This window comes from Arvicanthis niloticus, chromosome 1, assembly GCF_011762505.2.
Source record: "Arvicanthis niloticus isolate mArvNil1 chromosome 1, mArvNil1.pat.X, whole genome shotgun sequence".
Taxonomy (NCBI): domain Eukaryota; kingdom Metazoa; phylum Chordata; class Mammalia; order Rodentia; family Muridae; genus Arvicanthis; species Arvicanthis niloticus.
In genome coordinates, this window is record NC_047658.1 from 98,726,495 (window position 1) to 98,798,583 (window position 72,089).

At 45.7% G+C, this 72,089-nt stretch overlaps 1 long non-coding RNA gene across 1 annotated transcript; it reads left to right on the forward strand.

Annotated features, from left to right (window-relative positions):
- The first annotated feature begins 2,457 nt into the window (after positions 1 to 2,457).
- Positions 2,458 to 19,532, forward strand: LOC143434155 (uncharacterized). The gene is made up of 3 exons (XR_013103447.1): positions 2,458 to 2,551; positions 12,165 to 12,222; positions 13,442 to 19,532. It is a non-coding gene; the product is annotated as an uncharacterized LOC143434155 (long non-coding RNA).
- The last annotated feature ends 52,557 nt before the right edge of the window (positions 19,533 to 72,089 follow it).

Consider the following 72,089-nt stretch of genomic DNA (forward strand, 5'->3'; position numbering starts at 1 on the left):
TATGTTTCTGTGTGTTTATATTTGTGTGTGTGTGTGTGTGTGTATTTGTGTCTGTGTGTATGTGGATAAGTCTGTGTGTATTTTGTGTGCATGTCTGTGTGTGATCAGGCCCTCTTTAGAGCATGCAGTTCCAAGGACATCCCTGGGTTGGATGTGGATGTTTCTGGGCTCTTGTTCCATCCTCTAGTTCACAGATCAGCATTTTAAAGATGGGCCAGTAATAGCAGGGCCTCTCTGCTGCTGAATGCCAACCAGTGCATAGGATGATCTGCCTTTAATTTCATACCTTAGACACGACTTCAGGTAAAAAATATGAGCCTGGGGAATGGCCTTGGGGACAGAATGTGGTGGCCTTCATTTCCAGGCTGCCCCTGAGTGGAATGTCATAATCATGTGCTATAATTAATACATGGTGCTGCCCAGCCTGGGCTGAGATTCACGTGTGGGTCTCAGGGGGCACATGCATCTCAGCAGAGCGCCAGTTCATGGGCTGTAGCTCGTGGTATCCAGTGTTCTCAGAGTGTCTGTGCATGAGCCTGGAACCCTGAGGCCAGGGCTGAGAAGGGTCTGATTCAGCCACTTCTATGCCTGAGCGGTCTGCTCCTGGGGGTCTCAGTGCACAGGGTAAGGATACCACGGATCTAAATTCCCAATTCTGAATTCATGCCTGGGAATATCTACCTATATGGTCTGGTGGTATCTGAGAACCTAGGGCCTAGAATTAGGAATTAATATAGAATTTACCTCCATTGCTTTATAAAGATTAACTACTCAGTTGATTTTTCTTTCTTACTTTGTAGCCCAGGCTTGCCTTGAGCCTATGATCCTCCAGCTTTTGGCTCTTGGATACTGGGATAAGCCACACCACCATGCCCAATCCAAGGGCCCCATAGTTTTACTATGTTACCCTGAGCAAATTCTTTCATCTCTTTTAGCCTTCTATTCTGTGATATGCAGGACAAAGTGATGCTGCCTCATCTGGTTGCCCTCGGGATTGAATAAATCAACATAAAGTGGCTCTGCTGATTTTCAGCAAAGCCTAGGAGTTCTCAGTGGCTACTCTCTGACCCTCTTCTTCTAATGACACATACTGGCCTGCACTTCCTAGACTCCACTGAAGCCCCCACCCTTTCTATTTTGTCTTGAGCCGCCTTGACCTCTGCCCACAGGAACTGAGGCGTATCCCCCAAGTGATTCACATCCATTACCACATTGTGGCTGGCCTCCTCTTCCTTCCACACCTCACCCAACATCAATTCGTCCCCCTCCTCAGGCAGGAGCTCCTCCCCAGCTTCCTGTTGGAGGGTCAGTGTGCATGGCCCACCAGCCCTGCTGGGTCATATTTCTCACCATGACTCTTGTTACATCACAATTGCTGAAGGGACTCACAGGTGACCTTTAAAACTAGACATGGCTCCTTCACTGTCCTTCTCTATGTGACTCAAGATGGCTATTCCTTCTGCCTTTCTGCTGCCTGTGGAGGGCTCTGCAGCTGTCTGAACACATTCATGTTCCACATATCTATGTAGCTATCTCAGGACGCACAAACCCTGCTTGACCTAAAGGTTCTGCTATACACCACCTTCCAGTCCCTGACACTTTGGTCTCCCTGCTCTACCAAAGCCTTATTCTGATCTCACGGTGAGTTTCAGGATGCATAAGGGTTCCCAGCCCCTACATCCAGGCCCCAGCCCAGCCTGTACACTTGGTCAGTACCTATTTGTTGAGGTCTGATTTGTGATCTCAGGACTGACCTTGTGCCTCTTGGAGCTGTTCAGTTGACAAGAATGAAGTGCAACTGAATTTCAAAAATTAAGTGGGACCGCTTTTCAAAGCAGTTTCTTAACTGGGAGGGAGGGGCAGTTATAGCGCAGGATGGGAAAGAGGAGGCAAGCTAGCTTTGGCTGATGACGAGGTGGACTGGCCACAAGGTAGGTGGAGGATGTAGGGAAGAGAAAGAACAGTAGTCACCCACATTAGAACGAACATCAGTCTGACTTTGCTGAAGTCAGTGGACTGAGTCAATACTCAAGCCTGAACGGGCCTTGATGCTACCCTTGGGGATCAACTCAAGTCTATGGTTCAAGGGGTTGGACACCAAACCCAGGGCTGCTGGCCAGTGGCCTGTGCCCTGTTTTCTGATGATTCTTACACATCCGTTTGCATGTCTGGGCCCAGAATGAAGCACCCAGCTGCGACGACGGCTTCTTTCAGATTCCATGGTGTTTTGTTTGAGGGGAGAATGAATCCAGGGCTGCTTCTGGGCTCTCCTTGCTCTGTCAGCCACAAAATAAATTAGACGGGTCAAACGTTGTAGATTTAATCTCACTGTGAACTGAAAACATAGTAGCGCTCCTTGCCATCCGAGAATCTGCGAGCGCCTGGTGACCCCCCGATGAACCGGAGGGGCCGGGGCAGCCAGCAGGTGCAGCTGGAGCCTACTCAATGTGACATTCACCTCGATCCTTTGTGCCCTCCTGAGAACTGCTGCGGAGTGCTTGGAACTGAATACTCCAGGGCTTTCTCTCCGGCTCACAATTACCTGCACAAGGTAGGAAAAAAAAAGAGAGAGAAAGGAAAACTTGAGAGAAATGAAGGAGGGAAAAGAAAGAGGAAGAAGAGGAGGGCTTGAGAGGGAAGAGCCTGGAGTCATCAGTGGAGTTGAGAAGGCCGTGATCATTCCTGTTAAAGACAGAGGTTGGCAGTGGAACCAATGGGAGAGAAGGGAATGAGAAGCAACCGATAAAGAAAGTTGGGTATTTTCTGCTTCCTGTTGCTTTCCTGGCAACAGGTAAAACTGCATGCTTGGCTGAATGACTGGCTTGAAGGGCAGGGAGGAGAGAGAGGTAGCTCCAGATGTTAAGAGTTATGAAGTGGCCTTGGCTGTGTGTACCGAGGCCTAGTGAATCTGATGGATTTGGACACCTGTCATTAAAAACTTTTCCAGATGGGGCTAAGCTATGACGATTTGGTGTACCCAGCAGGGACCACTAGCACCCAGAAACTCTTTTTGTTGGACATACCAAGGCTTGGGAGTAGAAAGCATCTTTCTCTCATGGTGGGTAGTCAGTCTGTAAAATGTCCTTTAGAAGACGCCCTATCTCAGACTTCCTGAGCACAGAATCGAACGGGGCTGGAAAAGTCAGTGAACCATTTAGAGCACAGTCCTGAGCAGAACTATGACTGGCTTTAATCTGGTCACAGGACACCCCAGAGCTTTAGGGTCTGAGGCTACTGAGAAAGAGGGATTTCAATACCTTGAGACACGGACTTCATGGAAAGCCAGAGAATTCCAACGCTTCTGGTTCCACCATTTGTAAGTCAGTATAGTTAACAGCTTACACCTAAGTTGATGTTCATGTCTGAGACAAGGCCATCAGTGAGAGACTTGACAGGCAATGGGAGAGAAATCAGGGTGCCAGGGCTTTCCTGATCAGCACCTCCAAGCAGATGACACCCTATGAAGTCAGGTTCTAGGCTCAACCTTAATTTGGGCAACACATATTTTGACAGGATTTCCCATTAAAGATAAAGCAAAGGTCTTCTCATATTCAGCACAGACCAGGCTCCACGGTTATCTCTCCAGAGGGAAGATGAGAATGGGGGTAGTGTCTAGAGCAAGAGGAGATGCTCTCAGTGGCAGTGGGGGTGAGGCCAGGAGTTCGTTTACCAAGAGGGCCAGGCTTGGGAGACCCTAGGGCTGTTTGAACGTGCTCTGTCCTGAGTAGGCCTCATAGTTAGTAGTAATGGTGATATCCATGGAAGGTTTTGGCTAACCCCTCAAACCAGCCACTCCTTTCAACAAGGTAACCATCCCAGTCAAAGGCCAGCAAGAAAGTGAAAGGGGTGAGTGCCTGGGGGCTCTGAGTCACCGAGCCTCATTTCAGTCCACAGGCCACTAAGAGGGTGCGCTGGCCGGGGAGTGCCAGGGTTACCACTAATGATCTAAGACAATACTTTCCCATCACTTCAGGCAGTTTCATCCAGGAAACAAGTTAGAGTCCTTACTGGACACCAGCCTAACACCTGTGTCGTTTGGACGATATGGCTGCTGGGCTTCTCAATAGCTGTCTCAGACCTCAGGGAAGCTAGTCAAGGTGCTGGGATATTCTGAGATTTGGGTTTACCTCAGGTGCAGCCTTGTGCATGTGCTTCTTGTCCATGGCATCAGACTGTAAGGCTCTCCCAGTGACCCCCGTGCCTTGGCATTTTCAGGCTCAGTTTTCTCTGAAACTTCCAATATGAGAAGAGAGGTGGCCACCAAAGGAAGGGGTGGTGTGTGTGTGTGTGTGTGCTCACTTGTGCATGTGCACATGCACACAGTGGGTTGGGTACTATGATTTGGATCAGAAATGTCCCTCAAGGCTCATATGCTAAGTCTTGGTCTCTAACCAATGACACTATTTTATGAGATGATGGCACCTTTAGAAAGTACAGCCTAGCAGAGGGAAGTGAGGTTAGGATGTGCCATTGAGGGGGCCACTGTGACTCTGACCCTTGCTGTTTCTCTTTCTACTCCCTGGTTCCTAAAGGGTAAACAAGCCTCTTCTGCCATGTATTCCTGACATCTTCTGCACAACTATAGGCCCTAAATAACAGAGCCAAGTGACCTTGGATGAAAACCTCTGAAACCAGGAGCCCAAATAAACCTTTTTTCCTTTTAAGTTTCTGGCATTTTGTCATAGTAACGTAAAACTAACTAGCATAGTGGACTCCAGCTGGGCAAGCAATCAGACAAGTTGCCAAGTTATCTTTATGCCTCTCCTGTTCTCAGATGATCTTTGGCAGCTGCAGGGTCACACATCCTATCCGAGAGGCTAGAAAAGAGTGTGAAGGTTCTGCTAATCTTGCTGACCTCTAGGATCACATTTTTCTGGGTCTGTCAAGGGATCATGACTAACGTGTCTATTGCTTATTTCTTCCCCTCAGTGCCTGGTATATAGTAGGTACTCAGAAAATGTCTTTTGGCTGAAAATGTCCTGGGAACCTGTATCCTCTTTGTTTATATGACACCCTGGAAGCAGTCCTTTCTCCTGGACTACAGTAATAGTTATTCACAAAGTATATGCTGAATTTCACCATGGCTCCCATATACTGTGAAGTCACTGTCACCCTTGACGGCTTTTCTTCTTGGCTGTAACCACTGAGTGTCTAAATTTTTGTGGCACTGTCTAAGCCATAGGGACAGAGTCACTTTTGGGGTGCCCACTAACCTGGTCTATAGGCAGTTGGTTGATCCCAGGGCCCTGTGGATAGAGTCTCTGTAATTTAGTGTCTTCACCCTTCCCATACCTACCCAGACCCACTGGGGAATAGTGGAAGCATGACTCTGTGAAATCTGTGGCTTCCCTGGCCTGGGGAAGACTATTTCTGGGGAAGACTACTTGCTCTCAGCTTCCTTAGCCTCCTATAGTTTTATGTCTAGGGTTGAGTCTGTGGGCTTTCCCCCATCCTTATTAGTATTGGTGTTGTTTGTTCAGGTCATGTTTAGTCCACCATGTTGATGAGATATGGGTGTAGGCTTCTGACATTTCTAGGAGACACAATCTCATATCAAACTTCTTATTTCTCTGGCTCTTAAAATCTCTCAGACCCCCTTCCAAAATGATCCTTGAACCTTGGGTGCAAGAGTTGTATTGTGGGTATATCTATTGGGTCTAGGCTCTATGGTTGTGTTTGTTTGTAATGGTCACCATTTATTGCAAAGAGAAGTTTCCTTGCTGAGGGGTGAGAACCACACTTATCCGTGGGTATAACGATGCCTGTTTAGAATGTAATTACAGACTGTGCTGGGTCACTTAAGGGGCAGTTGTAGGTTCTCTTGCAAGATCCATGACATCACTAGCTTCTTGGCTCCCACAAAGGCTGTGCCATTTTCGAGGAAAGTATGGATCTGGCATGGCTGCCCAGGTTTAGAAGGTGGCCTGATTTTGGTTTCTCCTATTGCCAAAGGTGATGAAAAACTGGAATATGCAAATCATGAAAGCTGGACTTCTTTTCTTTACTTTTTTTTTTTTTTTTTTTTGAAATAAGGTTTCACTGTGTAGCCCTGGCTATCCTGGAACTCATGCTATGGATCAGATTGGACTTGAACTCACAGAAATCTGGCTGCCTTTGTTTCCTGAGTTCTGGGATTAAAGACGTGTGCCACCACCTCCTGACAGAGCTGGGCATCTTAATTTAATTTAAAAGAAAAGTTTACAGTTCTGGCAGTTGAATGCAGAGCGTCTCATGCTAGACAAGAGCTCTGTCTTGTGTCTCATCCTAAGTCTGAGGACTTGGGATTCAGTTGCCATTTAACAAGGCCTGGAGCCTCCCTGTCAATGCCCAGCACCCACTGGTCATTTAACAAAGAGCCACTTGTCAGAGATTCCTCCAGTGGCCACTGTTGACATTACTGTCTCTCTGTGCTAAGTCTCTGTCCCTGATATGAGGGACAGTTTAAGACATGCTTAGGACCTCTGCTGTCACTCTTCCTTTGAGGAGCAGCCCACTAGGACCCGATTGAGCAGGGCTGGTCTGCAGGCCATTTCTTTCTAGGTGACACTCAGTAAGTGGCAGGTGATCCTTTCGCTAATCCCCTTGCTGCCCTGAGAGGCTCATGGTAACAGATATCCCTGTGAATGCCAAAGAACCTGATTGAGTTACCTGAGGAGGCTGGGCCTTCTTCCTGCTCTTTCCCCAATGGAATGTATTGAGATAAAGGCACCTTGACACAAGCTACCATCTCCCAAGAGGCTGCTCTGCAAAGGAAATGGGATTTCCCCTAAGCTGTGGCGATATTACTTTTTGATTTTCTGTGAAGCATTTCACCAAATGCTGCCACACACCTGCTATGATTGTGCGCTGGGGGTGGGGTGGGGAGAGTCCTGGGGCTTACCTACTTCCTATCATGGCTATGGCCTTGATTCTAGGGCCAGTGTAGCTTTGAATCCTGGGGAATTTCACTGTCAAAATTCATTTTCCCACCAGGATTAAGGATGGTGTGTTGCTTGTGAGGCCGCCATGTTTTAATTTATCTATTGCAAATAGGAAACCAAATGGTCTGATTGTTTGTGAGCTTATCCCTGGGTCCAGACCCCTTCCACTCGGCTCACAGAAGGTATCCCTGTGGGGCAGAAAAAGCTTTGGGCTGTTCCCTGGAGACTTGGCTGTTGGCCTCTCAGTAGCTCTCTTGCTATGTGGGTGGCTGTGGGTGACCTTCCCATGGCTCTTTTGTAGGCTCTTCTGTAAAACAGTTGACAGTAAAAAGATCACTCAGGTTTAAAGTGGAATTTTTTTGTTGTTTTCAAATAAAAATACAAGATGCCTTGTTTGACTTGACACTCAGTTATGCAAAGAAAAAAATACCAGTATAAGAATGTCTATTCCATCATTTGGAATACAATTTGTACTAAAGAAATGATCTGTTTCTTATTTGAAAGCCAAGTAGTATTTAAATTTAGATTTTGATGGTACTACTTTTTAATTTTATCATGTGATTTTTATTATCTTAATTAGCTTACCAAGTAGCAGGATTTTTTTTTCTGGCCGTTTTATACACATGTAACTTTAGTTGACTCTCCCCTCTCCTCCTCCTCCTCTCTTCCATCCCTCTGTTCCTGCTTAAACTTTTCCACTTTTTATTCTTTTGAAATGGGATCCCAATGGGTAGCCCAAGCTGGCTCCAAACTCAAAATCCTCCTGCCTCAGTCTCCCAAGTGCTAGGAGTACGGACGTACTTTATGCCATGCCTGGTTGGAATCCAGACTTTGACATATGTCATTTGGGCATTGATCTCAATGACCGTTGGCAGCCATAAATGGGAGATGGGAATCGATTATCTAGACAATGCTAGAAAGTTATCCTACTTGACTTAGGTTTATGCCCAACCCATGCACTGAAAACACTGGTTCGTGGCAATGTCTAATGCCTATTGGAATCCACTGAACTACAGCAATGTTTGAAGATTAGATGGGTGAGTGAATGGATGAAGAATGAATGATTAGGTGATCTCTGGCTCAGTGTGCTACCTTCTTTACATCCTGTGTTTGACGTTTTTGTACCACAGGCTCCAGCACAGCAGCACTACCAGGTCTTCCCAACACAAATCCCATCAATTTCAGGACACTCTGCCTTAGTTCAGTATCCCTGCCTCTCCTCATTCCTCAGACAGAGGTAGCACTTGTACAATGGGTAGATGTTTGAGCACTGAAGACAAATGGCTCCATGGTTGGTTTGGATCATTTTCTTTAGCTCTGTCACCTGGCAGCGACAGTTAAATCTAGTAAGGAAGACCCCCCCATGTAGAATAAGACTGTACATGATGCTCACCTGGCTGTCATAAAGGGACACACTTGGGGTGGAAGAATGTACAGGCGATCAGAGTCCATCAGATGACATAACAACCCACCTCTATCCTTCCATAGCCACAGGCTTCTAGAACCTTCCATTTCCTCATATGGCGAAAGGATATAGGGAATATTTCCTCTCAGGACTGATGGAGGAAGTCACAAGAGATAGATCTACGTGTGCCATTGGCCATTGTCCTGTGTTTGCCAGGACCATTGATGTCTGTTTCCTGAGTTTAACTGGTAATGACTTAGATACTACTATGTTTGAGCATAGACAAGAAGCTGGGTATGTACCCCAGTGTCCCAAGTCCATTGTCCAAGAAGCATGTGGGAAGCTCCATCCAACTTCCTACAAAAAGCACAAGGTCCATTCAGGTGGAACAAAGGAGGGATGGGGGGTTGGTTCTGTTTCCACAGAGTTATCACTTCCCAGGTCCCTGTAGGTACTCTGTGGCAGGGTCTGGAGAGGGGACAGTGGCAAGTTCCCCTTCCTGCTCTCCTTCCATGGCTCGATCTGATATATGGTGAGTGCAATCTCTGTCCCACCAGCTTCTCACCCCAAAGAATAAAGGTCATCCTGAGTTTCAGCAGTTTGAGCTAGTAAAGATTTTTATAAAAACTCACTGTCTTGATTTGTGTTCAAGTACTTTAAAGTTCACATATTTCTTGTTTGAACTTTGCTGGCTGGAGTCATTTCATCCGCAATCAGCCTGGATTGGTTCTGCTTATTCAGAGCCCATCAATTACAGAGAACCGGACTGCGGCACTCGCCATCCGTTCAGAGGTTTTGCCCCAGGCAAGCCAATTTATCTGACATTTAATAAGGAGTTTTAGATTTTGCAGCTTATCAGAAGAGCAGCATGTGAGCCAGTGAATCCCAAATCAGCGGCTGCTTGGGATGTTCTTTCCTGTCCACATCACCACTCTGTTGTACGGCCTGGATTTGAGAGTGATGGCGTTCTTCCTCCATCCGTGGCCTGCTTGAGCTGTCTTTGTTTTCCTAATATTAATTTAGGGATGATGTCTTGAAGACATTCCAAGTGGAAAGATTGACCATGAGAGATCCTGAGAGCAAGTGTGTGTGTGTGTGTGTGTGTGTATGGGTGGGGGAATCTGAACTCAGGTCTTCATGGTTGTGCAGCAAGCCCTTTACTAACTGAGCCATCTCCCCAGTCTCAAGATCAAGCTTTGGCTTAAACAACGATGCTCAGAAACTAAAAGTGGTCATAGGGCTCAGTGTAAAGAGGAAAGAATCCATCAATAGGCAGTGACTATGGTTCTGTCCGTAGGGACCATCCTATGCACCAGAAGAATAGACTGAGTGGATACTTAAGGCAGGATAAACTGTGCTTGGCTGAGTGCTCCAGCAGAAGCATTTCTGTGGTCTGAATGTGAATTTTTGGTCCCTGGATGGTACTACTTACTGCCTGGGGAGACCAAATAAAAAGAAGTAGGGTCTAATTAGAGGAAGTAGGTAATCAGGGGCCGAGCCTTAAAGTTGGATAGCTTGCCTCGCTTCCTGTCCCATGTGGTTTTGCTTGGTGGAGATGTGAGGAAGCAGCCTCACAGTCCTGCAGCCACAGCCAAGGGCTGCTTCTGTCGTGATTTCCCTCCCTGCCCCCATGGATGTCAGCCTTCCACCATCAGCCAAAATAGATTCTTCCTCTCTTAGCTTGCTCTTGTCAAGATATTTATTTGGTCACTGCAACGTCCCTAATAGAGGCACCGAGGGCACATAATGAGGATGTGAAGGCAGTGACTGTCCTGGACTGAATCTTTTGGGTACAGCTCAGGCAATGAGCAGACATCCCCATATCTGACTACAAGAGGCCATAGTCTTTCATGCAAGTGTCTTATGGTCGCTTTTTAACATTGAACTAACGCACTGACTGAGTTTATTTTCTCTTTACAGAATCAACTTGGTTTTCAGGGTTGAGTTTTATACCTTTTAGTTTGCCTGTCCAAAGTTTCCACCATAGATGCTTCCTGTGGGGAAAGTCTCACTAGATATAAGATTGCTAGCTGATTGTAAAATTATTGCTTTGGTTATTCAGGGCATTTGGGCTAAGAGAAAAAGGAGCGAACTCTTGGTGATTTCTAAGTCTCTGCATACTAAGGTCTAGAAGGGCCTCCAGTGTTGCTGTTATCTTTTCCAGACGTGTCTCTCCGATCCATCCAGGTCGTTAGAGATCTCTGAAGCACTCCTTAGCAGAATTGTGATAAGCCTGTGAGTTTTGAGCTTACACCCTTTTGTTAAATTGGGGCATCACATCCCCAACATCACATCTGCAACAGCTTTACCCTTCTGGCTCTAAGCTCCTTGTTCTGATTAGTCATGAGCATCTCTGTTTATATCAAAGTTTGATCCTACGACCTGGGAGACAGCTTGGTTAGTAAGGCACTTTCTAAGCAAGCTTACTGAGTACAAATCCCGAGTACCCATGTAAAAAATGGCCAAGTGAAGCAATACGGCATTATCCAAGACTGTGATTGGTGCTCCCCACGGAGCATCAAATCTGTATATAAAGCTGCTGCCTGCACAGCCCTCATGGATGACTCCAGACACAGCATACCGACAGTTCAAGTGTGAGAGCTTGCCTTTCTGCTGTGTCTCCTTCCCCAGGGCCCTCTATCTGAGTAAGCGCATGTGACAAGTGCCTTCTTTCTCCTCTTTCATATCATATCAACTACTGAATTCTGAGATTCCATCTCAGAAGAACCCAAACTCAAACCAATGGATCTGTTCAGCACCTCAGCACCAATGACTATATCTCCCCTCACCTCAGCTGGTCTCCCTGCTCCACTTCTTACTGGGCTTAATCACTTGTCTACACTATTGACAGGGGTTCTTTGTCTAAATGGTCAGTCTGATTGCACCCTTTGTCAGATTGAGGACACTGAGTGGCTGCTGGTATGCTCGGGACATAGCAACTCCTCACCATCATGTCTGGGGTCTTGTTCCCACTCCATCTGCTGCTTCTCCGCTCTCCTCCCACACCAGGCTTCGTCCACACTTGCTTTTTTTTCTCCTTGCCAAATCTGAGCACTTTTGAACCTCCTAAGACATCGTAATGTGGAGTATGCGCATGCTTCTGCTGTGTACTCGGCTCAGCAGCCCACGTGTCTCAGTGCCTTCACTGCTCCCCTCCGCTCTCTAACTCACAGACATCTCAGCAGCTCTATTTCATGCCTGCAAGCAACTTCTTCTGTCTTTGATATAGCATCTGTTCCCTGTGTGAGAATAGCCGACTGTTCTTCTTTAGATGTCTCTATAAAGGCAATCAGGTGCCTGTTTCTGCCCCCAGTACCTGCCACTGCCCCGGCATGTGAGTCAAATCTTTGAAAACAGACCAAGCGTTTTCACCCTACAATGACCACTTCAATGGCTCCAACTCACTGTGGACAAATATGGATTAACACAGTCTTTCTTGGTTTCAATTAGAGCATCTTTGGTGACCAGTAAAGGCAAAGTCTGGCATAGACCTCTGAATGTCTAAGGCTAACCAGGTGAATGAGGCTCCCCAGAATGGGCATCAAAGACAAACTGGAGTATATTAAGATCAGGAGACATCACCCCAAGGAAAAATCTCCCATTCTCTTGCTGCGAGTTCCACAGCTGAGCAGCATTGGAAGACATCCCTGAAGAGGAAAGGCAGATGGGGGTGGGCTTGTCGGAGAAGAATCTCAAAGATGACTCAGTTGCTTACATGGATTAAACATTTAGGCAACATTTTTTTTCTCAAGTTATCTTTATGTATATGTGAAATATTGTTCCTTTGGTAGAACACAATTTGTAAATAAATACTTTAGAAAAATACTGTTGTTTTTCAGGACCAAACATTCTGAGTGGCCATGTGGGTCTCTGGGAGACTTAATGTGATTTCTGAAGGTGAGTTTGGAATTGTGACTTCTGACACCTTTCTTCCCTTGTTCCTTTTTGTAAGGGGTACAGATGATTGACAGTAGATTCCTCAGCTGGAAGTTAGCAGGAGACTACCATCTATGGACCCTTGACCTGATAACACACTGCTTGACAGAGCAACTGTAGGATCTGGGTTTCTCAGAAGTCTTTAATACTCACCTCCCAGGAACCTGCTGTTAGATTTTTACAATAGCCTCTACTCTTTGGTCAGTGTCCTCTGGCTTGTTTTTCAGAGGGTGATTGAAAAGGGTTTATTGTAAGGAAGACCAGAGGATCTTCTTTAAGGATCTTTCTTAGACCTTTCCAGAAGGGGTAGGGGTCCAGCTTCCCCTTTTGCAAAGAAGAAACTGAGATGCTCTTATGTTAGGGGCCTTGCTGCACCATGTCACTAAGGGCCTCAAGGTGGAGTGGGATGCTATCTGGAATTGAATGGTCATGTGACCATTAGGTATGTTGGCCGTGTGTGTGTGTGTGTGTGTGTGTGTGTGTGTGTGTGTGTGTGTGCAGGCCCGGTGCCTATATGTTCCAGACCTTCTACATTCAATGAACACATCTCCCATTGAACTGTACTTCAGGCCCACCATCACCTGATACAGGAAAACAAGGATCTCAGCAGAGGGTGGAAGAGGGGTGCAGAGGTCTTCAAGAGTAGGAAATTGAATCTGGCTCAAGGTTGATGCCCAGAGCTCAGAGTCCCACAATCCTTAACCCATTTCCCCTTAAAATGTCCTTTTTTACAACAGAGACTCAAACTAGTCCTTTAGGCATAAATGAATGATAATTGGCTGATAACATAAACTGGACTGTAGAAAAAGAAGGACTTGGAGTTTGGGCTGTTTTGTGAAATATGTCTATATTGTTATTAACAACATATACCTTTATTATATAACATATCACATATATTATCTAATATTATGTAATTTATAACATCAATAACATATAATTAACAACAATATTATAAAAACAGCAATAAAATTCTATACTTCTGATTTCGGAAATGGGTGTGTGTGTGTACAATTTTAACAAGGTGTGTGCTGTAGAGGCAAAGGGGGTTGCATGCCCTCAAGTTCAAAGTCCTGCCATAGCTGAGAGGTTGCTCCCTCCTGCGCCCAGGTGCCAGCCCCATTGACAAAGACCTGCTTGTTTGATGGACTTTGCAACCCAATTATTATTTTTTTTTTTGCAGAGGTTTCCAGAGCATCCGTCACCTGCAGCTCACCTAAGAACGACAAGGCAGGTGCTGGTGCCCTGTCACTTATGTCTTCTGTCTTCCAACTGCTTCTTTCCTCACCTGAAAGGTGATCCAAGATGAAACCTGCTAATGTGAGAAGGACAGCGGCATGCAAGGCTAGAGGTCCCCGCATGTAACACAAGGCTGGCCTTTACTCCTCACTGATCGCCCATCATGGCTGCTCCTGTACTCAGAACCCTTTGAGGGCCAGAGTCCATCATTTCTCAGGAGGCTTCCCTGCCTCCTCCTAGGTGGGACTGGTTGCCTCTTTCTAGGACTCCCAACCCCCATGCCTCCATGTTGCTTCACACAGTTCTATCCTCCAATATCATGACTGTATAGTTTTTTTTATACCACACTGTCTCGCATGGAAAGGGATTGCACGCTCAGCTTTTGTTCCCAAGGTAGAACTTGGAGTCTGCTGTGCAGTTAGGGGCCCGCGAACATCCAGTGACTAAAGATGTAGGCATGTGGGGGCATGCATTCTGCCCCTAAGGATCTTTCTGAGCCATGACCCTTGTATCAGTATTTTACCTTTGACAGCTGAAGGCAGGTCACCAACTCCTGTTAGAGACAGAAAGTATGTATTCCAGGCAACGGGGCTATAAAGTCTCTCGTTCCAGCTATTCAAATTCACCAGAGAGGTCCAAAAGCAGCCAGAGCTAATATATAAACAAGTATTTGTTCTAATAAAACTTTATTTACATCCAATGTAGAAACTGTATTTAGTCTACTGGCCATAGTTCTCTGGCTAAGGGTTTGCAACACAGCCACCTGTTGTTACTATGGGTGGGGTTTCCTTGCTGGAACTCAAGAACAGAGTAGATGGGTGCCCTGCCCTTGACTTTTTCCCTCCATAGGAAAGGTCTCAGAAATGTTTCTTAAACTTGTGATCAAAGTTTCTAGTACTTTTTGTGGTATTTCCTCAGATAACGCCCCTAAGTACTTTAAAAATATATTTATTCAGTATTTTATTGCCTCATGCATGCTAGATAAAGGCTCTGCCATTGAGCTGCATGCCAATGACCCTCCCCACTCCCAATCCAGATTCTTATAAGAATGATGCGTTCATTAGAGAAACCTGTACTCTTGGTAGGACCCAGCTCTCTTGTGCTCTGTTGAAGAAAGTCAGGGATGGCTGGAAGGAAAGTTGGAGACTAAAATCCTCTAGAAACTTACTTTTGTTGCTACTCTCTGTTGCTGGGGAGACTCCATGATGGGAGGTAGATTAGCCCTGGTTCTTCAGACATCTGTGTGTGCTTTATCCTTCATCACCTCTAGTTTGTGGTGGGTTCCAGTTTCTGAATTCTTAATTTCAGCTCAAGGGTACTAAAGTGGTACATGTCTTAGAAGAGCCAGGACAGAAAGTCGAGTTTTACCAGTTCACCTTAGAAATCATACAGGTTTCCTTCTGGCACATCAATTCATGGTGGCAGTCTCAAAGTCCTGCTCAGGCTCAAGGAAGGGGAGACAGGTTCCACATCATGAGGGAAGGGTGGTGGTATTCTGGAACAGCATGCAGTACCAGGTCTAGAGCCTGCCACATTCTGCTTTCTTGTCCCTGCCATTGTTCTGATGACTGGCATTTTCCTATAATCTGTTTATGTTCTGAGAAGTCAATGCCAATGTTCCCATATCATGTTTAGAGTGGATAAGCAGGTGGTCTATCTCCCCAGAATCCAGTGAGTCTTTGTCTTACCTAGCTCGCAAAGTCTCCCCCAAGTCTTCTCGGCTTTAGTCCTTGCATAAAAAGCATGTTAAGAGCACTTCTATGTGTCTATTGTTCCTGGGTCTGTTCTTTGGCAGGAAGACAGTATCGCTGAAGGTCCCAAGCAGCGACAGTGGTGCTAGGAATTGACAGAGTCTATTAATGAATTTCTCATAGCTGTAATGACCTGAGGCCAACATCTGCTGTCTCACACATCCTCAGATTCCCTTTGTCATTCCTGGTGTTGAGTCTGTGTCTTGGTAAAGAAGAGGTCATCTACACAGGAATCCTTGGAGTAGCATCAGCCATTCCTTGACTTCCTCAAGAGGAACTACAATAGCGCTTTTATCCTCCTGGGCTCACCCTGTCCATCCTGCAAGCAACACACCACTACTTAGGGCAGACAAGGCCGGTAACATCTCCCTCTTGCTCATAAACTATCTGTCACTTGACCCTGAGTTGGGCTCCTCAAGTCTTCATCTCCTTGAACGTGTTGCTACTCTTGGCTCACATTCACTGGTCCTTTTGAGGGGCAGAGGGTGCAGGCAGGAAGCCTGAAGGACCTGGCCGCCTATCTGATGACTCGGGTGACCATTTCTCTTAAAGACCCTTGTCCGCACTCAACCACTTGACTTCCAAGGAAAGCCCCTGGCCACTGGCCTGAGGTGTCTCCGGCTGTACAGATTTTGGTCCCCAGCCCATTCCTTCTCACTTGCTTATAAATGCTTGCGTGTGAAGGGAGCACCATGCCCTCTGAGACTGTCTACCAGCCTCTTCTCTCTTCACTCTATGCAGCAGTCTTTGCCACTGCCTCAGTTTTCTTTCCACTTCTTCCTTTTCTTTCTCCCTCCTGGGTTGGTTTTCCAAAACCCTAGCACACTGGTGCTTACAACACACATCCTTCAGCACGGTAGCCTCCACCCTTTCCATCTCTCTCCTCCTGCCCCAGACCCTTACCCCTCACCACTGCCCACCCCAGCTCTTTTCTGCTCACCAGGATAATTTTCATCAGCAGAAATTGCCCAGTCTCCCTGCCAACTGCCAGGGCTTAGAGAAGCAGGTCCAATTCTTTATGTCCCGTGTTGAATTTAATGCCAGAGTGTCATAGATTGCTCAGTGCATTAACTTTACAGCACCATCCTCTCTAAACTAAGCCAAACGTGCAGGCCTCGTCTCCATTTTATGGAAACCCAGTCACTGTACAAGAAAAACTGGCTGTTTAAAAGCTACTTGAACCTTGCATAGATTATCCTCCACTTTCACTACAAGGCCTTCCAAGAACATGCCACTCAGTTTTCCTGGCTGACCCCTCCCTTGTTCACTGGCTTGCACTGATGACAGGGCTAGGCTAGGTAGGCCTTGAGTCACCTCGGCTTCAACAAGCTATTCAGTAATAACGTCAGTGGAGTGTGAGTGCCTTCAGTAAGTTTACAGCCCCAGTCCTTGCAAGGTTGAAACAGGAAGGATTGCCACAATGAATTGGAGGCCAAAGCTACAAAAGAGAGTTCTAAACTAGTCTGGGCTACAGAGTAAGACCCTCCCTCAAAACAGAAAACCAAACCAAATCATAACAATAGTAAGATGGATTCTCCTGCTAACCTCTGAGTTACATGTTTAAAAAATGACTCCATGGACAGGAAATATTTTGACATTGTGCATTGATGACATGCCTTCTACAGTTTTGCAACTTCAAATTTGGTTAGATACTATTTTTGGAGTTCTTCAAACATCTGTACTGATAGCACACACCACACACATCACACCACATACACACACCACATCACGCCCACACACACATACATACACAGACACACACACCACAACACACAACATATATACACACACACACACAAAGGCATGCACACACATAAAAATATATATTTTAAAAAAACAATTAACTTTTGAAGGGATTCAACATGTTAATGTGATTGTTTAATTCATGTATTCATCACTTGCATCGCTGTCCTCCATCCAGACTTGGTATTGTAGCAGAATGTCCTATACCCTACTGCTGCTGCCTTGCTGTCAGTAGCAGTACCAGGGTCACAATGGCAGAGATCACTCAAGCTGGGTAGACCCACAGGCTGGGCTCACCAAGCCAATGCCCTTTCCTAGGTTAGGACAAGAAAAAAAAAAAAAAAAAAAACACTCCTCAAACTGACTTTGAGGGCTACTCTTTGGCCAGCTAGTTAGGTTCTCTTCTGCTCTGGTTTCCTCCAGGCTTCCTTTTCTCTTGAGGGGTGTAGGCATACTTAGACAGAAAGGAAATTTACCTGCCCAAGGAATCTTCTGCTTCTGAACTTAGGTCCCCATGTGAGTGAGCCTAGTTCTGAGGCATCTGGCTACAGCTTTCAAAGGAGACACTGGCAGCGTTGCAACCAGCTGGGCATGAACTTGGGGCCACAGTCACCTATCCTGAGACACAGGCTTGAGATGAGATGCAATAGAAGGCATCCTGTGGCAATGCTGCCAGGCTGGGCTGTGGACAAGGGGACAGCTGCTGAGGACGCGAGGCCTGCAAGCGAGAAGCTGCTACAACAGCTGCAGAGTGCCCCCTCCTTCCTTCTCGTTCTTTCTTTCTTTCTCTCCTTTCCTTTATTCCCTCCCTCCTTTCTTCCTTTCTTCCTTTCTTTCTTTCTTTCTTTCTTTCTTTCTTTCTTTCTTTCTTTTTCTTTCTTTTCAGTTCCTTAATGAATATTGGTCCTCCCTCCAGTAATGACAAAAAGGGAGTCAAGGAAGGTTGTGTGTGTACAGGGAAGGAGAGGCCTGGGAACAGAGAAGAAGGGAGGACACAGAGAAACAGAAAGTGAAGAGGGGGGTTGGGAGCAAGAGGAGAAGTGTTCAGAAAAAGCTCACGCCATGTCTGTACTGTGCACAAGGGGCCTTGGCATGTGCTCTCTCCTATTCTCAGTTCCCGTCATCGCTCTCTAGGACATGTAGAAAGAACTGGAATGAAAGCAGGCTTCAGAACACACATTCCTTTCCTCTGGGCCTCGGTAGACAACACTCTTTAAACATTGTCAGAGAGTGGCAGGGGCCTGGGCCTGTGTCTTAACAGTCCCCTCTCTCCAGTGCCCACTTGGTACCTAGGGGGAAGATGAGCAACAGGAAGCATGGTTTGTGGTCTACATCCCTCCAAGTGTCACCTTCCAGATGTTAACTTGCTCCTGAAGAGCTGCCTCTTCTAGGAAGCCACCAGCAGTGTCAGGATGCTCTTCCTTAAGGGTCTCCACAGTGTCCCCCATAGTGACTCCACTCCTGGTTTCAGTCCTACAGGGATGAACACTGCCCCCTGGGATTCCCACTGCAGCCAGCCAAGGATCAGGCTTCCCACAGTCCCCTGACCCGACACCATGTTACTTGGGCTGTCTGCCTTGCCTCACCTGGGCAGGTGTGTTTCTGTAAGGGCTGGTGGAGCCTCATAGCTAGCTTGGCCCCACGGATGGTGCAGGCCCAGATGCCCAGAGCAGCATAATTAATACCTAGCACACAGCCAAGATGGTGGTGGCAGGGCATCTGGGGTTCACCAGATGGCTCTCAGAAGCCTATGGGATGTTCTCCTAGAAGCATCTCATGGTCTGTATCTTTGTCTCAAGAAGAGGGGGTAGGGGTGGGGATGACTGTTCCACCCAGAGATCAAACAGTCAAGGGAGCTGATCAAAAGCATTGCGTTTCACATCAAAATCCTTGGAGTGTGGATTTCTCTTCCTTACAAAATGCCCGCAAGAATCTCTCTCTTGTGAAGTCCCTAAATCTAAACCTCAACCGGCAGATTCCAGCGGTGGCTCAGAGGAACCAGCCTGCCACGGAGCCTCTGATGAAGGAATCAGTCAGGAATTCATAAAGTATTTATCTAGCTGCCAAAAGCAGACCCACCCTCCCTTTCTTGTATGTTAGAATTGATGCAAAGTTTCCGAGACAAGCCTGCGATTGCGGCTGTCACCAAACAATGCCATATTTCTTTTCTTCTCTTAAATTCTAGGGATCATTCCCCGTAAGAGGGCAATTTGTCTGTCAGGCAGGCAAAACAGAGGCCGCTCTACCCTCATTAAACTGACAGCAAGGGTTATTAGCAGAAAACGAAGCCAGCCCTCCATGAAGCTAGCCACTGTTTCTTTGTGGCGAGCGCCAAGGAGATATTTTCAGTAATTAATTTGATAAATATATTAATTATGAATTGAGTTGACAGTACAATCAGATTGTCAGCCTTCCAGACAGCCTCTTGTGATACGTAGCTCTGTGATGAAGTGCTTGGATTTCAGGTCTGTCATCCTAAGGCAGTCCCTTATCACCCGTCTGCCCATTCACTCTGTAATTTCCTGCGCATTGTAATTAAATGGTGGCTTTCTGATTGGGAGTGACTCCTCAAACTTAATCTCTCTTTCTCCCTGGCATGTGGGGGAGGGGCACAAAAAGCCCTTTGTTTCGGGGCGTTTTCTATGTTAAGGAGCAGGCTTGTCTTTCCTACTCCTTTAAATGAACTCATGTGGGCCTGAAGGACACAGAGCAGAAGGAGGCTGAACCTGCTGCTTCAGCCCCTGCAGGTGCCAGGAGGCCTGGATGGGAGACTCAGCTTCTAGCAGACTCAGTGTGGTCGCTTTCAGTCTCTGCCACCTTGGGCAGGTCGCCATTCCTCCCAGGTCCTGTGTTCTTCATCATAGGAAGAAAGAGTTGGTTAAAACCATCACCAAGGTTCCCAGAAGGCCTGCAATTCTGGGATCCCAAGGACTGGTGTGTTCTGCCAGCAGCTGGAAATGGGCTGGAAGGTGAGGGGAAGAGGAGAGCCAAGTGCCAGCTGTATTTCTCCAGGACAGGTCATTCAGGGAGTCCCTTGCTAGCACTTTTTACCCCCTTTTGATGAAATTAATTATGAACACTGCCCGGGGTCATTTGACTCCGGAGATACATGTCAAGATAAAATATTTCAGAAACACTTCTATTTAATAATTTAAGATGGTGGTTCGCATTTGGGTGCAACAAAGGGAATTATTGGTAATTGCACATTTTAAAGAGGTATAGTGAAGCCCAGCAAAGTAGGGGGATGATGAGGAGTGTAGGGAAGGTCACCAGAGAGTTCTGTTTAGTAAGACCCCGAAGAAAGTGGTCCAAACACTCTGGGCTGGACACAGAAAGACAACCCTCAGAGAAGGAATCATTGGTCTCTGTATTAGAGAAAGACAGGGGTTTGTGATTCTGTCTCACCGTCCCATAGCTGAGACACAAGTCCCTGGATAAACCTGACCTATTCATGACAGTGCCAAGGTCTCAGAGCACTGTGGGAAGAACAGTAGCTTTTTCTACCACATAGACTCAAGTTCCTAATTCAACTGCCCCCTTCCTGATAGGCCTCAATTCTTTGTCTGCAAAATGAGCTAGTGAAGTACCTACCTCAGGTATGAGGTGAAGGTCAAATTTAATAATGCATCTGAGGTCCTTCCCAGAGCAGCCAACACACTGAACACTGTGATTAGCAGCTATTGCTACTACTTATATCGATATCTCTCAGAAGACAGGTGACAAGATGCTTCCTAGTTTATGGATGAGGGGCTGAGATACAGAGAAGTTCCGGAACTTACCCAAAGCTACCCTGCTACCGTGGCAGAGCTGGGGTCTGACAAGGAACAGCTGGACTCCAGGGGCTGAGTTTCCCCTGTGGGAAGAGGTGAGGTGAGCCCATGCTGGGGAAATTGGAACAAGCTGGAGCTCCATTTCCTTTGGGGGAAGACAGGGCACTTGCCTGCTGTGTTTGGGTTTGTTTTAGGTGGGAAATACCTTCACTTTCTTTACTACGCCTGCAGGTATGAGTGATGTCCTTGCACTGGCTAATCTGAGCACTTGGGGGTCTCTGGGGAGTTACAGAACAGAAAGGGCAGCTTGGCCTGGGGTCGTGTACTAGGTGACCTTGGTCAGGTATTTCTTCTCTGAGGCTTAGAGAAACACTTGTAATTATGAGGACCCAACTTAGAGCACCAGAAAGCACATAAAACAGGTTAGTGCGTGCTATGCTCTTATAACCCTAGTGCTGCAGAGGTAGAGATAGGATCCCTGGAACTGATTGACCAGCCAGCCTAGCCTATCCGGCGAGCCCAAAAGCCAATGAGAGACTCTATTTCAAAAAATAAAGTCGGTGACACCTAGGGCTGACAACTAAGGTTGTCCTTTGGCCTCCATATGCATATGCAGCTCTCACACACAAGCATGTGCCCACGTGTATACATTCACCCTCCCCTCACACACATGCACACATGCACTTACATAGCCACATCTGCACACACACACACACACACACACACACACACATGGGGGTGGAGGGAGAGAGGAGAGAAAGAAATCTGTTAAGGCTTACAAAATATACCTGTGCTGATTCTCCTGATATCCCCAAGCATCTCTTGCAGCTAGAGTGAGGTTATATCAGAAGTCTTGGCCAATGAGCTACTGGAGAAAGTGACACATGATACTTTCCAGGCTCAAGCAGTTTAGAGCTGGTGCATCCTCACAACTGCCTCCCTCCCCAGAAACCCTGGAGGCCATTGCATGCTTCAGATGAAAGAGAGACGCTTGATTCACCCGAGTGACACAAGACTAAGGGGTAAGATGTCTCTAACTGTGCCACTGCTTTTGGGGGACTTCTCTATTACTACATGTTCGAGCTTTTGTGACTCTTATTATACCTTCTTTGCCTATTCTTTAGGCAGGTAGATTCTCCTTTGCCTCAAGCCCTTTGCCCTTGCCATTTCTGGGAGTCCTTTTTGTCATCCTATGGCTGAGCTTCTGACCCTTCATCTTTAGTCATACCACCCTATCAATGACCCTCAGCCTTTCCCGAAGACCTGTGCAGAATTTCTCAGATTCTTCTCTGGGTTACCCCAGGAGAACATGCTCACCTATCTATCTCCTGTGTAGCCCTCAGTATCCCTCTCAGTTATGTGCTAGTCTTCTCTGGTTGGTCATCTGTGAGGTTGAGCATATCCTGTCCTACTTCACCCAAGTGCCTAGTTAGCACTCACCACTTGCACGCATGCATGGGTGACAACTTAACACTGCTATGTGATTTCTGCGTGCTTTCATAGCCCAACTCGTTCAAGGCCAAACATCTGCTGGATGTCTTTGAGGAGCAGAGCTCAATGAATTGGCTCCCACCAAAGAAACAAAAAATAGCCCTTAGTTCTGCAACCACCTTGAACTAAGGTCTTTGTGAAAAGCCTTCTTCTGGGGTCTAGCACACAATCGCCTTGTCTCAGAGAGATGGTGAAAAGGCGCCTACCCAAGGTGAATGCTCTCTAGTGGTTGGCTATGAAACAAGGCTGGGTACAGAGTCAGCTGAGCTAAAACAGATTGGTCATTCTCTGTCCCCACCTCTGCTTCCACTCTGTAAAGGGGGAAAGGCTGCACTTGGACTTGGCCATCAATATCATACCTAGAAGAGCCACCGGGGCTGTGCTCTTGGCCAGGAGGAACTTAAAGTCAACTTTCTCGAAGAACTTGGGTCCCTTGTGTACAACTCTTAGCTGTGCCAATCACTTGGAAGACTTGATCACTATCATGAACAGAGAATGGGCACAGTGCTTGGATGCTGGAGTTGGTGAGCTCCTGGGTAGGGTTTCCATCTCCTGGATTTTATCCACTGGAGTTCCCCAGCACTAGCAAGCAAAATCAAAATAAAACCCTCCTTCCATAGTACTCAGGGTTTTTGCCTTTCCCTGGAGGCAAAGCTAAGCAGACACGGGTAACCAAGATGACATTTGAAAGGGAAGAAAGAATGGGCTCACTCAGGACAATAGCGGGTCTCTGGTTCAGATCTTTTTCCAGGAACAAATGCATGCCTTTCCCTTTGCCTTTCTGTCTTCTTTTCAGAGAGAGCTTAAGGATGCTAAGCATGGCCAGGGTTGAATATTTCCCTTTGTTAGATCATTCTTGAGTCTACACACTTTAACGTGTTCCTGTTATATTTCAAAGCATAAACATGATCGCTCTTCAGGGGGTGCTGAATAAGACCAAAGACAAGCGTGTTGTCTATTATCCCACCCTCCGCTTCAGAAATGTTCTCATCAGCGCTCCCTGGGTGTCACTTACTAAATCCTGCATAGCAAACCATAAACGCCTTTATTTTATAACAGAAGTGACTGCTAAGTGGACGCAAATTGATTCTGGAGAGGACGCTAAGTGATAATCCGCCCCCCAGTTTCCCAGGAAAGAAAATATACCTATTCGAGGGAATTTTCAACTTGGGTTTGAACTTCCTGATGCCTTTTTAGAGTCCAAGTGGAGACTATGGCGCTTTTGTGTGGCTGTCAGATGTCTTTGCTTAATGCGGAGGGAGGAATGATAAATATGTAGAATGCTTTGATGTTAAGACCCCACAGGCCTCCTCCGATGGGGCTGAGTAGAAGGCAGTTGACACTGTGGTTTTCATCCCTCCACGGGGATGGAGCAGATGCTTGAAAATAAATGGCACCTGTGGAGAAAGTGCCTTGTCTCTGATTATGTCACCGGAGCCTGTGTTCCCCATGCAGACTCAAGGGCATTTGGGCTCAGAGCTCCTCCTGGCAGGGAACCGAAGGCAGGCAGGGGATGAAAGGCAGGGACTGGCTTTGTTGTGTGCTGTCTGCCAGGGAATCTGCAGGTGAGCCCAGGCAGCAGTGACCAAAGGATTCATGGCACATGGGGCTAATCTGTAGGCAGGGATATAAAAGGAGAAGGTACTCTAGGGACAAGGGATAAATGGATAACTCCACGTGGCCAGGCTGCTTTCCCTGTGGGGCCTCTGCATCACCAGTTATAAATGAGGAGTTGGAATGGGAGAGCTCTGAGATGCTGTTACTTGGAGATGGTTACGAGGTGACTGTAATGTCCCTTCTGTTGGAGGTGGAACCCTTTGGAGGACCCCTCTCTCCTGGTGCCCTCAAGGTCAACCTCTCCTCTTGGTGTGATTGGTTAAGGTCAAGGTAGTAGGGGTGGCAGAGTATTTCAGAAATGTCTGGAAAGCCTACATCACCAATCTGCTTAAGTAGGACCTCTGAAGGACCCAGAAACCTTTGCTTTCACAGACCTTTCTTCCTTGTGTGTGTGTGTGTGTGTGTGTGTGTGTGTGTGTGTGTGTGTGTATACATACACACACTTCATAAAACTGACTAGATGTCTTACAAATTCATAGTTCATTGATTCATATATTAAATTTTTTTCCTAATTTTAAGTAGAATACAAATGAAAAAGAAAACATTGTCATAGGCCATTAAGATGTGTTTAGGGGCTAGAGAGAAGGCTCAGTTAATAAAGTGATTGCAACATCACCATAAAGACTCAAGTTCAGATCCCCAGTACCCATGTAAAAAGCCAAGCACAGAACCCTGTTGCTTGCTGGACAGTCAAAACAGCCTTGTGGAGTTGGTATGCTTCAGGTTCAGTGGTAGACCCTGTTTCAAGAAATAAGGTGGGAGGAAATCAAAGAAGATATTAATGTCAGCTTCTGGTCTCCACATTAGCATCTATCTGCATGTGTATGTGTGCACACATGCATACATCACCCAGCATGCTCACAAATATACAGATATATACAATGTACACATGCATGCGTCTGGAGCCCTGTGCCTCATGAATATATGTGTTTTACTCACTGGTTCTATAGGAAGCTACTAGCCATCAGAGGCTGCCAGTCGATCTTTGGAATGGCATTCCAATAACCAAATTCTACCCAGTACTAGCCAGAGAGACCAAAGAGAATTGGAACTTGGTTGAGTTTTGTCACATAAACATGTCCAGGGAGGTATATGGAGGCTGTCCTAACCTCAGAGTCTTAGAACTGTGCAGTCTGCTACAACGGGACAATGTAAACTTTGCCATCAGAAACTTCTAGGCTCTCATTTTGTAAAACCCCTTCCTAATTGAATGGCTTTGTTGGTTTGGCTACCACTTGTCAATCTGTAAAACGAGTCTGTGTCTTTTGAGGCACTTGATAAATGGGAGCTATGTTGGAATGTCACACATAAGATGACAACAGGATTCCTATTTCTTTCAGGAAGTGTCAATATTCATCACTTCCACAAGCTCCATAAGTGCATTGGAGTGTGGTGGACCATACGGCCCAACTGCAACTCCAGGAATTATGGACCTGATAACTGCCTCTCTGGTCCTAGTATCAAAGATAAGACAAAGGGTATTTTTGCTTTCCTGTCTCCACTAGATTTCTCAGGCAAATCAACTGGAAATGACTGTGGAGAAGTAGAAGCTCTAGAGTCCTTGACCAAATTCTTTCTGCTAGCTCCCCGCCAGCCAACTTTCTGTGTCGTGGCCAATCTCAGCCTTAAGACTCACTGTGCTGCTCAGCCCTGAATCAAACTAACGAGGGCTTCTGAAAGCTCCTGTAATTTCATGTGGAAACAATGCCTTAAATTAATATTTTCTTTAGTTCAAAAGGCTGCCTTGCCCTTGGCTGAGTGCTCTTGCTACAGGGGACCAGGGAGTGACCCCTGGCCAGGGGTTTTCAATGTGGGGACAAAAGCCCACCCCCATACATCAATAACAAAAAAATATCTCACCCAGAGGCATTAGTCCATCAAAAATGTTCTACAACAGTTGAGTACAAAAATCAATTCTGAAGGGCAGTATATCACAGACCATAAATTATATGTGTCCAGCTGAGAGAGTGAGAGGGAACGAGCAGAGGGGAGATGGGGGTTCCCGCTGTAAGATCCACTGGAGCACCCACCCTAGGGCTGGGGGTGGGGCTCGGTCCACAGTCCTCTGCATGCCCTGTGAGAAGTAAAGGCACAAGATAGGGGATGGAAATGTCAAGTTAAGGCTCTTGACTGCATGATGGCTTTTCCTACCACTGAAGGAACTTCTTCCTTATGAAGGTGTAAATAATGACTCTTCTCTTCTTTTAAGATCCTGATTTAAACTAAGGTATGATTCCACTAAAGCTTAACATGATGAGCCACTATGATTTTAGGGCTTACTTATAGAGCATGGGCAAAAGGGTACCTCTAGAAGTATAGGTGGCCCCAAGGTAGTTTCACTGGAAGCTCTTCCTCCAGTATGGATGACGGCTTTCCTATAGTCACATAGATAGAGTCCCCTTTTAATTAACTATTCCCCCAGTCTAAACATTCTGTCACCTCCCAAGACCCTGATGCCACACGCAATTACGGAAAACTGCATACGAGTGGCTAGGAAGAGTGGCTAGAATCTCAGGTGAGGGCCCGATGGCCCTTCCCACTCTTTCTTTTTTACGAGGGCGTGTCAATAGCCAACAAGCCAGACTATGATAGACTTTTGCAAACAGGCACAACTAATCTAGTGAAGATGGAGTTTGCTTTGCTCACAAGTTAGTGCTGTACAACACCCACCCAGAAAGCCCTGCACCCATCTTGGTCTTCAGATCCTTCTCATCCTGGCAAGCCTTTGGCTTTTACTTTCCTTCTAGATGGACACCAAGGAAGGCAACTGACTGACTACTACTCCCAGTCCCAGATGTTCTTCATCAAGACCCAGATTTTAATTGCCATGCATTACAGCAGCACAGATGATAAATGATCACAAGTGGCTTCCCATGGGGAACTACCATAATGTCCTTAGCACATGACCCAAACTCAACCTGATAGTCCAGAGACTCATAGAGACCCTCCTTCCCACCATATGCTTTCTAAGCATTGGAAACATGCTTTGCTAACCCATTCCATCAGAGGAACTCTGCTCAGAGCTCTGAATCCTACCTAACAGGGTTCCCCAAATAACAACTCAGTCCTTAAAAGATGCCATGCCTTTGGGGTCTTGTCCTGCCAGCCTCCTACCATTACACATCCTGCCTTTGGACTAGCTTCCTCAGTCAGTGTGTCTGCCGAAGGCCCATTTGATGGTGCTGAATCTGGAGGAGATGTCAACTCTAAGAGGCAGAGCATGTACCTCTCGGCAACAAACTCTCATCCAGCCCCTTGAGGGGGTCACAGGTTGATGCCCAGGCAGGGTTAGAACCCTGCCAGTGTAGCCCAAGTTTTTTGCTGTTTCCCCTTTCTCAGGGAAGATAATTTGGGGACAGCATTAGCCTATTTCCAACTAATGGTTAGGGAATCCCATCTACAGCTGCCAGCATCTAACCCTTTGTGAGGGAGTAGAGATTCCCTGCTTCCCCTAAGTGACCACTCCTCTCTTGCTCAAGGGTGATGATGTGTTTACCAGAGCCCAATGATCAGTTGAATGCAATAGGACCTGCTTGCCAGAATGTGGGTTCTCTTGTTAATTTCTAACCTTAATGGCTAGGTAGGGACTCTTTGCTTTAGGATGAAAAGAGGATGGATAGAAGGTATGGACAAAAGGCCCATCATGTGTCCTGCTTATAGAGAAGCTGTCACAGGTCCTTAACCTTGTCCAACTCATTCAAACAGGGTACCACAAATAACCAGACTCAAGGCCAGCACACTTGTTTGTCTCCTCTCAGGGCCTCATAGCCTATTCAAGAGCTTGGCTTCCTTCTTGTCTTCTCCGATAATGTCACTCTTTGCTGTACATGTCTCCTAGAGCCAACCTTAGTTCATGTAGCTGTAGCTAGACAGTGGAAAGAGAGTCATCAGGGCCCAGGTTGGTGCTGGACATTGGTACCCTGCAGAGGGTCAAACCCGCTTTTGTCCCTAGGAGGTTGAGTTTAGCAGAAGAGCCACATGCTTTGTGCAGCTTTCCTGTGTGACAAGCTTGTCTCTTATTTTAGTTCTCCATTTACTTGTTGGGTCAATATTTACTAAGTACCATTACATGCTGGGCTAGTTTTCAAGGATAAAGCAGTAAGTGAGCTCCAGGTTAATTCAACTGCTATCTAGGGAGCCTATGCCCCTTCCTTCCTCCTCAAAGACCATGTGCTCACACTCCATCAGATGAGCATCTTCCAAACCCAGTAAGCCAACATCCCTTCAGGTCACATAGAGACTGTGGTTGTTTATCCTGATTGTCAATTTGGCAAGTCTAGAATCACCTAAAAGACAAACTTCTGAGGATATCTTTAAATGAATTTCTAGACTGATTTAACTGAGTTGGGAAGACTTATCCTATATGTGGATGGTATCCTTCCACAGCCTGGGGTCCTGGACCAAATAAAGGAAAGAAAGTAAATGATTGTGTTCTCAAACTATGAGCCAAATTAACACCTTCCTTCCGTTAGTTATTTCTGCCAGCTATTTTGTCATAGCAATCAGAAGAGTAACTGATACATAGGCTGACCCCTTTTCACCTCTGTGGACCCTCCCAAAGCTTCCTTGCTTGGCAAACTTCAAATCATCTGTCCCTCAAAACAGCTTCCTGTATACCATCTGGGATGCCCTGAGAGAAGCATGCTCTTGAAGATACATGGGCTCAAACACTGCCACATTGTTTAGTTATAAGCCCTCCTCTTCTGCAGGCCATTTCTTGAGCTATCTTCATCTTCCAGTAGTCAGCTCAGCACCCTGTACATAGGACTCCTATCCACACTTTACTGTTGGATTGAATATTCTCCTATGGACCTAGAGCTCTGTCTTCCTACCTCCTCTGCTCTGATATAAATGTGTACATTTAGTACGTAAATGAAGTGGTGACTTGTTGAGAGAGAGGGAGAGAGAGAGAGAGAATGAATCTGTGTATTCAAGGGAGGTGTAAAGAAGGGAGGTTGGAAAAAAATTCTGAGTCCACTCTGGGGCCAGGGGTGGAGGTGGTGGGGATCTCTTTCTTCCAGGTTGGGCTGGTTAGCTTTTGTTAAGTTGACACAAACTGGAGTTACCTGGAAATAGAGAACCCAAATGAAGAATTGCCTCCATCAGATTGGCCTGTGGGTAAATCTGTAGGGAATTGATGTGTGAGTGGAGCCATCTCTGGGCAGGTTGTTTGGGCAAAGCAGGTTGAGCAAGCCATAGAGAGCAAGACAGTAAGCAGCACTCCTCCGAGGCCTCTGAGACAGCTCCTGCCTCCAGGTTCCTGCCTCCAGGTTCCTGCCTCCAGGTTCCTGCCTCCAGGTTCCTGCCTCCAGGTTCCTGCCTCCAGGTTCCTGCCTCCAGGTTCCTGCCTCCAGGTTCCTGACTAAGCTTCTTTCACTGTGAGACTTTGATCAGGTTATGCAAGGCAAACAAAATAAATCCTCTCCTCTCAAGTTGCTTTTGGTCATGATATTTATTACAGGAACAGAAAGAAAGCCAAGGACACAGGCTTTGGGTATCCAAGGACCTCAACCCTGCAGACACAGAGGATTTTAGATTCTGTGGACTTCTTAACTAGTGAAGAACCAAAGCCACCCAGAGAGTATTGGTCTCTTTCCCCAAATCCCCTCTCTTCTGTCAGAAATTTAGAGCTTCTTTGAACTTCTTTGCCTTTGATGGCACATGGTTCTGTCATCTTCTAGAACCCTTCCCAAGGCTCTGAGTGTCTAGGCCTAGGAGACCTTGAAAACTCTTAATTGATTAAATGAACAAGTGAGTGATTAAGGAGTAAAATTAAGCTGAAAGAGTTGACAAAGTAAAATTATGGCTATGTCAGGTAATCATAGAGGAAGATTAATGTTCTCACATCTATGGAGCCCCCAGTACTTCAGAAATGAGTCAAGCCACAGAAAGCCACTAAATCTCTTATTTGAATGGCTGAGGTCTAACGTTGTAAGCATCCCCCAGATGCACAAAGCCAAGTCCATTCATCCACTTATTGAACTTCTATTTACTGAGGACCCTCCAGGACCAGGCATTCTTTGTCCATGTGGGACACACCCGTGATGGAAGCACACATCCCTTCCAGGGCTCCTGTTCCAGTTGGAGCAAGCAGACAGAAGCAGTAAATACAACACATCAGCAAAGCCCCCAGCAAGGAGAAGTTGGTAAGAAAAAGTGAGAAAGTACAGCAGATTTGGGGGCCTGGGTGTCTACATGCTGCAATGCAGGCATTATGGGTAGAGCAGACAACATTGGAAAGAGATGACTTAAAAAAATAACATGTTTTATTCTTTGAAAGTGTCACACATGTTTATAGATCATATCCAGTTAGCACTATCTTCCTCCAGCTTCCCTTAGTGACTCCATCCCATCTTCCTTTCAACTTCCTTTGAATTATTATTTATCACCCTGAGTTCAGTTATACTGCCCATAAGCATTTGGATGTGGGTCATCCTGGGGGCTTGAGCATCCTGCCGTGGACATATTTATCTACACAGGGCAGTGACTCTTCCTTTCTCAGCAGCCATCAACTGCCAATAGCTCCTCTTCCTCTGAGGCCCCGCCTTACCCATGCTGGACTCTTGCCTGGCTTGACCTTGTGCAGGTCTTGTGCAGCTAAACACAGATGAATGATTTCCAAAGGGAGCACACCGGTGCACCCCACCGGTGCACCATGGATGCCAAGTCAGTGTGCAGGTTCCGTATTTCCCATATTTCACATCGCCGTGCCTACTGCCATCACTACCCTCAGCCTGGTTATCATCATCTTGACAAGTCACCATCACTTGACACACATCACCCCCTCACTTCTTTCCTCATTATGTCACCACCCTTACTGCATTTTCTATGCTTCTATATCTCAGGAAACTTCCTTTCCCTCTCTTGTGTTCCTTCTGGGTAACTAATGGTAGATGGAGGGTTGGAAGGGATGAGTTCACAGCTGTCATCGTCACAGGCAATACCATTCTGTGGATTACTTTTTGGGATCTCCTGTCCAAAAGACAAATGTTGCTTCAAATGGAGGAATTTTCAAGAACCGTGGGGAGCCTGAGATTTTTACCCTACTTGTGCATTAACAAGTTGGACTGTTACAGTTTTGTAGATGCTGGGAGAAGACACGTGACTCTGGGGTAAAAAAGATAGTTTATTACTTATAGCAAAACGGTAATCAGTGTTGGCACATGATCTCCCAGCCATAATTCCCCCAGGGTAGTAGAGTGTGGTCTGAATTGCCCTGTGCAGATGAGGGGAGAAAGAAGAGTGGGTACCTTAGGCACCTCTAGTTTTTACTGTGTACTACAGGCTCACCTGACCTTTGCCCTGAAGTTGGCACCCTTCTCTAATTGTACCAACGTACCAGTAAGAGGACAAACTTACTTGTGGAGCTGGAAGTTGCCTTTCTAAGGCTATGTGCAGCACAAATAATAAAGAATCTGAAACAAAGACACTAGGGACCCAAGACACAGAAACATGAGGACACTAAAGAGAATTCTCTCAAAGGAGATGGAAGAGAATTAGGAATCAAGGATTACAGGTGATGCTCACTATTTGTTTGTTCTTCTTTTGTCTTATCCAATTTCTGGGATGGCTAACAACCCAGGCTGTTACTTAGGGACTGTCAGGCTTCTATTTCATCTGGGAAGATGTACAGTTGTAGGCCTGACTGTGGCATTGGGTTTCAACTCCCAGTGTAATCACTTGGGGGCAATTTGCATAGCTTTCCTTATCCTTAGAGCAGGAATAGTGATGGCTTTTATTTTAGGATGTTCTTGGGAGAATCAAATTATGTCTCAATAATGCTTAGCTTAATGGCTGCACACACAAAGGCTCTGTCTGTGATGCAGATGGTGGCACTGGCTACAGACCACGCTCCCCTTCTTGTCCACCCTCCTGCCTGTTGTAATGTACTCAATAAACTGGTATTCTTCTCTCTTGCAAAATAGCAATGTAATAATGATTTTATACAAAGAAAAGCATAAGTCATAAGAAACCAGCAGGAGGCTGACAACTCAGTCAGGTAAATTGTGACCTGACAGTTTGATGCCAAAGGTATAAGATAGGTTTATCATGTGTAAATTTAATGATTCCTTTAGGCCTTTCTCTGGTTCTGCATTTAATGTCCCCAGATTTGTTTACATGTTAAAAAAAAAAAAACAGTCACCATCAAAAAACAAATCAAAAGTTCTTGTAGTTTCTAGAAATGTCTTTTAAACCTCAAATTTGAACCCAGGGCATTTGTTTATTGCATTGATAATATGGCTGCTGAAGATTAAATATGTCCCACACATCTCAGAACAAACATATTTTCATAAACTGTAGTCCAGAAGGCCTAAGAAGATAGAGATTCCATGTGTGTCAAGAGTTAGACATCTCAACAACCTAAGTATCTCCAATGTAACTGTTTTGTGCCAGACAGGGCAGAAAGCTGACCCAGCATCACATGTGACATGGTCTACAGGATCTCCATTCATGAAAAAGATGTGGGAAGGAGAGGGAGAAGGAGGGAGAGGGACAGGGACAGGGACAGGGACAGGGGAGAGTCGTAAGTAGATGGTCTTGGTGTGTTTTCACCAAGTACTTGAGACTGGGTAACTTATGTTTATTTGCTTCATAGTTCTAGACAATGGAACCTGGAAGAGCAAGGCACTAGTCTCTGCTTAGCATCTGCAGAGAGTTTCCTCTATTCTGCCTCATCTGAGACTCTGCTAGGAGCTGGAGCTCATGGAGGCACAGCCACCTTCCTCCTAGCTAATTTGACTTTTACCTGTATCCTTTCTCATTTTGTGAGCACAGTGGTGGTGTGTCAGATGGCCAAGTGAGACTTCTCACAGAGAGCTATGGACCATATAAACCCCAAGCAACAGGCCCTGTTTGCAGGGATGGGGCTCTTGGCCTCACCTAGTGGCTAAATCAGAGGCCTGCAGTTTAACAGTGTTTGAGGACAGCCTGAGCTGGGCCGAATTCCACAAGACCCTGTATTAGAACTTCTGTGCAGTTCACTGGTTCCCTTTGGGTACACATCATTCTTGTTATTCTCTCTCCAGCTGACATTTAGAAATGTAAACTCCTTCCACCTCATGGCTCAGAAGGCTTCCAGGCTCCAGGATAGCCTGCTCAGATAGGTCACCTTCAAGGACACAAAGGGAAGTTAGGACACTGGTATAAGAATTAAACAGAGTTCTCAGTCTTCCCAAAGTTTGACTCCACTGATCAAAGGAGCAAGGAGAACCTTCTAGAAACAAAAATGAGGCTATTGTTAGCCATAACTTCATGGGTACCAGAGTTGGAAGGGTTCTAGGCTTCCAATCAGCCTGAACTAGGATGTGTGCATCATTTCTTTTCCAGAGACAGAATAGATATGTGACAGAGGTGGACTTGTTAATCAAAGGTCATTCTACTGAACTAATGCTGGAATGAGGCACTAAACTGAAGAGCTCTTTGCTGAAATACTCTTGAGGGTTAATGATAACTCCAAAATAAAGGCATCTTTCCACTAGCACCTCACTGATGCTCTGACCCAGACCCATGACTACGACACTAAAGAAGGGGATAGACACTGTCTCTTTTCACTGGCTATTATTCATAAGCAATTGGCAGCCAAACTTCTGGGTTCCTAAAAAGAAGCTCAGAGTGCACACACACACACACACACACACACACACACACACACACACAGAGAGAGAGAGAGAGAGAGAGAGGGGGGGGAATGCATATAGAAACATATGTTTATATATGTACATATATGTATATGCACATATATGTGCATGCATGCTCAGCCTGGTGCTGAGCTTCCTATGTAGCAGAATTCCCGATTTTCCTGCCTTCATTTCCCATCAGTGCTAAGATTACAGGCATGTTACCATGTCCAGTTTATGCAGTGCTGAAGGTCAATCCCAGTACCCTTTTGCATGTTAGGCAAGCATTCTATTCATGGGACCACATCCCAGCTGTGTAGTGTACTTAGCTTCAAGAATGCTCCTTGTAGGATATCAAATTTGGGAATAAATTAGATACCTTACAACAAGAAGTGTATCAAGTGAATTGCAAACAATAAATATGCAGCCATGAAAATGCTATTGCAGAAAATGGTATTCCACAGAGGTAAAATGTCTACACTATACCAAGCCACAAGCATTGTACAGTAGGGTCCAATTTTATGAATAGATACATGTGTCTGGGTAAGTGTGTACCTGGTCTGGAGAGATTTCTCACATCACCTTGAGATCAATGGTAAGGACCACTGTCTTTATTTCTTTGCTCCTTCCGTATTTTATGTAATATCTACATATACATATGCATCTTGCGTAATGGATCAAAGGGGGTACCAAAGAACATGCAGAGGTGGAGGACACCTCTTGACTGTTGAAGATGGCTCTTGACCCAAGGATCTGCCAGTTTTCAGAACCCAGACTGCTCCTCAGCATCTCCCCTGGCTCCTGGGATCCACACTCATCTTTGTAGGCAGGAGAAACAGTGTGGCACAATGATGCAGATCAGTCTATGCCTTCTAGCACCAACGAATGCCAGACTACGTTCCTGGACTTCTCTGAAATTCTCCTCGGTGGTCCCCACACTTGGGTTCCACATGGGCACTGGGGACTCTTCCCTAGAACCTTGCAGGAGGGTGTCACAGTGGCTTTGTGATCTCAAGCAAAGCTCCTCGGTTAAGTTGCTATCCCTGGGGTCTGAGTTAAGACCCATGCTCTCTGTTGGGCTCCCAGCAGCTCTGACATTCACGAGGTTTTAGGCACAGGGTGCAGCGGACAGCTGGGTGTCCTTCTGAAGGCACACGTGCGCCTTTGCTCTAGGGTATGGAGCAGGGCAGGTGCCAGCGAGGGTGGGGGAGGCGATGACAGTGTTGGCTATCTGCAGATCTTGCTGTGGCTAAGGTTGCCTGGTTTGCAATTAGATGAAAAGCCTGGAGGCTGCGAGGTCATTTCCCTCAGCAAGTTATCATTTGGGCAGAATCAGAGGCTTGTCAGGCTCTGGGCTCTGCCTTTCTGTGTACCTGCCCATATCTTGTGTGTGTGTGTGTGTGTGTGTGTGTGTGTGTGTGTGTGTATCAACCCATGCCTCTCTCTGTCTCTGTCTCTGTGTATGTGAATACTAACCCATGCCTTGCTCTGTCTCTGTGTTTGTGTGTGGGTACACCCACCCATTCCTGTCTCTGTCTATGTGTATAAATACCAACCCATGCCTCTCTCTGTCTCTGTCTCTCTCTGTCTTTCTCCCCCTCTCTCTCACACTCTCTCTCTCTGTACTTGCCCACTTAACCCTCTCTCTGTGTACCCACCTGCTCTTCTTTCCATGTCTGCCCTCTCCTCCCTCTGTGCCCCCTGCTCTTGCCTGAGCCCTGGTACTTTTGACAGAAACACTGACTGTTTGCCTGCTTGGTAGACCCATATCAAAGTCACCCTGTAGTAACTGAGCAAGCTGTTGGTGTTATGCAGTGGTCTTTCCCTAAAGTCATTTTACCAGTGCCATAGATCCAGGGCTTTTTACCCACTTCCCTACTACATGTCACAGTTTATAATTATTCATTTCTATGTATGATTATTGGCTACTTCTGTTCCCAACTAGGTATAACAGCAGACTTTTAAAAGTGAAATTGCAATTTACATTTTAATTTATGTCCATGTGTGTGCAAGTATGTGCATGCCACGGAGCACATGCAGAGGTAAGAGGACAACTTTCAGAAGCTGGTTCTCTGCTTTTATCATATGGGTCTCAGAGATCATCAGGCTTGGCAGCAAGCACCTTTCCCACTGAACTACTTCACCAACACAAGAGCAAGCTTTGTCCCACTTGCCTCTCCAACATGGTATGGGGAAGCTCTTGATAGCAAGATGAGTGACTGAATGTAGGTATGATTGACATGTGGCTGCCACTGGTAACTTTTTTTCAATTTATATACATCTTTACTTTTTTATTAGTAACTTTTTTTAAATGTTAGTCAAAGGCTTTATAAGTTTGGTAATGCTCAATAACAAGACACCCATACAATCAGAAGTGTAACCCAATACCCAACTTAGGTGTACCAACTATCTTTGATTGGTGAAGACATGTGAACATCTGCCTGACTCCATGTCTCCTCCCTCTCTCTTTTTCTAGCCCCTCCTCCTCTCCTTACTCCTCCCACCTTAGCTCCTCCTACATATCACCCTTCCTGTTAAAATAAAACTTTTCTGTCAAAATACAATTAGAGCATAACTATACCAATTTGTATCAGTAAGGTACAAGATAGACCTAATACCCAGTCCATTATTTTGTTGACTAATCAGAACCTCTGTCATCTCTCCTAACTAAAAGACTTAGTTCTGAACCTGGCTTTTTTCTTGGATTTAGAATGAATGCCAGCTGAAAACCATCCTCTCAAATCTTTTCTCTCAAAGTAAATAGCTGGGATTAGCTATAAGTCTTCAACCCTGTCAGAAATCCAGAATGACTGAATTAACTGAAATTATTGAAAGCACAAAGCATAGCTTCTAAAACTTAGCCGATTTAGAGAGGCCACTGAACATCTGAACAGTCTCTATACTACAAAATGTTGGAGTATCCGATCTTCAGCCTTCTGGCCCAGGATCGTCTGACAGACCTAGTGATGCAGAATTATTAAGGACTGATTACTCTGTCTTGGCAGATATAATCAGTCGACTATTCTGCAAGTGTGTCCTTTTCTGGACAGTAATTTGTCTGTAGATGGAAAGAGGCAATTCTTGCCTAGTGGCTGTCTCACCACAACTGGAGTAACTCCAAAGATGCTCAATTTCTTCTTAGAATCCAAGACAGGAAGCTGTCAAGAGCAGACAGGTCTCTAATCAAAATGAACATTAATACAGAAATGTTTGTAATGTCGATTCTGTGGACTTCTGATGTTTTGAAAACCAACTATCCATGTAAGGCAATCTGGACTGTTGTCTGTTAACTCCTCTCAGCTATTTCTAAATAAAATATAGACAACACCCTAACAATAAACTCAGAGCCATGAATTTGTTATAGGCCCTTAACTCACAGGCTAACCATCTCAAATCAGTTAAAAAAGTTAAAGAAAGACTGGGTCTAAGCCTTGTATTCCTAAATGTGTTATATAGGCACAGTTCCTATGAGAGTAACAATATTAATCTCATTTTTATATCAATAAGAAACTCATACCAATGAAAACCTTAAATTTGAAATCAAAGTAAATTTTGTACCATTTAAAAAATTATAACTTGAGCTTAATAACAATTATATAGATTTTTACCAATAGGTTATGGCTATGCACTAAATCCTAGCTATTCCTCCCTGTTCCACCAAAACCACTACTTTTCCCTAGAAAGATAGCCCAATATTAACCACCTCAGTCCCCAAGCCCAGGGAATAGGGGCGCTGACTCTTTATTAACTTCTTCTGGCTGATTACAGACATTGAGATATTAGAAGGGTGGGGAAAGAGTAAATTGATAAGCCTCTGAAGTCTGTATCTTCACTGAATCCAGCTGGAATTCCAGGATATCAGAGGTTCACACAGGTCTGCTCAGCTTGCTTGATGAGTAGATACACCAAGGCTGTGTATTCTAAGATACTGCCTGGGTTAGGGCTCCTGGGAAGCCCGCTTTCTCTGGGTTCTGTGAGATTGGGGGCAGAGCTGCCGCCCAGGATCTGCTTAGTGCTCGGGCCCAGACTGAAAGGCCACTGGTAACTTTTAACCTGAAGACTGTCAGTGACTCTCATCCTGGATGGTGTGATCCTCTGTAAAGATGCACAGCTATTCTGAGATGCTGCTCCCATCTCATTGAGGTGGATGTAACCAGCACATTTAATCTGGGACAGCGGTGAATTAAATGAGATGAGAACACACACCAGGAACAGAGTTGCTATTGTTGCCTCCTTCCAGCCTCTGCCAGCTGTAGCTGGAGGTCACTTTTGTTATGAAATCCCTCTATGTCCTTGTGGATCTTGGCCTCTACAGGGTCTGTTTCAGTGTCCTCTCCTGTAAGTGTCTCTGGTACAGGGTAAGAACACTAGAACCTCTTGTTGCTAGGGCATCTCTTCAGCTTTGGTGGGAAGGAATACCTGGTTTAGAAGTTAATTTGGTACTTTCGAGAAATGTGCCTTGAAAAAGATCAATGCTAGCCAGTAGCCCCACAGAGAGGAGCCATGGGGACAACCTGCTTCACAGCAGCCAGAGTGGTTTAAGAATTATGGCATTGGAGTGGCCTCTCCTATCTCGGGGACTAGGCTCCCTGTGAGATGACCTTTGCATCTTGAGATGTTCAAGGTTTCAATGTGGCATTACCATGTGGAAGCTACTCCTTAAAGAAAAGAGACTGTGGAGATGGGACATGGAGATATAGGGATGGGTTTCTTGGGACCATTAACAACCTGGTTGTTTATGAGTTTACAATTGATGCCTGGGTGTTGGCAGGGTTCAGGACCTGCCCTGTGGTCACATAGCTAAGTGACTTGCAGCAGAGCTTCTGATATCAGTGATTTCATGAGCTGTGTTACCTTGATGAAATGTCCTCACAAGCTCGTGTATTTGGACACTTGGTTCCTAGCTGTTGGCATGTTTGAGGAAGAGTATGAAAACCTTAGGAGGTAGAACGTTGTTAGAGGAAACATGTCAACCGGGGAAGGCCTTGAAGTTTTATAGTCTTGTCCCACTTCCTGTTCTCTCCCTCTTCTCTTCCTCCTCCCCATCTACTCTTCCTTCCCACCTACTCCTCCTTCTCCTCCCCTGCTGCTTACTATGTGAGGGCAAAATATGCTGATCTAGCTTCCTTCTACTGTCGTGCCTTCCTCATCATGATGGACTCTATCTCTTTGAAACTGTAAGACAAAATAATCCCTTTCTTCCTTAAGTTGCTTTTTGTCAGGGTATTCTATCATGGTAACAGAAAATAAGTTAGAACACCATCACTTTGGGCTTCTCTGAGCACTGGCACTACATGACTTCCAAGTTCATGGAAGGACAGACACATGCACACCCAGCATTAAACCACCTAGTTACAAACACCAAGGTTGGGAATTCAAAGATGAGTCAGATTGCCTCCAAACCAGCAGTATGATCTCTTATGTTTAGGCAGCATGCTATATGACCTCAAGGTCTCTACATTCATCATGGCACATCTTTAGCTCACTGGCTATTTATTGAGCAACTGCTATGTGTCATTCAGTGTGATAATCATGAGCAAAAGACAGGAAGGATGTGATGCCTGTCCACATGGGTCTTAGGTACATCAATCACATACACATACACACACACACACACACACACACACACACACACACACACTGCCTGTGTGGGGCAAGCTGTCTTAGCATTTTATTGCTGTGAAGAGATACCATGACCAAGACAACTCTTATAAAAGCAAACATTAATAAACGCATACAGATTCAGAGGTTGAGTTCATTATCATCAAGGCAGGAAGCATGGCAGCAGGCAGGCAGACATGGTGCTTGAGGAGCTGAGAGTTCTACATCTTGATCCAAAGGCAGGCAGGCGAAGACTGTCTTCTGTAGGTGGCCAGGAGGAGGATCTCTTCCACACTGAGCAGAGCTTGAGTATAGGAACCCTCAAAGCCTGCCTACACAGTGACACACTTTCTCTAACAAGGCTACATCTCCTCCAGTAAGGCTACACCTTATAATGGTGGCACTTCCCATGAGCCAAGCATATTCAAATCACCACACAGACCTTGGGCTGAAGCTCAGACTGAGTAGGATGAAACTGGACAAGGAGAGGAGAGCAATGCCCCTCTGGGAATGAGAGTGGATGACTAGAAAAAGAAAGATTGCCTTCCTGTGTTTGGTCTTCTAAAGCAAAAGACCATAACCTGAATGCTTTATACACAACAGAAATGTATGTCTCACAGTTCTAGAGACTCAGAAGTCCAAGATCAAAGGACTGGAAGATTCTAGGTTCTAGTGAGAGTTTTGATTCATTGACAGTAACTTTTGTTGCATGATCACATGGTAGAAGGGACAAGGAGTAGCCATCTAGGGCTTCTCTTATAAAGACATTGATTCCATCAATAAAATCTCTTTCCTCATGACTCAATTGTCTTCTGCTATCGATTCACTATTCTTATTCCAGTGGAAATGTATATGGAGCCTCAGTTTCTGAGCTGGTTAGCTTTTGTCAGGTTGATACAATCTAGTGCCAACTAGGAAGAAGGAACCAAGTTAAGTAATTGCCTAGATCAGATTGGTCTGTAGTCATGTATGTGAGATATTGTTTTGATAGATGATTGATGTGGGCAGCTCCAACCCACTGTGGGTAGACCATCCCTAGGCAATGAATCTGGGCTGTGTACTAAGAAAGCTAGCTAGGCATGGCTAAGAGAGTGAGCCAGTAAGAAGTATGCTACATGACTTCAAAAGCCCATATCATTATGTTTGCCCTCTCTGCCTTGTGCTTGTGATCAGATGTAAGTTCTTGGCTACTGCTCTGGTACCATACCTGCCTGCCTGTTGCCATGCTTCCCACTGGGATGCTCATGGACTCACTCTCTGAATCTGTAAGCCCCAATAAACTTGTTCTTTTATAAGTTTCCTTGGTTATGGTATCTTCATGTCAATAGAAAAGTGACTAAGACAGTGGCTGTCTCTTGTTCTGTCCCTGTCACACATTCCTAGTTGCCATGTTTTTTTCTTTCTTCTACAAGAAAAAACCACATTAGGCCCCTAGCAGAGAGCCTCCAGATCTTGCACTTTTAGTATCCACAATTAAGAACTTAAATAAACTTTTCTTTGTAAATTGCCTCTTTATGATCCATCAACCCCAAATGTCACTACTAGACAGCATTTGAGATTCAGAACACTTATTTCACTGTTTTATGCAATCTACTTACCTGAGGTTTCTACTAATGTATTTAAAAGTGCTCTAATCTATAACTTTCTTTGTTTTCCCTAATTGGAAAGACTTTATAAAATTTCTATCTCATAGGGATGTGCAGTTTGGAGGATTTCATCTTCCCTTTGAGATAAGAACAAGTCTTCATTGTAAAAAATAAATTCTGTAAAAAGGGAAAACATGTCTATTCAGCTTGATTGAGGATAAGGGCATTTGTAGATGTTTTGCTGGTTAGGATGCCTGCTTCCTTCATCTGCTACCTTTCCTTCTTTGGGCCATGTTATGTTATTATTTTTAACTTATATGTAATATTCTTATTATTGCATGTAAATGTTTAAGACACAAGATATATAGAGAAATAGACAGACAAAGACAGAGAGGGAGGAGAGGAGGAATAAGAGGAAGAGAAAGAGAGGAAAACTCCACATGCATAAAATGCAATGCTTGGTCGATAAGGTATGTGGGGGGGGGGTATTAGATTGGCTTACATGATATGGTTTCAGTAGTCCAACATACCAAAGAGGCCAAGACTCTGGTAGTTCAGTTCACAGGATGCTACTTTCTTAGTGCTTTCAAGCTAGGGCTTGCTACAGTAGGCCAGTTAATCCTGCTCAAATTTGCCCCAGCTATAGTAGCAGCGGCATGCATTCCTCACTGCCTGCCCCAATGTTCTGGGTTCCCAAACGAAAGACACAGATATGCACATGCACACACACACAGAGACAGAGATAGAGAGATAGAGAGAGAGAGAGAGAGAGAGAGAGAGAGAGAGAGAGAGACTGGGATGATCTTTATGATCTACCTCCTCCAACAAGGCCACACCTCTCTATCCTTCCCAAGCTGTTCCACCAACTGGGGACCAAGTATTCAATTATAGGACTCTATGGAGGCTGTTCTCATTTATTCAAACCACTGTGTGTGTGTGTGTGTGTGTGTGTGTGTGTGTGTGTGTGTGTGTGTGTGTAGATAAAGAACAACTTGCAAAAATCAGTTCTCTCCTTCCACCATGTGGGTTCCAGGGATTGAATGTACTATTAGGCTTAGCAACAAACGTCATTATTCAGTAAGCCATCCTGCTGGCCCTGATCCTTCTTAAAATTTCTTTTGTGTCCATGTCTCTACTCTCTTACTGAAATAAGACATGCCTGAGTTTTGTTTCCTATTCAGTATAGTGGTTTTAGCCCTGTTCCTAATAGGATACATAACCTTGGACAAGTTACCATCTTTCTCTAGGTCTCCTTTTTTTGATAGGAGAATTTAGTGTTATAAAAGCTGCCATTATGAAAGTACTAGACTTGATAGGTTCATGCTCATGTATCTTATTATATATCCTTTAGGTGGCAAAGTCCAGAGACAATGTATGTCTGGAATGGTCTCTCCTGAGATTGGTCTCCTTGGCTTTCAGGAGCATCTTCTCTCTGGGTCCTCACCTGGCTTTTCCTCTGTGTAGGTATCCTGTGCCTCTTCCTTATAAGGATAACAGTCCTGGGGGCTTCTAACCTGCATTCCCTTGTTTAACACCAGCTACCTCTTTAAAGGTCCTATCTCTATATGTCTCTGCTAATAATGGGGGTTAGGGGTTTATATGAATGTGTAGGGAATTCAACCCCAAAATAGAAAGGTATTTGCCGTGAATCAGTTGTTCCCAGCCTCCCAAGTCACCTGGGCTTGGGGGAGGCTGTCACTGGACCTTGCCTTGGAGTTTCAAAAATTCAGCTCTAGTTTTGGGCCTTGGGATTTTGTGGTTCTGATGAATTATTGGTTAGTGTTCAGGCTGTGAGACCATATTTTATAAATTACATGCATAGATTTTTAAGGTAACTGTGAACTGAATAAAGACAAATGTAAAAAAAAAAAGGAAAAAAATCCTCCTAGTATTGAAGGACATGGGGCCCTGAACTGGGCATCTTCTGTAACCAGGCAAAGCCTCAAGTGGAGGGACTGGGACACCAAACCAGTCACAAAACCTTCCATCTACAGATTATCCTGCCTGCAAAGTGTGCTAGGACTGGAGCCTAGCAGAATCATCATCAGAGAGACCAGGGAGACTCTATCCAGCAACTGATGGAAGCAAATGCAGAGTCCCACACCCAAGCATTAGCCCTCAGCCCTGTGAAGGTAGGGGAGGAGGAATCAGTGGAACCAGAGGGTCAGGGACAAACCAGAATTCTGCTCATAGAATGAACTGACTGGGACTCCTGGGAACTTGCAGATTTCAGAGACCCTGTAGGGGTCTGACCTAGGTCTTCTGCACATATTTTAAGTCTGAGTAGCTTGGTGTTCTTGTACAAATCCTAGCAATGAGAGAGGGGATTGTCCCTGACTCTTTTGCCTACTTAAAGGATGCTTTTCCTCCTAGTGGGTTGCCTTGTCCAGCCTTGATGTGATAGTATGTGTTTGGTCTTATTATAGCTTGTTATGCCATGTTTGATTTATGTCCCTGGGAGGCCTGCTCTTCTCAAAGCTGAAGGAAGAGGAACAGAGGAAGAAACAATGGAAGGAAGGAAGAAGAGGGGGGGGGTGAAGGGAGAGATGGAGGGAGAGAGAAGGAAGGAGGGAGGGAGGAGCAAAGAGTGAGTGAGTGAGCTGGAGCGATGTCACATGTTCATGGCACTTGGGCAAAGGTGGCAGGTCTAAAGCAGGAGGATGTCTTGAGTTCAAGGTCAGCCTCCAAACTGTAGGAAGACTCTGTCTCAAAACCAACAAGCCATAGGAGAAAGTGATGTCTCGAAACGTGGAGTCTTAGGACCCACACAAATGGGTAAATGCACACGAGCATGCCTGCATGCCAGGATCTCAGCACTCATACATGCGTGCTTGAAATCTCCATCCAAACCATGTGGTTCAGCAAGTCTGCCCAGGGCGGAGGTAGTCGCTGCTCTCCTGACTCCTTACCGATTCCTTTACAAGCGTTCATGGGGCAGGAATCCTTGATTCTGACTTTGGATAATTTCTCACCATTTATGTTGTTTTCCCTGAAACTTAACTTTTTGAAATCTGTTTTCACTAGACATTATATTCTTTTAAACACCACCCTGCACATATATGTTTGTGGTTAAAAATACACACACACACACACACACACACACACACACACACACACACACTTTAACCTGTGTGACACAGTGTGCTACATAAAGGAACCATTTCTTTCAGACCTTTAATCCCCCCCGAGAGTGAAAGTAGTATTTGCTGAAATAAAAGTACACCTTGGCTGACACATGATGCTAATCCTCTTAGTTTTAATGGTTTGGAAATGGCTGGAATAAGAAGGTAAACATTGTAACTGGTTGATAGGGAAGGAAGTCAATTGTCCATGGAGCCAGCACTGTGTGCCACACTGTACAAGGGAGCTTTATTTTGGTAAACCCCTAAACACAGTCTCTCTCCATCTCTGTGTCCACACCTGAAAAGTGATCCACTTGCACTGTGCAGTTGCCAAGTGTTTGATTCCATTACCCCCAAAGCGAGCAGTGCCCATTTCAAAACGACGTCAAACAAATCCTGCTGATAACTGGTGTGTCATATCAGAGCCTTATCGGACTCTTTTTTTTTTTTTTTTTATTGAAAATAGTCAGATATAATGAGGTGCTTCACATTTAAAAGTCTTAAATCTTTGAAAGCTCTGGGCATAGATGGTTTTGATATTGGCTTATTAAACTTGCACTGGGAGAATGAGGGAGTGGGGGTGAGAGGTAAAGACAACTTGGCAGGCACAGGGTGGGGCTTGGTTGGCTGCATGCTGTAAGCCCATACTGGCCTGTTATCATGGAGAGGGGCTGTTTGCTGATAGCTATTTTCAAAGGCATCTCTCAGGAGGACTCTGAAAGGAGGAGGCTTTGAGCATGTTCACCAGCTTGGGGATTGTCTGGCCATACTCCTATGACATTAGCCTTAGGAGTAACATGACAGTCCTGGTGGCTTGGGCGGTCTCAGTAACTCTACATGCACAGAAGTTGAGCAGAGATGGAGGAGGACCTTGAACTTTGATCTCTAACCCGTAGGTACGTGAGGAAAACCCTTCAGAATCCAGAAACAGATGACAGAAACTTTGTGGGGAAAAGTACTGGGTCCAAGACAATAGCCTCAGCTTAGGCCATTTCCAGTCATTCTGTCATGTGCACCTTTTGGGTCAGGAAAATGTCACGGCTCTGCAAATGAGGCTACAGGGGCGGAAACAAATAGCTAGACTTAGAACAGACCAGTGACTCTCCCAGAGTCATTCCTAGCCAGTCTTGTCACTGTCACTGAGGAATCAGACTCTACTATGACACCACGGGGCACAGAGAGATCTGTGTTGATGGGTTCATGGATGCTGATGTGACTCAAGTCTTCAAAGGTCTTCTGCTGCTGGGCAGTGGTGGCGCACGCCTTTAATCCCAGCTCTTGGGAGGCAGAGGCAGGCGGATTTCTGAGTTCGAGGCCAGCCTGGTCTACAGAGTGAGTTCCAGGACAGCCAGGGCTACACAGAGAAACCCTGTCTCGAAAAACAAAAAATCAAACAAAAACAAAACAAAGGTCTTCTGCTGAGGTTACAGTGTGGAGTTCTTCCAAGGGGTTTCCATATGTCAGAAGCATCCTTTGTTTTCTTCTCTCTCTCTCTCTCTCTCTCTCTCTCTCTCTCTCTCTCTCTCTCTTTACTTTTAACAGAATTAAGGTTCCTCATCTATTGCTTTTATACATCCCTTGAGAATTTCATACTTATACACAATGTAGTTTGATCATGTCTACTTCCTACCGTCCCTCCAACTTCTCCTAGACACCCCACCTGTGCCCCTCCCAGCTTCATGTTGTCTTTTCATTGTCTACTGAATCCAGTCAGTGTGTTTTTTATGTGCAGGAATATAGGACCAAACACTGGAGCATGGGTGATCTCGGAGAGGCCGCTTTCTTGAAGAACACAACGCTGGTGTCCTTTAATCCTTCCAATACCCTTGGGAGATAGGCAAAGGCATTAGCATATTCTCTATTTCACCTAAAGAGACACTGAGGCTTAGAGAGATTGACTTGTTGAAGGTCACATGCCTAGAGAGTGAGAGAGATGAGACTCAAGTCCCTCTACGCTGCCCTTGCCACACATGACAAGAATGTGTCCACTTGACTGTCACCTAGAGATGTTTTTGGTATTTATTGATTTATTTATTTATAGACACAATCTTGTGATGTAGCCTCAGATTTGCAATGGCAATCCTCCTGACTCAGCCTTCTGAGTGTTTAGGATCATTGGTTTGTGCCACCATCCCTGCTTACCAAAGTACATTTTTTGAGAGCCTCCAGATACCTGGACTAGATCCCTGGTGCTCAGTGGTCTCACCAGATTGTCTTCACTTAAAAAAAAAAAAAAGTCCCTCTATCATGCAGGTTCAGGGAGACATGGGGCCTATAGCCACAATTCCACAGGGGATTTTGACTTCTAGGCAGTAAGAGGACCAAGGAGACCATTTTCCTACCTGATCAATAACCCTGTTATTGACTTGGAGCTCCCGAAGGACAGCTTTATAACTTTATCGAGCCCTGTATGTGGGGGCAATTATAGGGATAATGGGAACCATCGACAAATGGAGGCTCTGCATGCAAATTAACATCTGCTCCAAGCTAGAGAAGAGCCATGCTCTAGTGTTAGGATTTGTAAAGCTGAAAATGCCCCAAAGATGAAGCCTATGATTGATGTCAGGTACCAACCTGTGCTTCAGTTCTAGCCTTCCAAGCTGGCCTTGTCATTAGCATGCAAATGACACGGCTCCCTGTGACCTTGACTACCCACTTTTTCATGCCTCTCTGTGAGGATTGCGTACAATCCATGGCAGTTGCTCTCACTGTGAGTCTTCCTGGGTTGAGAGTGGGCTACCACAGACATAGCAATGTCCCATTCCCTGGAGGACAGATGTGCATCGCAAAGCCGTCTGGCACTCCTCCATGGGCAGGCAGGCAATGGGAAGGGCACTGGAACCAGGCAGGACTCCAGGCTCAGACTGGGTTCCACTAAGTTATGTGGCTCCAGGTAAGTTTCTTCAGCTCTTGCAGCACTGCTGTCCTCCCAGAAAATGGGATATCAGAATCTAATGCTAAGATGCTAATAATTAGAGAATCTTTGTGAAGATTAGATGAGACAACATCTTTGGATTTTCAGAAAGTTCACAAGGGGCAGGAGAGATGACTCAGTCATTAAGTGCTTACCATGTAAGCATGAGGACACAAGTTCAATTTTCCAGAACCCATGTAAAAACAAACAAGTAAACAAACAAACAAACACCAGTATTGAAAGAAGAACAGCCAAGCCATCTATACCAGTTCTGGGGAGACAGAGACAGTAGGATCCCTGGTACCTGCTGCCCAGCCAATCCAAATGAATCCATTAGCTTCAGTAAAAGACCCTGTGTCAAAAAATATGGTCGAGAGTGATTGAGGAAGTTATCTGATGTCAACCTATGGTCTTCAATATACACATACACACATGTGAATTTGCACACATGTGTACATGCATGAACATACATACACACATACACACACATACATATAAACATACACACACGTTTACAAACACACACACACAACCGTATAAACATCATGGTATAGTTCTGTTTGGCAACTCTCCAGCTCCTGTGCACTAAGCATTATCCTAGCATCAGAGAACAAGATGAATGCCTCATCATCATTAATCAGCAGTTATAAATAAATGTACTGTATCTTTTCTGCAAGGGACACTATGTGAAACAAAGCTGGACCAAGCTTAGATGAGACTTCACTGAGAAGTGATATTTGATTGGAGACTCTACAGAAAGAAGTAAAGGAGCTAGATGTGTTTTGCACCAAAGGGAGAGGGCACCAGACGCAAGGTGTAGCCAGGGCAAAGGCCCTATGGAGGACATGAGTGTGGTAGGTTCAAGGTGCACAATGAAGCTTAGAGCCTGTGTAGCATTCAGAAAAGAGCTAAGATATCTGATGAGAGCATGGGAGTACCTCCCTTCAGCTTTATTGAGATGGCGGACTCCAAAAAAAATGGAATTCTCAAGAAATTTCATGTTGGGACAGCCAAGACAATGACTGGGTGGGACCACACCTTGACTGAAAGTGCTATGCATGTCTCTTGCCCTCTATTTTAACCTAAACTTCATGTCAGGACCTCAAAGATAGGATTGATGTGTGTGTGTGTGTGTGTGTGTGTGTGTGTGTGTGTGTGTAGTTAAGCCTAGCTTACTATGGCTGCAGGGGTTCAAGCTTTGATTCTCACATCTCAGGATCATCTGAGTGACAGAGGAAGAGGAATGTATACATATCCACATGTCCCTTCACAGTTATTTCTCTCAATTATTCCCCACATTCACCATCATATTTGTCCCTGGGGGGCTCAAGGACCTGCAGGTGACATGAACCAGACATTTTAGTTGGAATGTGAATGGACAGAGACCAGGACAGTCACAGGAGCTCAACGAGGTTAGGGGTGTCTCTTATGACTCCTGGAAGAGATACTCTGTTGCAGGAAAAAGCAGCTGAGCCAGGTGGACCAGGTTCAGTGAGCTCTGGTGACCAAGGCCTTGGGCAATCGGCCATCTTGAAAAACCCTGGACTGGGGGTTGGGAGATCCTCTGTCAGTGTGAGGCAGAGGTGAGAGGTGGCAAAGAGATTGACTCCAGGGCTATATGAGGTGATCAGGGTCAGACAGCTTGAGTCACACCCCTGTGGGAGAGTTTCTAAGTATATTATCTTCCTTCCCTGCATAACCAGCAGAATGGAAGTCATCCATACAAGGCTCTAAAGTCAGGGAGTCTCTGAGTATTCTCACATTCTGTACCAGAAGATCCTGCTGTGCAGTCCTGGGGCCTGTGGGTATGTCTCATGAAGCTGTACGACTCCCGGAAGATCCCCACTAAAGGTATTGTCTAGGTCTACACAGGTAACTCCTGAAGACTACCTCTCCCAGGCTTTCCCTTTGATCTCAGTGGACCTGCAAACCCTTTAGGATCTGTCTGTATCTGTGGTCCCTAACTTCACCCCTTCCCTCCAGCACCATGCTTGCTGGGTGTGACTTTGCAGCATGCCTCCAATCTAGAGACCATCTGTGTCACACAGTCAAGTCAAGCATGATGGGAATCAGCATGAGCTGAGGAGGACTTTCCCAGTTCTGCTTGCTTCTTGTCCATGGCTGGTAGCACAGCAGCCCTAGAGAAAGCAGTCTACGCCCATCAGCGCCAGCAAATAACTCCCACCATGATCAAAGTCGGCCAAGCCAGGAAGATCTGACAAGCTTCAGCCTGAGCTACAAATACGAAGCGATTGACATCTCAAACTTCGAAGTTTTTAGGATATTTGTTACACAGCAACAGCTAACTTATACACTTTTCAGCCTACCCAGTCCCCTACCTAACACTTAATACAGGACAGGAAATTTTGGATTTTGATATGGGCAATATTTAAGAATCATTTCCATAGCAAAATCTTCTTCAATATTTTATATCATGTTACAGTTTGAATGTTTCTACAGGCTTGTGTGTTTGAACACTTGATCTCTAGCTGGTAGCCCCGTTTTATGGAATCTTTGGGACATAGAGCCTAGCTTTCTGGTGTAGGTGACTAGGAACAGGCCTTGGAAAGTGTAGCCTGGCTTCTGGCTTGAGCACTCTGCTTCCTGGTAAATGCCATATAAAATGCTACAAGCTCTTACCCTACTCCAGACACCATACCTTCCCTGCTGTGATAGATGATAAATGACGCCTCCTAAGTTGAGAGCCAAAACAAACCATTTCTTCATTAAGTCACTTTCATCAGATGTCACAATGGTGGGGAATTCCATTGATCCGTTGCTGCGCAGTGAGCATCGGCTTTGCCTGTCCTTATGGTGGGGTTTCTGCATGCTCACATGCTCTGAGCATCACAACCACACCCGAGTGAGGCTGGTATCAGTTGTCCATGTCTGACAGATAAATGAAACTAGGACACAGAGAAGTTAATTAATTTGCCTGTGGTAACACAGACCAAAAAAAAAAAAAAAAAAAAAAAATGTCAGTGTCAGGATCCAGCTCTGTTCCTGCCCAACAGAAGGGATATCATCATGGAGACACAGAGCACAGGGAACTGCAGTATCATCCCTCAGCCTCTAGTGGGCTTCCTCCTGGCTTTAGGACTTAGGAAACAGTGAGAGACAAGGAGTGAGATGACTTTCGTACCATTCAAACCAGTATCCTTTTAAAGTATGACAAGCTGACTGTGGTGGTGCGTTCCTGGAATCCTAGCACTCAGGATCAGACAGGAGGATCTTGAATTCAGGGCTAGCCTGGGCTGTGTAGCTCACCCATTTGAGTGTATGTGAGCATGTAAGTGTGTGTGTGTGTGTGTGTGTGTGTGTGTGTGTGTGTGTGCATATATATACATATGTATATGTGTGTGTGTATATATATATATATATCCATTTTTTTCTTCCATATATATGGTCGTTTGAAAGCCAAGCCCTCCCGCCTCCCAGTCTCTGCTCATGACGAGCCTGTGCCGCTCTTCAGGGTGGCTGTGGCTCATCTTCCCTCCCAAAGAGCCTGATTCACAGTCTTGGCATGAACGAGAGTGGTTCCCCTTGAGTGACTCTGAGCTACAGCGAGACTGCGCTTACGTCTGGTTAACCTAATGTACACAATAAAAATTTTTATTAAAATGGGAAGAAGCGGCAGAGGAGATGGCAGTTGTCCATGGAAGGGCATTATTTTTTATTGGAATTAGAATCCCTTTATTTAAAAAATACATAAACCCTCAATTTTCTTTCCATCGCTTGGTTTAGCAGCCGGTGGGAACTCTCTGAGGGTAGTTGAATCCCGGTGAGGGAGCAGCTCTAGACTTGCTGGCTTTTCCTGACTGAATGGGCAGGAGAATTCACGATCTAGCCACAGCAGATGGTGAGCACTTGGGGCCTCAGGTCTGCATCCCAAACTAGAGCCTAAGAATTTGCTCAGACCCTGCTGTCTGCTTTCTTATCCTTGGAAGGGTAAACTGACAAGACCTCCCAATTTTTCTTTTTGTTTTTGAGGCACTTTTGTCTAAAACTTAGTGCCATCCTCCTGCCTCTCAACTCCTGAGCGCTGGGATATGAATCTTGTTTTAAAGAGTAAGCTCATTCCCAGGGTTTATATTGAGATATAGATGGCTGTGCTCTGTAGAGAAGCCATAGCCCAGAGTGTCAGCGTGTCCTGCCAGGTATCCTGAATGTGAAGGTATCTGACAGTGTCATGCCTGGAGGAGCTTTTGGGAAGCTTCTCGTGGCCTGTGCATCAAATGCTTGCTCGTGTCATCTCATTCGATCCTCGCAGCAACCCTCTGTGGCAAGTTCAAGTCTAGCTTTGATTTTGTAGGAGCAGGATAGGAGACTCAGTGATATAATATAAAGTAACCTTGAATCAGCCAGGCAACACTGGTTGAATAGCACCCAGGTCAGATAGCACTCTGGGTACAGGAGTGCCACAGGGATGAAGTGGACAAGGCCAACCTGCTTATAACCACTGAGCTGGGAGTGGTAGAGTCAGAACTAGGGTCTGCAGGACTTCAGGGTATGAACTGGACCAGCTGCAGTCAACCTCGGCCCAAGACCAAGGCAAGGATCTCAAATAAAATTACCACTGCACACAGAAATTTTCAGCATGCATCAACCTTTGGCCCTCCTTTGGCTGGTTTGATCAGGTTTCTCAAGGGAGCCTGTAGCTGCTAATGTTTGTTGACTGCCTGCTTCCAGCCAAGTGGAGGCCGATTTCCTCTTCTGGGTGGTATTTCCACAATCCAGCTTCCTGAGACAACATGCCACTTCACAGGGCTCAGAGAGGCTACGACGCTGTTTCTGGGAGTGCTCAGTGATCAGGCAAGTGTGGAACTGCGGTTTGGATTAGAACCAGAGCGGATTAGCCAGCTGCCTCTCATGGGGTTTGCTCTGTTCTTGATCCCGAGTCTTAAGTGAACCTTTGAACTGTTCTGAAAAAAACAAACAAACAAACAAACAAACAAAAAACCCAAACAACCTTTTGCTTTCTACCACATGTAGTCTAAGCACCGATGAAGAAGCCACCATCTCTTCCTGCTTGTGGCTTAGCTGCCTTGGTGGATTTTCTGGCCTAGTGGCTACCGATACTCACTGAGCACTTACCAGCTGTCTGGTGCTGCCCATGCCCAGGGCTGAGGTCTGAGACAGATAGCTTTGCAGAAAAGCACCAGAGAATTGCCAGTGCCCTGAGATGTGGAGGAGGGTGAGAGGAAGGGGAGAACGGTGGGAACTGGATCTTACAAGGAGGCAGGAGGTGACCTGAAGCTTGCGCTGACTTCAGGTGTAAACTGTATGCCTTGGGTCTTCGGAGTCTTGAAACAAGGGAGAGAAGTGATGGAGGTCCATAAAGACACAGATGAGAAGCCTTACCCCTTCGAGTGACTTCATGGTTGAAATGCTTTGAAGGCCTGTAGCAGCCAGCGTTGACCAGCTTATCCGAGAAAATATAAACTGCTGAGAATATTCTAATCTTCCCATGGTCCTTTGAGACACTATCCCCCGTGCATCTGAACATGATGAGAGCTCCCGGGCAGCTGCCTGGTACCCAGTCCTGGGGAATGTCTTCCTCTGCAATGCAACAGTCCCCCGAGGAGTTGTGAGTAGAGTCCCGATTCCCATTCACTTGGGGACAAGCAGGAGTTAAGTTTCCCAGGTTTATTCAGAGCTCCATTATCCAGGGGTAGTGGGCGTAGCACAGGGCCTGGAAACACCTGTGCAGGTGTTTGCTCTGCACTTGACTCTCCTCAACTGGGCGGTGTCTCAGGTATCTCAGAGGCCCAGGCCTGTTCGGGGATTGAGCACTGGAATGCCTCTTGAGGGACCTAGTGCTCAGGGTTTGCAGGGACACCCATGACAAGTATGCTAGTTGTCCCCCCTCCATCCCCACCCCAACTACCATTGTCCCACTATCTTCCTCTGGGAAGCTCTGCAGTGAGGTACCCTCTGCCACTTGTTCCTGATGGGAGCTTGCAGTGTTGGAAGGAGGGCGAGTGTAGAGCCATCCCTGGCAGACCTCTCCTTGTGTTTCTGTTAGAAGATCTCTGGCATGGCTGGACGATCCAAAGAGCACAGGAGGGTTCTAGTTGTGCCACAGAGTACCTATCATTCTACCAGACAGAACTATGACCTAAAACTCCATCACCCTCAGACCAACATGGCAGTCTCTCATCACCTGCCTCAGTTTCTCTGAATGGACAAATGAGGAAAATAGAAAAGCAAACAACAAAAATCGGTTTTAACCTCCAGTGTGGTCTTTCTGTGTAGTTTTGTTTTTTTGTTTTTTTTTTTTTTTTGGACAAATAAGGGAGGCTGCAGAAAAGCAAATGACCCCTTACCCTGGAGCAGTGCTGGGCCTACCCACCAGGGAACTGACTGTCACACAGCATGCTGGCCATGAGAAAGTGGCCAGGCTCCAGGCTCCAGGTTAGGGACTCCTGTATGCCACTATCCTCATATTCCATTTTTAAAACTAGCCACTGTCCTTTAAAGATGCTGCCTGCATTTTTAAACACCAGTGTCATCAACTCCTGCCTCACAGTGAGTAGTAGGCTTAGGTTTTATGGTGTTGGTATTGTAGGAAGATGAGGCTTTCTTTGTCTTGCTCCATAGTTCTCCTCTGACATAAGGACAGACTAATACAAAGCCAGGTGACACTTATGGCTACAGCTTCCCTTCTGAAAAAAAAAAAAAATTACAGTTTTTACAAGTAAGTGCAGCTATACTGCTTAGACTGAACACGACTCTCACTGACCAGAGGAACAGTCTTGTTTGGTCCCCACTGACCAGCCAAGAAAGCTGAACAAAAGCTCTGGCTAAGAGACTGGGTATCCCCATCACCACTTTACTCCCTATTGGGAGACATTTTACCAAACCAACTCCCAACGTCTCCCCTCCAGGCTTCAGTGGCTGACCTAGGCCCTGAACTCATGTTTGAACTCCACCTTGGGGGTGGGATGACCCCATACCCACTTTGTTTAGAGAGTGGTTCAGATTTTGCCAGCAGGTCTCACTGGTGGTGAATGCGTTTGAATCCAAGGCCCTTAGACATTCCTGAGAAGAGAGGGTGGATGCTAAGGCTTGTCATTTTCATGTGTGGAAGGGAATGAAGGTTTCTGAAGCCTCTGGTAGACTATATCTCAAAAGAAACAGTGAGAAGGCCTGGGACCCCACTAGGTGGTTCCACAGGTCTGGGTGGGAGGGATCCCTGCCCAGTGAGCACACAGTACCTTGGGCTAGTTGTCAGCAAATGAATGCCAGAACCTACTGTTGGGAAACACAGGCTCCTGATTTGGCCCTATGCTTCTTAACTGGGGTAAAGGAGTCACTTTGGCAAAGACCCAGGCAAGGCCCAGAGTCCAATCTTACCAAGAAATGTCTCCACTCTCCATTACAGTGGATACCAGAAGAGGATATGGCAATTTCAAGAGTTCCAAGTCAAACTCTAGCCTGCTGGTCTCCTCCACAAGGCCCAACTGGACAGGGTTAAGAGAATGAGCCAGGGACACTGAGCTGGCCTTTAGGGGCCAGGACCTCAGAGCCTAAAGCAAGCTGGACAGTGCCACCTGCCAAAACTTCTTAGGGGGAGGGCATCCTTCTCAGTTTCCCACTCCCTGACTTTCCAAGGGTCACCAGACCTCCATCTGTTTTGTTTACTTCACTTTTGTGCAGACAATGTTTGCTTTCGGCAGACAACCACCCAGGGCTGGGCACCGCCAATAACGCATAAACCAAACAGGAGCCTGGCAAAAGTGTGGAGGGGTGAGAGAGTGTATGTCTTCAGTGGGGAGAGGCTGTCCCCTGGTGGTTTGCAGCGGTACTACATACGACGCAGCCTGAAGATTTTTTTTTTCTTTCTTTCTTAACCAATAGGGCAGGAGCTTTGCGTGAGCTTACACTGTTTTCTTTCAGAGCCCACCAGACACATAGTTTAGCAACATCCATTTTGGCAATATTTACACCAGAAAAACCAGTAAACACAACAGGGAGTGTCATATCTTAAATACTCACCAGCATATCACCCAGGGACCAGCCCAGCCTGAGAGCAGAGAGTTCTTGGTAAGCATATTCTCTCATTGAGTCCCAGTTCCCATGTCTGTAAAAAAAAAAAAAGGAATTCAGTATCTCAAGAAAAACCCTGTGCCACATCTAGGGTGTTGGAAACAAGACAACATGGTCAAGATAAAGTTCCCACGTTTTGTGGGGTTTGTATTCCGATGGGGAGACAAAAATGAATGAGAAAATTCAAATAAACATACAGAGATTACACTCCAGACAAAAGGTGAACAGGGATGTTCAAATACGAGGTGGGGCATGTGGAGAAGGTGTAACTGAGAGCCATGCTAGGTGAGCCATGGAGGGGATTTGTTCTAAAGACAAAAATGCTTCAGCTAGAAGGAACAATAATGGAATACTCTAGAGATGGCAGGTGCCAGAGACTCCTTGCCCAGAAGTCAGATGTCCCAAATGCTGTCACAGGGCCAGCAGAGGGGGAGGAAGTCACAGAGGAGACTGGAGGGACTTCAAGAACCCAGCATTCTAGTCTCAAGAGTGAGGAGCACCAGCAAGGTTTGCCGAGAAATTGACACCACCCCTAATACACCAACTTGAAAAATCACCTTGCCTATCCCCTGAGCATCATCCTTATGTATCATGTATTTCTGTCTGTGTTGTTTCTCCTATTCCTTGTAAGGGCCCAGCACACAGAGAGAGTGGGAGTGTCCACAAAGACACAACTACTTAGGGGTCCTGAATCACTCAGTTCCAGTGGCTCTGCACATCATGCACAGCCAAACTGGGGCCTCCTTCCTTCCATGTTTCCTATGTGGTGCTTACTCAGGTGACTGGAGCTTCTTCTTGTCCTTATACTCTTCCTCTTTCTCCCTTGGACCCTTTCCATCTTCCTAATTCCCAACAATGATAAATAAATAACTTTAATTATCATCCCAATACAGTCTAGAATTACCTGAGAAGAGTCTCAATATGACATTATCTATATGGGTTCTTCTGTAAACATGTCTGTGGGACATGTTTAACTAAATAAATTGATGTGGGAAGACCCAGTCCACTTTGGGTGGAACCATTGCCTAGGCAGAGGATTCTGAACTATATAGAAGCAGAGAAATTGAGATGCACATAATCAGGCAAGCAAATGAGCATATATGAACTTGCTTCTCTGCTCTTAGCAGTGGATGTGATGTGACTAGCTGCCTCAAGCTCCTGCCATTGTGATTTCTGTGTTATGATGGAGCATAACCTGAAACTTTAAGATAAAATAAACTCATTATTTTCCAAGTTGCTTTTTAATCAGGATATTTTATTACAGAAACAGAAATGAAACTAGAACATAAATTAGTATCAGGAGTGGGGTTATTTTGATAAAACTGATCATATGACACTGAAATATCTCCTCCCCCAAAGCTGCTTTTTTTCTGAGTATTTTTTCCCCAGCAACAGAAATAAAATTAGAACAGCATATACTTCTTGACTTTGTGTTTGGCTGCACTAAGCTCTACCTAGACCATTAACTCTTCTACAGCCAGTTCTACATCCCACTGGTCCCTTTGGCTTTAAAGTCCCAGCCTGAGTAGGAAAAACTTGGTGTTATAATCATGATGAAACTATGGTATAAGCAAGTGCTATGTATTAGTCATGGAGCAGGATGGTTTCTCCTTTCATATTCTCCTTTCATATTCTCAAGCACTTAGCCAAGAAGTTGAGAATGTCATCTCTACTCAGGTCCACCCACAAAACCAAAATCAGGGACACTTATTAATATTATTAATCAATTATCTTAAATTTTATTAAGAATTTCCGGAGCAGAGAATGGAGCCAAGCATGGGTGTCAAAAGCATTTACACAACTACCAAGGATGTCCTCATTCAGTGAGGAAGAAACTTGAGATCCAGAGGTATGAAGACATATCCCTGGGGCACTTAGAGCATGGTGGAGTTGAGAGTTGTGCTCTTTACTGTAACTCTTGTGGTGGTTACTTTTGTATGTTTGCTTGGTCAAGCACTATTCTGTATATGTCTATGGCTATGTTTTTCCATGAAATTGACATCTTAATACATGTATTTGGTAAAGCAGATAGTCCTCTTCTATGTAGGTAGAAACCACCAAATCATTTAAAGTTCTGAATTAAGTAAAAAGTTCTGTTTACATGGGTGAGAGACGGTGTCTCCCATCTGACTTTCTAATAGGGGCATTAGTCTAGAAAGAGAACATCAGCTTCCCCTCAGTCTCTTGTCTTCTGCTATCGGATTAGATTTATCCACCAGTCTTCCTGCCTCCTGGGCATTTGAGCTTAAATATGAATCACACTCTTGTCCTTTCTGGGTTACCATCCTGCTAATTGTCACCACTGCTAATTGTGACTTGTCATTCTTATTACTTGTATGAGGAAAAAAGCCTTAAGATAAATATTTATGTATTATCTATCTATCTATCTATCTATCTATCTATCTATCTATCTCTATCATCGGTTTAACCTATCTATTCTATGTCTACCTATCTACTAGGCGCAAAGTGTTCTAAACCCTTCCTAGACTTGAGCTTTTTCTATTTCTTGGGAGTCTGTCTGTAGTACTCAGGGACCAGAAGAAACACTGCCTATCTTACTGGGTCCTTGTGGAGGCCTGGGGACATGGGGTCCCCACACACCCCTCTCGCAACTCTTTTGAAGCCCCCTGGCCTGCAGCAGTGGGTGTGTGGAAGCTGCCAGGTGAGAGTGCAGGTGCCTTCAGGTGTGGCCAAGGGTCTTTCCTCAGCCCTTTCACTATTCAGCAAGCAGCTATCTATTCTGCTCAGCACCATTTTCATATCAAGCCCCTTCTGTATTCCTGAAGCTCATACATAATAAAAAAGGAAACCGGCTCATCCCTCATGGAGAAGCTAAGATACAAACTGACTAGTAAAGAACTGAGAAGCAGGCCGGGCGGTGGTGGCGCACGCCTTTAATCCCAGCACTTGGGAGGCAGAGGCAGGCGGATTTCTGAGTTCGAGGCCAGCCTGGTCTACAAAGTGAGTTCCAGGACAGCCAGGGCTACACAGAGAAACCCTGTCTCGAAAAACAAAAACAAAAAGAAGAAGAAGAACTGAGAAGTAGAAGGGGAGGGGCCACATTATTGGGGTCAGCAGAGGCAAATACATTGAGAAGGTGACATTTGGGTAGATATAAAAGGTGAGAAACAACACTGACGTAGGGAACAGCAGTCCAGAGAGACAGTACCTGCTTAGCCTGCCTAAGGAGCATGAAGGAGGTAGGCCCAGATGGCTGGAGCCATGTGTGCAAGCATGAGAGTAGCAGGGGAGGAGAAGAGGCCTGGGAGCAATGGTCTAGGTCTCCATGGAGCTTCTGGACCACAGGGCCCTTCAGCTCTTCCTCCATTCAGGTTGGAGTCATGGTTGAATGGATAACTCTGTGGATAGAAACATACAAGGGATTTGATTGATTTATTTGTTTTTTTTTTTATATGATTCAATTAAACCCATCCATCCCTTGAGATCTGAATGGAAGGGAAAGGTAGAAAAGGGGTACATTTTATCTTCCAGAGCTGGGACATCTCCCATCTGAGGTTTGAAAACTCCAGATTCAGATACACCAGCATTGTCTCAGGTTGCCAGGCACCCTGGTTTCAGGTGCTTAGAGATTCTGAATTATTCCATGCATTGTAGAGCCTGGCCTTTTCCAGATCCATAGCACATGCCAATGCCTAGAAGTCATTAATTACACACCTTGAAAGAAATGTGAGCTTCCTCTGGAGCTGGAAGATAGCTCAGTGGTTACAAACATGTCTGCTCTTTCAGAGGACCAAGGTTCAGTTCTTTGTATTTATTTATCATTATAGCTGTTTCAGAATTCCGGAGGCAAAGCTCCTAACTTTTGTTTATATGAACTTGTTTCAATCTTTTTGAAGACACCCATGTTTTACTATGGCCTATGGGATTTCACTGCCATGTTCTGCTGTTCCTCAGAAAACACCGTGATTCTTTGGAGACTCTCATTCTGACTCTTTGTTATTTTGGATGCTGTCATCTATGTGGGGTGGCTCTGACTAGTGAATGAATCAGGCACTGGGAAGTATGAACCTAACACGTGACTTTGGCAGGTACCTTGCATTGGATGCTCAGCTTGGCTCTTATTGGGCCAGTTTTCATCATTAACCAATGACAGCTGTCAACTACAGTCAGTAGTAGAAATCCTCTCCTGAAACAGGACGTTTGCCAAAGGACACAGAAGAAGAGCTGGGACTGAACAGAGCCAAAGGATTCCCTTTAGGCGACAAGTTTGCCTGACATCATGGGGAGGGCAGCAGCCCCATCCCTGAGGTCCTGTCCTTCAGGATACCCATCATAGCTCCACAGCCTCTGCACCGAGGAGAACCCACCATCTTGCTTTGAGCCTTGCACTAAGTCAGCCTGCATATGCAAAGCCAGGTCCTTCGTGCTTAGGCTTTAAGTGTTCATTGTGACATCAAACTGTATGCATCCTTCCACACAACATGGTGGATTGTTCATTCGATATCATTTATAGACGTATCTGAATCAATACATGCAATTTTAATCTGATAGGTTTTGCTGTTCTACAATACTTCATGTTGTGCAATCTCCACAGTTTGTCTTTTCTCTTGGATGAAGCTTGGCATTGTAAATTCGATATTTTAAAATCCCCAAGAGTACTTTTTAGCTTTCCACAGGGCATCTTTTCCTTCTGGTCAAATCCAGTGGGTGCTGGATTTGGGGATTCCATTCGGAGCCTTGGTAGTTTCTGTGGGACTGGGGTGCTCAGTGTGTGTGTGTGTGTGTGTGTGTGTGTGTGTGTCCCATCCAGACACAGGACAAAGGACTAAGGTAGACAGGCCATCCTCAGCACCTGTGGGAGGTAGAAGACAGGACCTTGCTGTGGATCACAGGAACATCTCTCTAAAGGGCACAGGTGGCAGATAGGCCACCAAGTCTGACAGGAAAAAAAAAACTGGTTCCTTAGGACCTTGACCAAATATGGTTCCTCTCATCTTGCTGCCATTCTAGGGTAAGGATAGAATGAGAGGCTCATGGTCAGGGCCCACAGGGATGATCAATTACCAGGAGATGGAAACATTGAGAGCCGTGTGTAATGGATGTGGCCAGTTCATTCCCATGGGGAGCAAGACAGTATCCTCTGTACATCGTCCACAGCCCAGGATAGCATCCCATAAACAGGGACACTTGGGTATACCTAGTTTGACAGCAAATGCTGCCAGCCAGTGGCAAACACAAGCCTGTCCCCATGGAGTGACAAAGAAAAGTCAAGCTCCTGGCAGGGCCAGTAGATCCAGGTGAGTTGCAGAGACAAAGCAGCAATGACTTCTTCCTTTTCTCTCAGCCATCTAGGTAGATAGTCCTGGCAGGATGGCCTGGAAAAGCCCTGGGAAGCTACAGCTGTAATAGCAGCCTATGTATGTCTGGAGGAGCCTGTTAGCCAATGGCTGTTAGTTATCAAACTCTGCATTCAGTGAAAAAGACATAACATCAGACTGTAGAATTCTATCAGTGTTTTTCTCTTATTTCCTTGCTGACCAGGTCTATCTACTTGACAGGCAGTGGGAGGAAACAATGCATGCAGGACCTCTCTATTGGCTCAGCTCACTGTTTGCCATCCCTCTGACCTCAGAACTCAGTGCTTTCACATACCCAGAGCTGTCCTTCAGCAGGCAGTACTGAGTCATAGAACCAGTCACACAAATGACCCACCACATACAGAAAAGCCACCAATCTGTCACCAGGCCTTTAAACCAAGTAGCACTTAAAATAACTACTTGCTCAGCAGCTGAGAACACAAGAGGCAGCCAGTCCCAGGGCCCAGAGGAGGCGATGCTGGGCTCTACTGATGATTTACGCCAAAACGTCATTCTCTATTCAAAGTTTAAAACATTCTGAACAGCAGATGCTAGGAAATGTGAAAGATTGCCGTAACAAGCTGGGCACGGGCTCTCCGGAGGATATTTATGTCCTGAAATATCATTGTCATGACACCTCATCTGTGTGTTTTCAGGGGCATAGACAGCAGGGATGAAGAGGGAAATGGCTGCTCCACTATCTCCACCTCCTTTACATCCGTGAGAGTTTGTCCTTCTAACTGAGGACTTGTCATGAGCCTGGCCCCTGCCATAGAGAGAGGGATTGGATTCTCCATTTGCTGAGGCAGAGACTGAGCTCAACAGTAACCCAGTACTTAGCCTCTAAAGGCCTTGCTTAGAATCCTAGCATGGGATGACCTATCTTTTAATTGTGTGACATTAAGTAAGCCACTTACCTCCTAAGCCTCAGTTTCCACATCTGTACAGAGGAGTCAATGATTCTCATCTCATGATGACATGGGGGCCTGTTTTGAAAACTGAAGGTGCTCAAGAGCAATATGGCAGCCACAGGGTTTGAATAAACAAGTCTTCACACACTCTGCCCTTTCTAAAACCCTGCTGGATGAAGACAGGAGAGTGACAGAAACCACGGGGCAGCAGCAAGGGCTTCTGAACCACAAAGGGGAGAGCTACTCTGCTCATGTGACCAGGGCCCTGCTGGGACACAATGGCAGCTGTATGGTGACTTGTGCCTTCCTCAAAGTTTGACTCATCCCAGTCCTCAGAACCTAAGAACAGGACCCCGGAACAGAAGCCATGTCTGCAGATGGTAACTAAGTTAAGCTAAAAGCTTGACATTTCTGGGCCACCAGGAAGAGAGAGTAAACATTTTTTGTTTCTCCTAGCAGGTATGTCCATCATGGAACCCTTGGGGTACGTGGAGCTGAAAATAACCATGATTGTGGAGTTGTAAACTTACTTAAACATGATGCATTTTTTTTAAAAAGTAACTCCATTGTGAACTACAAAGCACAAACTTTCTGTGGGTGACAGTGTCATGGCAATGTTAAAAGACTGGAACCACTTGTGAGCCTTGAGAAGGAACCCAGTCCTCATGAAACCTTGGCTTTAGAATTCTAGCCTCAGGAAGGAATTTGCTGCCTTTTAAATTCACTCTGGTTCTGGCCAGTTGTTATGGCAACACTGGGATGCCAGAGTACTAGCTGATCTGGAACAGGAAGTTCTGTGCTTTAGGGCTTAACAACAGATATGGTCCCTAAGTGAGCAGAATCTGAAAGAGGACAAAGGAGCCACCAGGGCTTGGGGGACCCAGCAGGCAGGAGGAAGCTGGGCTCACCTCTACTGACCGGAGGGACACGTGCTATGATTCCATTGGCAGTGACAGTGCTCTAGTGGTCAATCAACACAGCATAGCCAGGGACAACCCAGAGGTTTGTCATCTGTCTGCTTAGGCCTCCTCAAGACTGGTCCTTCTGACTTGCAGTGATCTCAGCCAAATGCCATGCCAATGAGTCTCTGGGATGGGAAGGGGACCAAGAGAAGGGCCATGCTTGCTGCCAGACGGGCTTGGGAACCTACTTTGTGGCCCTCTGTGCATTTGGTAGCATATGAAGTTGTCTACTGATAAGGTCCTGGTTCACCAGGTACGGTTACCAGCTTCCTAGGTGTTGGGATCTCAGTGCGTGCACAATTAAGCAATTAAACCTGAAGCCTGGATTTTCTTTACTGATGTGGACACACATGCACACATGGGTACTAAAAGAGCACTGGCCACTGTGTAATTGTTCCACGCTATGACACATACTCTTAGATCTTGGAGAATTTAGTCACTTGGCCCTTCTAGAGGTTCCTATCACCTAGCAGCACACCCAGACTTTGGGAAACAAAGTGTGCAGGAAGATGCTGGATGCAAGAAGACAGTGCTGGTCATACTTCCTAGTGTTTGTGCTTTCTAGGATGCTGAACCTTGGAAGAAGCCAGAGAGTATCCTGAGCCTGACTATTCCCCAGTTTCTGGTCATCCCCCAGTCTCTTGAGTTCTCATGTGGGTTTCATCATGACTGCAAGATGCCCGTCTTCCCAACAAGGGCTGGAGAGTCCCTATACAAAGGATGACTCTCTCAGACTGGTCTTCTTCCCTCTGGCAGGCTGCTTTCCAGCACATTCATCTTACTGACAGTTGTGGGGTGCAGTAAATTCTCCAGTTAGCAGGTCTATGTGGAGGCAGAAAGAAGTGCTCCAAGTAGGTGTCTCTCCTGGAAACCTGGGCAAGACAGGTTGTTATGTTCTACTAACTTCCAATTCAGTGGAACCAGTTTGTCTTGGAATTTGTCTTTCAGGTGAGCACAAAGCTGCTTATCCTTGATGGAGACTCAGGATTCAGGCTGTGCTTCTCAAATTCCAGTGAGAAAAGGTGCCTGGGAGCTTACTTAGATTCAGGCTGTATTGTCAATGCTTGTGGTCTGAGGACCCTGCTTCCATCCCTCAAATGAATGTCTGAAACTGAAAGTGAGGGTGATATTCAGGTAAGCATGCTGGGCTGGCCCAGGAGAAGCACTGGGTAGTTCTCATCCCTGTCCTTTGGGTGTATGGGGTGACCTGGGGTAGAAGCTGCTTCAGTGCCTCACAGTGTCCCCTCCTTGTTCAGACTGTCCCTGGCAATGTTTGGGAGCTGGAGACTTGGTCCTGGTCCCAAGTAATGATCCAGAGGCTTCTGCCCTGAGTTCCATCTGAACAGCCCTCAAGGTGACCACCATATTACACAAGTGGCAGGCTGTCTGTGCAGGAAGTGGAACACTAGCGTCACCCAGAGCAGAAGCAGGGAGCTGTGAATGCTGACACCTGGAGATAGTTGAGGAAGGAGGGCAGGATCTGAAAACCTTATTCTAGGCGACTTTGAGGGGAGTCACAAAAAGGGGTTCAGCACGGCTCTCCTGTGGTGGTTTTCCAAGGCAGTTGGACTTCTTTTCACCTCATTGAAGACACAGCAAGGCTAGACAGGCAGCCAGCACCACCGGGCCTGGCTCAGGAAGCCCTCTGGATAGGGCGGTCTTGTTGATCTGCAGTCCTTCATGAGGTTAGATCTCACCAGGCCATTATCTTTTCACTTTCAGTAAAAAGTTGCTCAGGTTGGTTTGATAAAAAACAGAGAACAGCAGTGGCAAGATGGCTTAGTGGGTAGAGCTATCCATAAAGCTCAGAGAAGCTGAGTCTGGTTCACCAAACCCACGTGTCTTAGTCAGAGTTTCTATTTCTGCACAACATCATAACCAAGAAGCAAGTTGGGGAGGAAAGGATTTAGTTAGCTTGTATCTCCACATTGCTGTTCATCACCAAAGGAAGTCAGGACAGGAACTCAGGCAGGTCAGGAAACAGGAACTGATGCAGAGGCCATGGAGGGATGTTACTTACTGGCTTGCTTTCCCTGGCTTGCTCAGCTTGCTTTCCTACAGAACCCAGGACTACCAGCCCAGGGATGGCACCACTCATAATAGCCCTCCCACCCTTGATTACTCATTGAGAAATGCCTTACAGCTGGATCTCATGCAGGCATTTCCTCAAGGGAGGCTTCTTTCTCTATAATAACTCCAGCTTGTAACAAGTTGACACACAAAACCAGCCAGTACCACATAAAGGTAAAAAGGGAGAACCAGTTCCACAAGGTTTGCATGTGACTACATATCCCCTCCCCCCCAACACACACACACACACACACACACACACACACATCCCACACACACCACATGCAACACAAACACTCACAAGCACACACATGCACCACACACATGCACATACACATGTACACACTACAAATGATATTTAAAACAAAAGGAAAAAACCAAAAGGCAAAAGCAGAGGGAAAACACAAATTCCATGGCATGAAAAGGGTTCAGAGTTAGAAGGGACCAGGATCCCATCAGATCTCAGTCTCACAGATGGGTTTCATGCTGTGTGATCTTGGGCGGGTTGTTTACCTTCCTGACCTACAGCTTCTTCAAACACATGCCAGGCACAAGAATATAGTTTCCACAATGATATCGGAAGGTTTGGAGTGTGATACAGAGCAGGGGTTAAGTACCTGTCTGTACAACCTCCCACAAGAGGGTGAAATGCAGAAATGGTGAAATACTATGTCCCGAACCTCCTGCTGTTCCCTCCACCTGCTGCACAGAGGTGGGATGCCTGAGTCTTAGCAGAGGGCAAACCTCAAAGGTAGGTTAAAGTTCCATCTGAGAAAAGAGAGCAGAAAATGGAAGGTGTTGGAAAAAAGAGGTTGGAGCAGGGTGGGACAGCCCTAGGTTTCTCTCCATGTCTTGGAGGCTGGCAGGGGGGATCACTCTGAGGAGTTCTTTGGGCAGGGGGACCACATTCTGAGGAGTCCTTTGAGTGGGAGGACCACACTCTAAGGAGTCTGCTGGTTTGGAATGTTAGTCCAACAGAACTCTCATTAAGAGATCTTTTAAAAACTGCTGCATTCCTGGTCCCCTGAACACAAGTTTATCATTTTCCAGGGCAGCGCTTGCTTGGGGAATTCATGCTTGTAATGTTCCCTGGGAGATTCTAACACAACCAAAGCTGAGAACATTATTCCAGAAGCAGGCTCTATTCGCCTGTGGCCAGGTGGCTAATATGGCATGTAAGTGTGCTGGAGCTTGACCCAGCAGATCCAGCCTCCCTCTGGCATGGCCTCTCTTCCCAGACACACTGGCACCCCTAACCTGCATTCCCAAACACAAGTGATCTTCAAGCTTTGATCTGCCAGTTGCTGCATACTGAAGACGTTTCACATTGGAGAAGGTCTGGGCTGTGGCTCAGTGGCAGAACACTTGCCTAGCATGCTCAAGGCTTTTGTTCCATACACAGTACCCCAAGCCTACCAAACAACACCCACTGATGTTTGAGTATCTGGCTCCAGCATCTGCCCAGTGACAAATGCAACAGCCCCTGATCTACACTGCCCACTTTTCTTAGCTTGTTGGTTTTATCCAACAGGACAAAGAGGTACAAACACCCGATTTCCTTAGAAGCCTAGAAGCCTGATTGGGGGACTCTCGTCCCTCTAACTCTCTGATTGCAGAGTGAAGCTAGTAAAGTAGATGACTCCCAATATCCTCAGTGTCCACCAAGTGCTTAACACAAGATCAGCTGGGGGGTGGAGAGATGGCTCAGCGTTAGATGTGAATACTGCTCTTGCAGAGGACCTAAGTTTGGTGTCCAGCACCCATGTCAGGTGACTCACAATAGTTTCCAACTCCACCTCCAGGGGGATCCAATACCTCTGATCTCCATGGGCTCCAGCACTTTATGTGTACATACTTCCACACAGACACACAGACACACAGACACACACACACACACACACACACACACACACAGAGACACACACACAGACACACACACACACACACACAGAGAGAGAGAGAGAGAGAGAGAGAGAGAGAGAGAGAGAGAGAGAGAGAGAGAGATACACACACAGGCACACATACATACATACATACATACACACACACACACGTACACACATACACACAATGAAAAGAAATTTCATTTTGTTTGTTTCTTTGTTTTTATCAGAGGTGGTTCTGAGCCTGGTTATTTGTTCACTGTTTCCTGTCTATGAGCATCTGTGAAGATAACAGAGAAACTGTAAAAAAAGATTCTGTCTTTCCCATTTCTTCCAGAGGACCCTGCACAGGGGCTGACCAGGGAAACTACTGAATCCTACAGTGGTGGAAGCTAGCGGATGCCATGCTATTCACAGCTGAAGAGGACACCATGAGTGATGAATCACAGTGCTCTGGACTCCTGAAGGCGACACAGAGAAAGGCACTTCTGCTTTACAATCTCCTCCCGAAACCCTCAGCCACACTCAATAGACAAACTCAAGTTGAAGGGCAGTCTATAAAACCCCAGATCTCTTTCAAACTAGTACTCGTCCAAACTGCCATGGTGATACAAACCCAGAGACAGGAATGCTCAGTGACTGGCAGGAGGTATGATGACCTCTGCAGCCAGGATTAAAAACAGAAAGGAATGCTAGTGGAAAACTGAGACAGTCCCAGCAGAAACCATAGCTTAGTTCATGGCAGTACCAGTGTTAAGTCTGCTTTCATGGCAGTACCAGTGTTAAGTCTGCTTTGATAACTGCACTGTATAAAATGCTAACATCAGAGGATGCTGGACAGAGTGTGTGGCTCCCTGTACTATTGTGGAATTCTTCCTGACTCTAAAGTTGTTTCAAAATTAAAAGTTTCTTTAAAGTATTGAGGGAAAGCAGATGAGGCAAGAAGCCCCCCTCTCCTTCTTCTCTGATCTATGAGGTAGAATCACCAAAGGAGAAAAGCTGGCTTGCTGGCTGAAGCTGAATTTACTGCCAGTGAACAGTTCTGCCTGCTTCCCTGTTCTGCAATTTACAACCACAGAGCCAGACCCCACCATCGATCCCCACTCTGAGCCCCCAGGGCTGGTGTGGGGGTCCTCTGGGAAAAATCAATGCCTGGAGGTGACTCTGTGCATTTCACTCTGTCAAAGAAATCCAGATTTATTATGTTCTGCACAAAATAGATTTCAGAGCCATAGAAAGGGGACAAAGTGGAGGAACTTGAGGCCTGGCTTCTAGTCTGAATGCACCATCATACCTGTGTGATGTTTAAGAGACCTTGGTTTTAGGAAATGGTCTCTAAGGCCATGTTTACTTATAGATCATAGTTAAACTTTGATTACAGGTGACAGAATTGTAGTAGACATTGAAGATAGGAGAATATTGGAAGGAATCTTCAAGGAGCATGGAAGCACAGAAATGGAAGCAACCAAAATTATTAACAATCAAGATAGGGCGCTTTCTGTAACACACCCAGCACTTCAACAACTTTGACCACTTCAGTGTGTCATGGCCCAATCAGATCAGTGGTGATGGTGAGTACTCTTTGATCTATGCAATCATTCAATGTCCCAGGTTCCTTCCATCTTGTGACTCCCCTCTGCTTACAGTCCTTGGAATCCTTCCTATCCACTGAGCCAGTAGGGGGAACCCCAAGTCTGGGAGGCTCATGGTAGGCCATGTCTGAAATGTTCATCTTGATTCACATCCCACTAGTCAAATCAAAAGGTCTATAAGAAAGTCCAGGAAATGAATAGAAATATTCTCAGGAACTAGAGACCTAAGACAGCAAGCAGCAGACATCCACAAGCAGTGAGAACTATTCAGGAAGTATCTAAAGCTTGGTCACTGGGATGAATGAGCTCATACCAGTCAATGACTGTCTCTTCCTCAGCTGTAGAGGCCAATGTGAGTGTCCAAAATGGCCTATGTGGCTCCTGCAGGAGTCCACCTTGATCCCTCTTTCCTCCATTCACCACCCAAGCCTTCTCCATCATCATCTCCCGCTGATCTGATTGAGGCCCTGCCTAGCTCCTCTACCCACTGTTACTCTCAGCATCCTGACAACCACTGCCCAGGATTCACTCTGTCTTTCTGGCCCTCCAGCTTCTCCTGGTTACTCTTTTCTCTTCTCATGAGCTCTTGTGATTTTTGGCTTCTCTGAACACATTTTCCCTGTCATTGATCCTTCTCTAAGTCTCCCTGCATGGAATATCCAGCTTCTCACCCAAACACATCACTTATATTATAAATATATGTCAGTAGGATCTATGTGTACATGTGTGTATACTGTGCATATTTTTGTATCTATCCATGTAGTCTCCCACCCCTATCTACCTATCACCCATCTACCAATCTATCTATCCATCCATACATTATCCATCTACTCCTCCATCATCCATACATCTACCCATTCATCTCCAAATAAAGCATATGTGATCTTTCCTCCTATACTCCTAGGCTCATCTTTTCTCTACTGCCCCACTGTCTCACTAACCTTTTGATCTCATAGTGCCATGAGCATGTTATTCCAGAAACATAGATAACCATGTTTGTGCTTTTCCACAATACCATGATTTGTTGAGTAAAAATAAACTCACAAGTTGTGGCGATTTTGTTGGTAGCAACTTATGAAGCAGTATCACATCATTTAGTCCCTGCTTAGGCAAACATAGGTTCTTTATTTCTAATTTATTACTGTATATGTAGATATGTATATATATGTAGATATGTATATCTACATATAATCTATATCTATCATTTATTATCTATCATATATCTACCTATCTATTGATCATCTATCATCTTCTATCTATCATCTATCTTGATCATCTATTTACCTGCCTATCTATCTTCTTTCCCTTCATCATCCTATCTATCTATCTATCTATCTATCTATCTATCTATCTACTATCTATCTATCTTTCTTTCTTCCTATCTGTCTGTCTATCATCTATCACCTATTTATATATCTATCTATTATCTATGTATCTATGAATCTATGTATCTATGTATCTATCTGTCTATCTATCTATCTTTCTGTCTATCATCTATCACCTATCTATATATCTATTATCTATGTATCTATCTATCTATCTTTCTATCATCTATCACCTATCTATATATATGTCTATTATCTATCTATCTATCAATCATTTATCTATCTATCTATTGATCTATCATCTATCTATCTACCTATCTATGTAGTTTACAGAATGACTATAAAGGTTTAGAGTACAAAGAGGCTTAAGAAACAGCGAAGCCACCTTATCCAGAAGGCAGAGGCCATGGCACAATGTCTTCTGCTTCTTGTTACAGGGAAGAGTCCTGTGAAACCAGCTGGAAAGTCCTCCAGGACCTCTGGCTGTCAGCAAAATGGCCACTGAGGGGAGCCCTTGAACCATCAACCATGAGTGTTATTGTCTGATAGTTTCAGGTCTTAGTCCCACAGCAGTTGGGATTTGTGGCTGTCCTTTACACCTGATATCCTTGAATTTGCCTATGATGAGCACCTCTCCCTTCTCCAGGTGCAGGACCAGAGTGGGCAACCTAAGGAAAAGGAGCTGGGCTCTGCCATACAGTTTCTGTTTGACCCTGAGCAAGCCACATACTTTCTCTGGGTCTGTCTTCTTACACCAGTCAGGATCCTTGGGCAGGGGCAAACAGAACTGACTCTGACCAGCTGAAGATGTTTAGGGCAAATGCCAAGGAAGACAGAGATGGAGAAAATCAGAAAAGAGCAGATAGGGGTCAACAATCAAGACCCAACAAGGTCGTCTAGACTAAGGTACCTTTCCTGTTCTCACTGCCTAGCTAGCTGCTGTCTCTGCTGAAGAACTCTGGAACAACCCTCCCCTCTTTGATTCTGCTTCTCTGTGACCTCCATCAGGGCTCCTGTCCTGGTTGGGGTTGCCTGGCTTCAGTCCATCTGTACATGGATGGTTCTAGAAATGAGCCAGCTCCCAGACGGAAAGGTCTTTGGACCTGATAGCTACATGGGACCAATATTTGCCACACTCCTTACCTGTGCAGTACAATCTAGGCTAGCTTCAGCTTGAAAAGCAGCACTAGCAGCAGAGTGAAGACAGCAGTCATGTCTCTGATGATCCTGCAGTTCACACCACATTGCAAGCATTGGCCACACTCCCTGATGGTCAGTAACTCACCAAACACTCAAGAAACTCGAAACAAATTTGACTGTGGCCCCCTGTTATGGACAAAGAAGGGGGTTGTAGTGGTCTGTTTTCTGTTACTATACTGAAATACCTGAAGCCATGTCATGCCTAAGAAAAGAGGTTCATTTAGTCAGGGGTGTGGTGCTGGCTCACTCTTGCTTCAGCTCTGGGTGAGAACCCCATGGTGGGAGTGTAAAAAGGGAGCTGTGACTGTCGCCCACAGGCTTGTGTTTGACTACCCAGCCCTGGCAGATGCTGCCATTTAGTATTAGGGTGTGGGCTCTTTAGGAGGTGGGGCCTCACTGGGGAAAGTGGGTCCTGGAGGGGAATGGAGTGGGTCTTGAGGTTTACCAGCCAAGCTTGGCTTCCAGCCCCAGTTTCTGCCTCTGCTGCACAATATATATATATATATATATATATATATATATATATATATATATATATATATATATATATATATATCGAGATATAAGAAAACACACCACAAATTCCTACCAGTGTGGAAGGCTGGGGCCAGCTGCCACACCATCCCTGCTGTGAACCTATGAGCCAGTATAAGCCTCTCTACCTTAAGTTACATCTTGTCAGGTATTTGGTCACAACATTAGGAAACATATAACTAGTAGTACAGAACCTCCGAGGGCTCGGGGTCTCAGTGCAACTACAAACTCCCTTAGTTATCTCTAAGGAGAGGTGAATTCCTGAGACTCCAGGCCCCACCTCGGGAAGGTTCCATTGCCTCTTAGAGCCACTTCAATGAAAATCAAAGTCCAACACAAGCCTCAGAGTTCACACCTAAGCTGCATCTAAACTTAGCAGAGGGTAGAAATAGTATCCCCAAGGTCATGTGGCTAGTGAGAGGCAAAAGGATGATTCCAACATAGGCATTCTGTTCTCTTAATCCTACATTAGGCTGCTACTTTGACCACAGAGACCCTCACTACCCAAAAACCCCACCAAAGGGCAAGCATTTGAGTCAGTGTGAGGCGTCTCTGTTCTTACATGCTTCTTTGTCTCTAGGGTTTAAATTTTTTTCTGTCTGCTAAGGTGGTTCATCCTGATTTTCTGAACAAAAGAAAAGTCAAGAAGTGTTAGACAAACTCAACTGCATCTGAGGGAGAGAAGTAATATTTTGTCTTCAGACATTACACCAAGAAGTCTGTGAAATGAGAAAAAAAAAAAACCCAACATTTGCTTTCAAAGCCCTTCAGGGCCTCCAAAAACTCCTCAGGCTTTCTGAGGAAGTTGGCAGTGGGGTGTCTTTACAAGAGATCCACCACTTGGGGGCAGACTGTGCCTTGTGTCTCAGCCTAAAAATTAAAAACTAAAAAAAAAAAAAAAGCAGGCTGTTTGCAGCCTGGCCAGGATGCGTGGCTCTGGGGACCAGAATTGTATTTTTATCTGCTGCTCATTTTTAGCAATCTGGTAGAAGTCTTCTTTTTTGACACACAAAAGGAGTTGGCTGCCTTTTGCAAAAAGGAGTCTCTGTTTAGGAGAATAGTCTACTGCTGTATCTGCTCTCCTAAGGTTTGTTACCAGAGCTGTGCCCTTGGGGAGATCATGTCCTCTTCATCCTCCTCCCAGCCATAGCCCTACATTGCCTCTGGTAGGCCAAATGCCTTCCTGCTTCTCAGCTTAGCTGGACAGCTTTGTCATGCTGATAGACCCTGGGCTCCTACAGTTACCCATCAAGCTTTGGGCTGGGCTAAGGACCTCCCATTTGGGTAAACGGGGTTGGATATTAGGTTACATACCCACCCTCTTGCCCCCCCCCCCCCCAATCAGCTGGGTGGGCCTAACATGAGGTGGATGTGCTCCCAAGGATGCTCCTGGAAGGCATTTGCTCTGCTCTAGGTCATTTCTAGAGCTTTGGTCCCATCTAGGGTCCAGCCCTGAGAAGGGTAGAATCTCATTTAGAGGAAGAACTCAGCTCCCACAATGCCTCATTTCTTCCCAAGTCTATTTAGTCCCTGGTA